Below are 72,089 nucleotides of genomic sequence, written 5' to 3'. Positions count from 1 at the left end.
AATCCTGCTTGCCACCCTTTAAACAACCAAAGATGCCATCTGGTTGAGAGAATGGATCCCTCCCAATTGAACGAGTGCAAGAGTTTCCGTAGTGATTTTCTTCAGGAATGACTTCTGTCTGCCATGTTTCTGTAGTTGGCACTCCACAGCTCAGAGAAATGGGCCAGACTCCCTCATTTGTGATGGCCTTTTCATCTTGTCTCTTGCTTCTGCGCTGAACCTAGCTGTGATGTTGGAGCCCACCCTTTCCCCTGCAGCCCATCAGGAACACTGAGATAGGAGGGCCCAAAACATGCAGTGCCCTTGACAACAAAGGTTCCCATGGATATGGACAGACCTTTACAATTCTTTTATTTTTCCCCCCTCACAAAGGACACAATTGCTATTGTTTGCAATATGTCTTTTTCTGACAGTCGAGAAGATGTGACGGATGAAATGGTTTGGAAGAGACTGGCTACTTCAAGCGGCTGAATAATAACACCATTTTTTTTCTCTTGTGAGGTCTATCAAGTGTTCTGGCCAGGGGGAGGAAGAGGGGAGGGCAGGGACCTGGGTGCATGTTCGGCTGGATGAAGACATTCAGTGTCAGAACAGCAGTGTTGTCTTCTCACCTGAGGTATTGCCACAGGATGATGATGAGAGAGCTAGACAAACAGAGCCAGAGACAGAGGAGAGAGGGAACAGAAGAAAGGCAAGCTCTTGAAAGGCCATTTCAAGCGCCTGCTAAATCTACTCCCTCAAAGATATTAATGACTTTTTAGCACTGTTCCCTTACTCTGCATAGCGGACAAGATCATGTGCCATCTTTGAAGAATCCTGAACTCAAAAGATGGAAAGAAACTTTAGGATACTTGCACAGCAAACACACTTTAAAACAAAAGTTATTTATTTTATCAACAAAGCTAATAGGAGAAAAAACAATCCCCCCCAACCCCTTCCATGATGCACTTGATTTTTTTTACCCTTGTGTGTGTGTTGTATATGTTATTTGATAGTGTCTCGTATCATATTGTTTATCCAAAGCTCTTTTGGCTGTACTGTTTGTGTCCTGGCTTCCGTGGTCCTTACCCGAATTGCCCAGGAGCTGCCAGAGATGGACAGCCTTTAGTGAGGGCTGGGCGTGTCTCAGAATCCTTGAATTTTGTCTTCAAGGTTAACAGCTTGCCCACCAGGGAATTCACCCTTCACTTTCTCTCTCCATCCCAGATTGTGTTCTGAGCCAGGGATAAGTCAGTGATGACATCTGGTTTTCATTATCTTTGTGCTGACAGGGAGATAATGAGTCAAATTGGCCCTGCTTATGAAATGAAGACCTAGAAGAGAATTATCATCAGACTCCTCAGTGGGGAGAGCTAGGAAAGGGGATTTAAATTGAAGTGATAAGTGCCAATTTGGTTGGCATTCAGGCAATCTGTCAGGTCTTGCTTCGTTTGCATGTCATCACTAAATGAGACAAAGCAGGTGACCAGTAAGCAGGGAGGAAGGTAAAATAAGGCTCGTGTACTATCATGATTCATCTCCCATAGTTTTCTGAGGCTCCAGGCCACACATCGAATGTGAATTGTTTTCCTTAGACCAGACAATAATCTTGCCTCGTAGCTGTGGCTTCGCATCTCTAGTTTGCAGGTAGCCAATTGAGTCCCCATGTAAGAGGATATGTCCCGCTCACATCTCTGGCTGCCACATCATTTCCCTCTTCACTTTTATGGCAGTTCCTCCTCTCTTCCTTCTACTTTGCTTAGCTGCTAGGGGAGATGAAGAAGGGCTAGATTTAATTTCTACATGGTTGGGGGGGATGTGGAGTAGATTAAATTTCTTGGTGATCTTCCTCTCCTTTCTGCTGTGAACTTTAGTCCCTGTCACTTACCATTTGTGTGACCTCAGGGAAAAAGCATTTGATCTCTCTGAGCCTCATGCTAGCCATGGAGGTGATGATAATATCCATGTTACGTGGTTATTGTGAAGATTCAATATGCTGTATACATAAAATTGAGTCTGGCCCATAAGTAGTATGGGATGTTACTATTTTTATAAATCATTGCTGCCATTTGAAGAAAAACAAATACTGCAAGCAGTGATCTGGCTAGAAAAGAGGCTAGAAAAGAAGACATTTGTGACAAGAGCTAATCATTTGTTAGTGAAGTTGCCGGGCACAACAGTTGACTGGAAACGAACGATGTATGTGTCACTTCATAATCGAGAATGCTCTGAGATCAGATGCTTTTGACAGAAATGGCAAGTTCAGATATTTCAAATGATGATGTCATTTATTGCTATCTGGAACAGGAAACTCAGACAAGATTCCTTCTTCTGTGTAGGCTGATGCAGGGGATCAGAGGACCCAGAGTTTGCAATTTTGTTTCAGTGTCTCTCTTTTGTTTTGCCCCATGTTGGCTTTACCCATGGGCTAGCCACCAAGTGTATGTGGCAGTCCTGAACATTAGGGGATACAGACCAGATGACATCCCGAAATAAGAGACTGTTGAGAGGGTGAAACTTTTCCCAGAAATCCCTTGTTCGTGTTCATTGGTCAAAATAATGCCCCATGGTGAGCCTTGAGCCCATGAGCTGAATGGAATTCCTTCTACCTGAAGCAGGTCACTCTTGGAGCTGAGGGTGGGGTCAGTCCACTTAGGAAAGGTGTCCCAAGAGCTACATGATGCCATGAAGAAAGGAAGAAAAAGTGGATGTGGGGCAGGAAAACATCAACGTCTGCTTCCTGGAGGTTGTGCTATTATTATTAGTAGTAGTAGTGTTTTCTAACAGAGAAGAAAACTGAGGACTGAAAGGTGATGTAATTTCATAGCACTATCCAATCAAAAAGTGGAACACAGACCCACCCATGTCTGGGAATAAGATATATGTCATTTTGGGATCATGCCAGAGGTTCATGGTGTATGGAAAGAAGATCCCACCATTTCCTTGAGCATATGCTGTGGGCTAGACACTTTGCAGACCTATCATAAGAATCGTATTTGTGTATGTGTGTGTAGGTGTGTGGGGGTTGTGGGGTTTGTACTCAGCCTGGGTGCTGTCCTTGAACCCTTCAGCTCAAGGCTACTGCCCTACCCTTGAGCCAAGCCCCACTTCCCATTTTCTAGAGGTTAATTGGAGATAAGAGTCTCGGGTCCTTTTGTGCCTGGGATGGCTTTGAACCTTGATCCTCAGATCTCAGCCTCCTGAGTAGCTAGGATGACAGGCGTGAGCCACTGCAACCGGCTTCGTTTTTTTTTTAAATCAACCCAATGAACTAGGCATTTTAACTCCATTTAAAAGTGTTGCGAAGGTAAGTTGAGGTTCAGAAAAGGGTTATGGTTGGCTGGAGACCACTAAACTAACCAAGCAACAACACTAAAATAAACTTTGAACTCAAATGGGTCCAGCTCCAAAGCCCCAACTTTTTCCTATAATCTCCCCCCAAAATAGAATGTCCTTCTCACATCCCTCTATTTTGGGGATTGATATGAGGAAACATCCAACTTTTAATGAGGATCCTGTTGCATTTCAATTCAATGACCTAGGTTTTTTTTTGGTAAGCATTTTTCTTTTAGAGACACTTTCAAAGCACATGCCCCAGTGAACTTTTTCCTTTTTTTTGTATTCAGAGTTCTGACCTTTCCTTCCCACCCACCTTTATGGAGAGATGTGAGGATTAAATATGGTAATTGGAATGTACCTTAGTCCTCATGGATAGCCAAGAGTATGGAAATGGCTCCACACTGGCTTGGATGGGCGAGAAGAACTCTTTTTTCTCCCTCCCTAAGCCACAAGTAAGGGGAGAAGTCAGGAGAGGATGACTACGTGACAGCTGGGACCCTGCCTGGGTCTTGAAGGGCATGACCTTGACAATCTCTCCCTGAGTCTTCTAAGATCTCTTCTAGTTCTAAGACAGGATTGGTGATTCTGATCGGTGGAGAGACACCTGACAAATTCCCAGATGACATATTCGTGTTTCATTTGCACTGATCAAAAGCAAAGATGATGATGGTTGGCAGGGAACAGCTTTCTGAGTGTGGGTTTCAAGTTGACCTGTGTCTGACTGTCAGCCTCAGATAACTTCTGTCGCGTTTCCTGGATTATAAATCGCTACGTGGTGCCTGCCAGAGGATTCCTGTTTCTTTGCATTCCTTCCCCTCCTCATAGTCTATACCAAATTATGATGGCTTAAGATCTTTGGGCTGTGAGTTATGCAGATTAGCAGAGACAAAAGGAGAAGATTTGTTATACATTACTTAGGTTCCAGAAGCACACGGGAACAGCCACATTTAAATTCCACGAGGACTTTTTTTTCTTCTAGCTATTAAATGAGATCTTCTCTGTGTGTCTGTTTTGTTCTTACCACTTTTAACTACTCCCTCCGTCCCCCATTGCTCTGATATGAGAAAAACATCAACTTGCCAGGACCTCCTCATTACATTAACAGGACCAGCCAGTCACATGGCAAGACTACTCTCTCCTTTTCCTCTCTTTCTCCTTATGTCTTCCTCCCCTTTCCCCTGACACCCCCAGTCTCTGTTTTTAGACAGGAGATCCATTAGCCTGACAAATGTTGCATTTCACTGTTGGTTAGAATGCAGACCAGTGTAGCCACTATCTAGGAAGTTAAAAAAACCCATAAAACTAAAGATACAACTATCCCTTGGCCCTGGACTAACACTCCTGGGCAGCTACCAGAATGAATGAAAGGTAGCGTACAGCTGCACACACCTGTTTACTGTGGACCTTTCAAAGCCATCATGTTATTTGTGGGAAAATGGAAGGAACTGAAAGGCCACCACTTTAAAATTGGACTCACCAAGGTTGCTATCCTATCTTGGGAAGGAAGAAGGAAGGCCAATTGGAGGTGATGAGTCTACATAACAGACTTAATAGTTGAGACAACTACACAGAGTGTGTACTCAGTTTACCTTCTATGTAGGTTCAAAACAACGTAAGTCTTTTGTGCAAATAATGTATAGAAATCACTAATAAGGGGGTGAGTTGCTTAAACACCCCCTTCTGAGATTTCCTAACCCACACAACAGAGCTAAGAACCAATGACAGTTTGCTTACTCCAGATTGTAACTCTGTAAAAATCACCCAGCACTCTTCAGACTTCGATCGTCCTTAAAAAAAAAATGCATCGACATTCCTTATCCAATCCTACCCACTTCCCTTTAAATCAACACACAGAAAGGAGTTGATCAGGGACCGGGAGTTTGGCCTAGTGGTTAAAGTGCTTGCCTGGCATTTGCGAAGACCAGGGTTCGATTCCTCGGTACCACATACATAGAAAAAAACTGGAAGTGGTGCTGAGGCTCAAGTGGTAGAGCTCTAGCCTTGAGAAAGTCCAAGGACAGTGCTCAGGCCCTGAGCTCAAGCCCAGGGCTGGCAAAAAAAAAAGGAGTTGATCAGGAGAAATAAAACCTGTGAAATCATGATTTTCACTTGCTAATTATATTTTCCCTAAAATGCATTAAGAGGATGATTTTTTTTTTTACTCTCACACTACCCAGACACATCTTACATGTCTCCTGTGGCCTCTGTTATCACACTTTGGTGATACTTTTTTCAATACTTGTGAGGGAGCTTTATAAGTTCAGTGTTATACAAATTCAATGGGCTCTCATCATTTTTTACCTGGGCAGAGCAGTTGCTGTAACTACCTAGAAAACAAGGGAACAATGACAGCAGAGTGGCTTTCCCAGGGGAGATTTCTCTGCTCTTGAAGTTTGTCTGTATATCAGGAACAGCCTCTTGAACCTGTTACCCCGTTGTCTCAGGACTTTATAGTTTCCAGGATGCTCTGATAGTACCTCCAGTGCGAGATGGTGGATTAGAAGAATGTAGGGAATTGGAGCGAGAGTGCGCTTGACTCTTAACAAGACCTGTCTGAGTTTTTATTATTGTTCTCCTAATGATCAGAAAACAGGAATTAGTCCAGAAGCGTCCTGTCCATGGTTCTGACAATCGCTTCTCCTGCAAAGTGGGGGTGGGAGAGATAATGTCATTTCAGAGCCTCATCTGTGCGTGCCTTCCCTGCCAGCCTGTGGGCCTAAGGCTGTGTCTTCTTGATAAGAGGTCCAGACAGCTGCTTCATACTTTAAATTGGTGGTTCTTTGTCCTGTGTGCTATGACAAAAGGATTGGGAGTAGGCATAAAAGGAGATGCCATCATGTGTGTGCATGTGTGTCTGTGTGTGTATGTGCACATGTGTGTATGTGCACATGCATTGCTGGTCCTGGGGCTTGAACTCAGGGCCTGGGTACTGTCTCAGAACTTTTTTTTTAATAGGACCTGAGGCTTGAACTCTGGGCCTGGGTATTGTCCCTGAGCTCTTCAGCTCAAGGCTACTGCACTACCCCTTGAGCCACAGACCAGCTTTGAACTGCAATCCTCACGCTCAACCTCATAAGTAGCTAGGATTACGCCACACCTGTCTATCTCTGAACTTTTTGCTCAATACTAGTGCCCTATTACTTGAGTCACTTCTGGCTTTTTGGTGTGAAATTGGAGATGAGAGTCTCCGGGAGACAGGTGCCCGTGGCTCACGCCTGTAATTCCTAGCTACTCAGGAGGCTGAGATCTGAGGATCAAGGTTCAAAGCCAGCCCAGGCACAAAAGGATCTGAGGCTCTTCCCTCCAATTAATCTCTTGAAAATGGGAAATGGGGCTGAGCTCAAGGGTAGGGTGGTAGCCTTGAGCTGAAGAGCTCAGGGATAGCACCCAGGCCAAGTTCAAGCCCCATGACCCACAAAAAAAAAGAGTCCTATGGGCTTGGAACTGATAATCATACCTCATTTTCCTGAGTAGCTAAGATTATATAAGTGAGTCACCAGTGCCTGGTCTTATTATTTAGAATGAAATCCTGTCTTAATTGAGATGTGTAACTCTAGGACAGTTCTCCATAATCCCTGTTTCCCCGTCTGTGTGATCACAGCTCTGAGCACAATGGCTCTTTGCTCTCAGTGTGAGAATTCAATGGAGCAATGGTGAGATCTTAGAACAGCGCAAGACGCACGGACAATGCTGGTCCATCTGCTAATTATAAAACGTATCAATGCTCTACTGTCTCTTCAGGCCTTCTGTCCTCTGAATGGAAAGTCTATTCTCTTCATCCTCAATAGCAACCCTGCTGTTCACCTGTTTAGGTCCAGAATGAACCTTGCCTTTCTCTTTACCTCTCATACGAAGTCAGTGGTGTCACATTCCTCTGCCTCTAGGATATCATCAGGCCCTGGACCGTGGGTATTATTAACATGGAGAACAAGAGCTGTACCCTACATGCTGAGAATTGATTTTAAGTGATGGGGGATCAGCACGAGAGATGATACTTCCAAGCAAGGAATTGCTTTATCTCCATCAGTCTACTCTCCCTGCAGCTTTTATTATAAGATCGGCCTAGACTAGGTTAATATGGCTTTCAAGATAATAAAGAGGAAGAATCAGAATCTGTCTAGTCTCATTACACTGAAACCCTCGCTCGCCTGATATTCAGATACATAGAAATCACCCTGAAGGTGGACAAGTCAAGCAAGGTGAAAGGAGCAGGAATGAGGCTTCCCCTGACTGGTTCCGGAAGCAAATGGGGTGGATGTCAGGAATAATGCAGTTTTGCTAAGGTGTCTACAGATGACCAAATCCCAGGGAAGGGGGCTGGCTGGCTGGGGAGGGGGGAGAAGGAAAGAGTGATGGAGGACAAATAATATCATGATGCCTATGTGTGCAGAGAGCATAAGGAAACTTACCGGAAGAGCTGTTTACTCGAGGGGTGGAGGAGAGGGGAATGGGAAGGAGCGAGAGCAAGAGATGAGGTTAATCTGGCTACATTGCCATGTGTGCCCTTAAGAGTCAACCTGGGGAGAGCCCTTTGCCCGATTAAAACATGCTGAAGAAAAACAATCACCATAAAGCAAAGCAGGCCAGGTTTGGGAGCAGATAAGCACTAGCCGTGGAGGGGTAAAAATGGGTGAGTCACTGATTCCATAAGAGGGAGTTATTGCTCGAGCTTCGTATTTATTTGTAAAATCTTTTATGCACCTATCTGATAGATAGAAGCTTCCACTAAGGAAGATTTGTTTGGGTTTTGGGGACAAGTGATATTTTAGTGACTCCTCTTAATGGTTATAGGAGAAAGTCTGCTAAAGGTAAAATGTTAACATACAGAATGCTGAAGAGCTAAATGGCAAAGGATTGTATACACCAAACTCGGTGCCAGGCCTGTGCTATTATGAAACACTCACACGAATACCAAACCACCACCAAATGCTACTACCACAACCCTGAGGGCTCTCCCAGAGATCGGCAAGATACTTGGTAGTTTTTCAACTTCCGTAGGTGATTTCACTGTGAGGTCATTGTAGAGAGCCCCTGAAGGGGGCAGACTTCATCCCCTCAGGAAGGTGAAGAGAAGCCAGGAGCCAGTGACTCATGCCTGTAATCCCAGCTACTCAGGAGGCTGAGATCTGAGGGCCACAGTTCAAAGCCACCCTCGCTAGAAAAGTCTGTGACACTCTCTCCAAGGAATGAGCCCAAAGCCAGAAGTGAAAGAGTGGGTCAGGTGGTAGAGTGTCAGCCTTGAGCAATGAAACTAAAGGAGAACTCAAAGCCCTAAGTTCTACCTAAGTGTGACCCAGGGTGTTCGATAGACCCACAGAGAGAGAGATGGGTGTGGTGCAGGGGGTTTAGAGAGTGTAGAACTCCATCATCCTTCCGAAGATGAAGGACTGGTTTGTAGGGATGTCAAAATCATTTGGAAAAAGTCGGGATCTGCGCAGGTTTTCTTTTTAAACACCAACATGGCCACTGAAGTAGATAATTTGAGGGAGAAGGAAATTAGCATGCTGTGTGCTTTCTCAGAGAAAGGTCTAGAAGATGCTAGAAATTTCGTATGTAGTGACGACTGGATACGAGCACCCTGTGTACAGGAAGGTCAACCTCCCCTGACCTAACCTGCTGTGGTTAACCTAACTGTGCCTGACTGATGAGAATGAGTCCTTATTCTACTCTCTGTTGGCTAGCTATTTGGAGAAGTCTTGGGTTCTTTTCTGCCACTTATGTCCCACTGTTGGGACCCTTCAAAGACTTGACTTGCATTTGTGATGTGTTCTTTGTAAGAAAGATAACATTTTGAGAAACTGCAAAGGGAAACTGAGCCCCCACCCCCACCCGTTTGTTTGGTGCAAAGCGTATTTGCTTTGATAGAAATATATCACCCCGAAAGAATGTGTTTGGAACCTTAATCTCTTAGGCAACAGAGGCAGAAGGAAGGGTCTGGGGTGTGTGTGTGGGGGGGGCTCAGTTCCCAAGAGACAATGGGGGATCTCAGTATCTTCCTGCCACCCACGGTGAGCTCCCTAGGAAAGGATGACATGTCTGGAGTTCATCCATCTTTCCTTACCCATTCCCCCCTCTCCTTCTGCCATCCCACCTTCTGCCATGAGATCCTGCAGGGTGAAGACCCCTGATCCTTACTCTTCCCTGGGGGAGTTTGCAAGCTCCAGAACCGCAAGAAGTAAATTCATGCTCACCATACATCACCCAGTCTGTGGTATTCCCTTAAGGCTGTGCGAAACAGACCCACGGTGGTGTTCTGGGGTGCCGCTCATAGAATGAGGGATGAAAGATGCCACTGTGGAAATGCAAAGGGTGCAGAGTGGGGGCCGTGAAGCAGCTAAGTCCCTGTTTCTGCCATGATAGGTGAGGTGAGCTGGGCAGGAAGATATTAGCAGCTCAGCTGGCCTGGCAGGTGATGGAAGTGGATGAGTCTCAGTCAACTGCTCTGGGCTGAAATGCAGGGAGGGGAAACCAGCTAGACTGATGGAGAGGGAAGAGAGCCAAAAGCAGAATAGGGGATTTTCTTTTCCTACCTCATTTGGGGTCCAGAGGCACACTGTAGGTAGGTCAAGTTACTGTAACACAGAGGGCATCTTGAGCCAGCTTTGTGGCTGGTGAGGGATGGAAAGAGCTGGGGTGTTGTGGAGTCCTGGAGATTTGGGTGTTGTCTAAAACTGAGGAGGATTACTGTTGCAGAGGCAACAGCTGCCTATGGTGGATGGACTGCAGGCAGCGGGAGGGGTTCTAGAATCATCATTGGTCTAGTTACGAAAAGCAGCCATGTTAATAATGCCATTTCTGTAGAGAGAGAAGCAGGACCTGGCTATCTTACTCAGCCTCTCCCAGTTAGGGCAGGAGAAAATGAAAGCAGGCATCAAATCCAGGCTGTCCACTTCCAGAGATCTGGCCTAGATAGCTAGCCTGTGTTGGAACACATGTTTTGCACCTCTTTGTTTTTGTTTGTTTGTTTGGAAGGGATGATGCTGGGATTTGAACCCAGGGACTTATGCATGCAAAATAACACACTCTACCACTGGGCTATACCTGCAGCTTCCTCTGCCCCCTTTTTATTCTTTCATGGCTGACTGGAGAGGCTAGCTTTGAGCTTTGATGCCAAGGTCGTTGTCATCATCCAGACGATGCTGTCTCATACATGGGTTTCTTGTTCAAGGTCACATCCTCAAGTTCAAGGCAGGTTCTGCAAATATTTGCATGCACTTTGCATGGTATGCTTACCCTGCCACCCTGGTCCGATCTCAAATTCCTGCTCGCTGCAGCTGATTCGGTGCCAGGGAGGGTCAAATGCACGAAATTCTGGAGATCCTAGGAGAAATCCCACGTTTCCTCTCGGCTTTTACATCAATTACGTCCTCCATAATGAATTGCTCATCAGCTTCTGCCGAAGCTGGAAGTGATTGCCTCAGCAGGTAGCAATCATTTTATGCCAATTGCCACAATTATCAATCCCGTCAGGATGATTGGGACACAGCAATAGGGACCAGATGAGTGCAAGAGTTAGTGAGTTTGTTTTGGTTTTGTTTTTTAAGACATGGACTAATCTTAAAAACTTGGCCAATGAGAAATTATGGCTTTCCCAAGATGAAGATTTCTTAGCATCGGGGGAGTGATTAGAAAGTGCATCCATTTCTGAGTCTCTCATATAAGGAATTGAATGTATTCTATACATAGAAAAGGTTGGATGGCTCTGAAACATCCTATGGGTTCAATCTTTCTTCTTCCCATCCACAAACATACTGACACATGCACTTCTCTGACTGGTGTGTTGAATTTGAAATAACTATTCATTAGATGGCATTAGAAATATATATTTCCCCACCCCCAAGAAAATAATTTGACACCAGATGCATAAAAACATTGAAGATTCATGTACTGTTTTTCTGTGTCATTTCTGTTTTGGAAGTTTATCCTAAGGGGGAATAAAAAAGATGTCAAGAAAGATTTGAGTATGCAGTGTTATCTCGCATAGCAAAATATTAGAAAACACTTCAAAGTTCAATAAGAGCAGAATAGTTAAATTATGGCTCATTAAATGATGGCATATTATGCAGCCATTAAAAGTCATGTTTTTGAAGAGTAGTTAATGACACATGAAAAATGTTCATTATAGAATGTCAAGTGGATGAAAAACAAACAGAGTAAGTAATTAAGCATCCATTATGTAACCCTGAAAGGTGAATATTTTTATCTCCATATTATAGAAAAGAAAACAGAGGCTCAGAGAGTCTAGGTGAGTGTGTGTGTGTTTATGTATGTGTACGTGAACGTGTGTGTGTGTGTGTGTGTGTGTGTGTGTGTGTGTGTGTGTACATACATGGAAGGGGCAGATTTATATTGGATTGAAAAGCACAGAATTACTAAGCATGAATGTAATACTGAGTATGATGGGGCATACCTGTAATCCCAGCACTAGAGAAGCTAGAACAAGAGGATCACAAGTTCAAGGACAGCCAGGGATATAGAACACGTACAAACAAACAGAAAAGACTATTTTTCTATTTATTTGTAATGGTAATTTCCACCATCAGTATGCATTATATTTGCAATTATTAAAAAAGAATAAATATCATTAAAAGAAATACTACAACAGAATCTTTCCTATATGAAATGAGATAAATCCCTTCAGTCCTAGCCTAATGATATCCTGTCTTGAACACAACCTGCTTGGTTACTCCTGCTTCTGTTCAGGGCTGATTTGGGCACGGTCTCAGACCTGCCCTGAACTGGGGCCCAAACTCCCTCCAACTGTCTCTTCCCACTATGACTCCTTGTCGCACAAGGAATCACCTGGAAGACAGCCACACCTACCGGGCACTGGTGGCTCACACCTGTGATCCTAGCTACTCAGGAGGCAGAGATCTGTGGATCGTGGTTCAAAGGCAGCCCAGGTAGAAAAGCCCCTATGAGACTCATATCTCCAACTAACCACTCAAAAACTAGAAGTGGTGCTGTGGCTGGAGGGGTAGAATGCTAGTTTTGAGCACAAAGAGGCTTAGGGACAGCTCCCAGACCCTGAATCAGGATGAGACTGGGGACTCTGTACCTGCAACTTCAACTACAAGAAAGAAAACAAGCAGAACAATGCTTAACCCAGCAAGAGGTTATACAGCACAGATATCTGGAGACAGAAAAATCTCTCTAATCATCTCAGGTCGACAACCTTCTAATGGGATCCTGACTGTGTTCCTTCCCATTTTGGTGACCTTGACCTTGGGGAAATTACTTTCTCTGCTTGCTTCATTGTTCTCGAGTCTCCAATGGAACAACAATAACAGTGGTTTCGATGATAAATACTGTTATTATGGTTGAATCTACTTGATAGACCAACAGTGTGTGTGTGGGGGGGGAGAGCTTGGCTGAAATGTGAATATGAAATGATTGCTCAAGCTTCATGTTTGAAATGGCTATAGGTCCTACATAATCTATTCTATCCCCAGCAGCTCCCTGGCCTTAGTTTATAGGCCCTCCTCTCTTCTTACCTGGCCACCCTCCTCTTCGCTTTTTCCAATACAGGTAGCACAAGGGCCTTGAATTGGTCCCTCTCTAGACCTGGTTATTCATACGTCTATTTCTGTCATGTCCTTTCCTATGAGAGCATCCAATTGAAAATTTCTACCATTCCTCCCTTCTCATCACACTGGTTAATAAACAACTGTTGGGTAAGTGCATAGATAGATGGGTGGGTGGATGATGGACAGATGCGTGTGTGGATAGATGGGTTGCTGCATGGATGGATCCATGCATGCATGTATTGATGATACATGGATGGATGGTTGAATGGCTAAATGAATGATGGATACATCAATGGATGCGTGAGTGCATGGATGAGTGGTTCTACAGAGCATGAGTTAAATGCCTTTTCCTAAGACACATGGGTCGAGGCTCTCTGGACAGTACAGAGACTAGAGGGTGGTAGATGGGTAACAACAGACTGAACAGACGGTATTTACTACTTTCACCAGAAGTGCCCCTTCATCTCCTGGTCTAGTAAAGTTCCTGAAGAAGTAAAGCCACAGGCTTGCCTCTCTGTCTTTTCTAGGTTTCCTAGTGTTCCTCAGGAAACAGCAGTACTGGTTAGGAAGTATGGTGTTGAGTGCTTTGTAACACTCCTCTATAACCCCAGGTTGCTGTGGATGGGATCAGTAAGAAAGGAGAAATCACAGAGAAAGGTATGGTTCTCAAAAGAGAGAGGACCAGGCAGCAGACAAAGAAGTGGAGACAACCTGCTTGAGTATCACCTTATGAAAAGCAAAAATCTTACTATATGAATGTGCAAACTTTACAAACCTCAGTCGCTTTCCACCACCAAGGCAGAGTTACAGTCACGGCAGAGTAAACTATCATTGCATGGCGAAATGGCCATTTCTAGTTCCCAGAGAATTGGTGGCCCATAGGTTTTTTTTTTCATAACCCAGTTCAAATCCCTGTTTCTTACTTCTCCTGTTTTACTGGTTATTTTTCCCCCTCATGGGCAAAGATCTCCCTCGGTGGCGATAATTTCCATAATCTTGTCACCTTAATTGCTGCTGTCACTGTAAAGAATTGAAATTAATTTTGATTTCTTTTTGTTTCTGCTTAGCACTTCGAATGTGACTAATAGGATTATTTTTGGCATTGGCTTGGAGCAGGGTTTCCAGGAGTTTGAAGAGCAACGTTGGCCTGCACTTTTCCTCAGGGACCACTTTCTGTTCAGAGTCCCTCCAGTCTCTGGAAAAATCTCAGGGAAGAGGGTCATTTGGTTTGTGATCATGTTGGCCATGGCATATACATGGAGCAAGCTTGCACCATGATGTCTGTAGTGGATATTGTTTAAATGGCTACTTTTTAATTTCCTACACATCGACTCCATTCCTGTTCTGGTATGAAACTACCAGATTCTCACAGACTGTCCTTGACCTGACCTTGTGTGCTTGTATGATAGGGTTCTAGCCAGTTTCCTTCTTCGTTATTTATCTATATTCTGATTATGTAATTATATTGCTTGTCACCATTTATCATTGCATATGTCTCTGTTGACCCATTTATTCTCTGCCTCTTCCCATTGATTTTAAAGACCATAGCAGTAAAGACTACCTTTGCTGCATCGTTTTAACCAATGGATCTTTTGTATCTGCCACTGTGCCAGGCACATGGTAGGCTGACACCATACATATATTTGATAAATAAACAACTAGTAGGCTACACAGACAAGACACTGCCTTGAAGTCATTCTAGTAGCTTGTCTCTGCCTTCCTGGGACAGAGCACTTCCTGCACAGGCCTATTTGAGCACCCTGTGCAGGTCAGAATGTGACAGCCACATACCATGTGGCTCAGCCAGGACCTGGAAAGTCCAAGAATTATGGGGCTTAGTCAGCTGGAGTCTTCTGCTGTGTGCTCAAATGCTAGCTTGCTTCGCAGTGGTTTGGAGAGAAGAATCTGACAGACCACCTGTAAGAATATAACCTACAACTCTTCCCTTGTGCACGAAGTATTGCTAAGTGTACCCTTAGTTCATTTATTCCTCTCCCATCTTTCTACATTCTCTGTCAACATCAACCTATCATTTACCAATCAATCTACATCCAGGACTCTAACTATATCTAATCTGTCCATTCTGTCAGCAAGTACTTTGAAGATCCTGTATTATGTGCCAGACATCTTTCCAGGTATTTGAATGCAATGATAAAGAAAACAGATGAGTCCTATCCCTAAGGAAGCTGCTGATAAGTAGCAGGCAAGGAATTGGTAAGGAGTCTAAAGCCATATAATTACAAAGGCAGTGCCATGGATACGAACACACTCACACTTGCCCCACCCATCAGTTCTCTTCCATGACCTTCATCATCCTCAAACACCTGAACCTCCCTCACCATCTCATTTCCCCTCCTCCTTATCATCTCATGGTTTGTTCCGTCCTTCCATCCATTTTTTTTTTACCTGATGGACTTCTGTTGTTTCTGTCTCTCTGTCGAGCTCAGGGGGTTTTGTTGTTGTTGTTGTTTTTCCTCCTTCAAATCCAAAATGATTTCTCACCTCCTGCGCTGAATCACGGGTTCTGGGGCTAGCCTGAGCATTGCAGGATATGGAGGAGTGTCCTGGCCTATGCCCAGTAGATGACAGTAGCACCTCTCTTCACTGCTACTTTTTAGAAAGTAAAAGTCATTTGAAAGAATTTCCGAATATTTCCTGGGTGGGAAAAATGCGCGCTTGGTTGAGAACCACAGCTTGGAAGGAAGGGGGTGGGGCTTGACTTGTCATTGGAAGGTGAAGTTGCCCCACTTAGACAGCCTCCACTGTCAGTCAACCTTCACCCCTTCCTCCAGCCAATGGTTGGCTGCCATTAAAATTCCCCCTCCGAGGAACACTGGACTGATTGCAGGAGTTCCACCCTGTTGCAGGTTTCCCATGAGACCAACCTAGCTTTCCACAAGCTTCCTAAAGCTGCATTTCCTGAGCCTAATTCTTTCACTTCTTTGGTTCTTGTAAGAGCTGTCCTACATTCTTCCAGTGAGCTCCCCAATTTTTGTGATTTATCACCAAAGGATCCTAACTTGCACATCCTCCTACTCACTTTCCAATTTTTAGGGTTCCAGTAGTAACATTGCCACCTCATCTTCATTTGTCTCTCCTTCCTTCCTCTCTCCCTGTCTCTGTCTGTCTCTGTCTCTCTCTCTGTTTCTCTGTCTCTCTGTCTCTCTCTTTCTCTGTGTGCTGCACCGTGAATATCTTCTCCACCTCGCCCACCCACCTGGTTCTCTATCCTTCAAGACCCAGGGCTAATAATACTGTATGAATATTCCAGACACCCTTCTTTTTCTTCCACATGGCTGCATGCCTTGACTGTCCTATGTATTCTAATTCACACGGGGCTGTGTTTGTTTGCATGTTTGTCTTGCTGCTGTGGCGTGATCTGCTTTGGGGGTGCTCAGAGCACCCGGCTCCTTCTCTAGTCATTTCTCTTTGCATGGATGAGTAGGTGGATGGACGCACTGACCCCGAGCAAGGACAGAAGGTTTGAGAATTGTCCGTCTTCAGGACTGAGAGCAATTGTGCTGACTTGTCCCAGAATAAACCTTTCGTAGGTCTTGTGCTCATATGTTCAAAGTGCCTAGGGCCAAAATCAAAGAGTTATTTCTCCAGATGCACAGAGGACAAATAGCATAAAGTCACTGTGACCTCTGAGATCCTGCTTTCTTCAAAAATAACATGGCTTTTTCCCCCCTGCTTGATTATAAAAGCAGTACAAATAAATTGTGGAAAAGTTATATAATAAGAGCAGGCCAAGAAGGAGAAAATAAGGATGGTGTATAACCCCAGCTTGTAGAGTTACTTTCATACACTTTTTGTTACAAATTATCTCCCATTTGATCCTAAATAATGCTCCTTTTCAGCCAGGCAGGGTATGATCTTTGCTACTTAGGAGTGAGAAATAGGAGGATTGTGGTTTGAGGCCAGCCCTGGGGAGGAGGAGGGGAGAGTCTGAGCCTTTATCTCAAGTGGCTGAATTCAATGGTACATGCCAATTATCCTGGCCACAGGGGAAGCACAGATAGAAAGATCACAGTCCAGGCTGCTACAAGGCAGAAAGCAGGCCTTTATCTTCAAAGATAACCCATGCAAAAAGGGCTGGTGGCCTGACTCAAGTGCAATGCGTTCACATAGCAAGTGTGAACCCTGTGTGTGTGTTGCCCATTCACTTGTGGATGTTTTTGTTTCAATGTTGTTACTGCTCCTGTGAAAGAATTTTTTTTAGGTGTCCTAATCGTTCCCTTTCAAATGCATAGACACATGTCGCCCCAGTGGTTTTGTAACTTCTCACTTTTGGAATATACTTAGGATTTCCAATCTTCCTTTGCTCTCTAAGGAGGCAGTTACATCTCAGAGAAGCAAGGATCATTTTCTTCTTAGTCCCTTATTTAGCAGAACCCTTCAAGTTGAGCAAAATAGCCATACTGTGCATGATAACAGGGGCTAAGACCATCTATTCCTATGCTGATAGCCACTGTTTGGAGATATTATAAAGTTATACTGAGGCAAGTGGGTTTTGTGCTGATTTAATCAGTAATGAGCAGTGGTTTTATTTAATAAATTTTACTGCTGGTTATCGAGGTGGCTGGGTCGAGGTGGTTGTCATGAGCCACTTAGAAATGCAGTGGGTGAGAAGAAAAATAAACCCTCCCTCCTCAAACTTAATGCTGTAGGAGAAAAGTGTGAGCCCAGTGTGGCATTTTAGTCTTTCTAGGTAAGCCATCTTGTTGTGTGCTGTCTTGTTGTAGCTTGCTACACCCAGCTATGTGGAACAAACTTTTGAATTTGCCCTTGAAATTCTAGAACAGTTATGGGATTATTTCTAACGAGTGGCATTCATGGTCTCTATTCAAATGATGAATTTGGGTCATCCAGAAATGTGGAAGGTATTTTTCCATTTTATCTCTCTGATTTTGTCCTATTTTTTTTAAAGGGTTGCTTTTTAGAAACACCAGTTGGCGGCATGCTGAATCTCTAAATTTGGTTCCCCACATCTTCTGTTTTATTGATGATGATTTTGTGTCATTGTTCTTTGACTGTCTTCTGAGCAAGGTTTTTGCATTGGTCCTGCACAGCATTGGTTTTAGACCCCATGGTTTCCCATTGTGTTTAACGGATAATTCCATTTTGCTCTTAAATTTTTGTATTTCCAGTGTTTTTTCTTCTCTGCCTTTTATACATTTTTAGTCAGTCTCTTTTTAAACAAATAATAGTTATATGTTTTTATTGCCTGGCATGTATTTATTTTCCTCCATCAAATATTCCTCAATCCCTCTGGGATTCCCACAGTGATATATATTTACCCTAGAAAATTAGAAAAGAAAATATGGGTAAGAAAGAATATGTAAATGACCATTATTCCATTAACTCTCAAAAAAAATCCCCATCACAGTTAATATAATGAAATGTTTCCTTTCAGCTAAAATTTGCATTTCTTTTTCTTTAATCTTTTAAAGCAAAACTGAGGTGTCTTTAGCATGTACTGCTACCCTTAACTTTTAACTTTGAAACAATTATAGGCTTGTAAGAAGTTTGAAAAAAAGAAAAAAAAAGACGTCTCTCGTGCCCTTGGCTCAGTTTTTTCACTGTGCCATTGAATATAACCTTGACACAACCTCAACACCAAGAAATTTACATTGGTTGTGTAAAATAAGGTTTCCCTGGTCACAGATTTGATTGATTGAGCATTGACCATCATTTAGCATGAGCTCCTTGGTGCATGGAAGTGTGTGTGTGTGTGTGTGTGTGTGTGTGTGTGTGTGTGTGTGTGTGTGAGAGAGAGAGAGAGAGAGAGAGAGAGAGAGAGAGAGAGAGAGAGAGAGAGAGAGAGAGAGAGAGAGAGAGATTATCTGTAGTTTTATCTGACACATACAGGCATGGGCCAGACAAAACCCAAATACAGAAATCAACACCCTGGTGTTGCCCCAGTCCTCACAACCTCTACTCCATCTGCAGGCTCTGGAACACTCCAATTTGCTTCTCTTTAGTCTTGCCATTGGCCAATCATAAGGCATAAAGCCTTGGTTAGACAGAAGGAGTAAGCATGAATTATTTATTATTCATTTTGGAGATCTGTTACAGAACCTGGTGAAATAGCTAATACTTGAGCATAGGTACATTTCCAGATCACTGAGAGTACATTTGCAAATGCTCTCACAAAAACTCCCTGAACACTTTTGAGACAACTCCTCTATTAATTAGCTTGACTTAGTCATCCAACGCTCATACCATTTTGTACCCCATAAGTGCATATGTAACTATAATTTTCAAAAAGGTATATAAACAGAATCATACAGCATGTACAAAGCTGATAGTCTAGTGTAGGGTCTGCTACCCACTATCTAGCTACTCAATAGGCATCGGTTGGGAAGATTATATATAGTTCAATGCTGGCCCTGCAGGAAGTTTAAGACATCGTCTTGACAAAGATAGTAATGGTGGTACACATTTGTCAACCTGGGAAGTATAGATAGAAAGATGGCAAAAAAAAGTGAGCCCTTATCTTAAAAACAACAACAAAAAAAAGGGCATGGTTCAAGTAGTATGCCATTTGCATAGCATATTGAAAGGCCCTGAGTTCAAACCCTAGAGAAAATGGGAGGGGCTGAAGGGAGGAGGAGAGAGGGGAGAAGGGAGGTGAAGAGGGATGGTGGAGAAAGGGGAGAAGAGGAAAGGGAAGGAAAGAGAGAAGAAAGGAAGGAATTAAGCTATTGTGAACATTCATGCATAGATTGAGATTCTGTATTATATATTGTTTTTAAAAAGCCCTCATTTTCAAAATTGGTACTTGAAGTGTTTCTCCAGGTCATTGTTGAGTTTTTGGAAACAGTTTTAATGACTGCATAGTATTCTACCATATGAAGGTAGTTCCATTTATTTAACCACTTCTCAACAAGTTCATGTTTCTTTGAGTTTTATTGACAGCCTACCAACTGCTTTTTAGAGTTTTTCCTCCTCATCATAAATCTTTTGAAAATATGTGCACTTTCCATGTAATTTTAGTGCAACGGCACATTTCAAGTACGGTAAGAAATTATTTTCCTATATCCCAGATTGTTGGATTTTAATTCCTCTTTAATTCTCTTGGAAATGGAAACAGGGTCAGGCAAGGCTTGATGTTTGCCAATTGACACTATGGGTGGGTTTTCCTGGCTTTCCCCATTGAGCCTGGGAGTCTTGGTGAATCTTCATCACCACCTAAGGGAGGGCTGATGAACCCGCCTGGCTGCTGTCCAGAGTGCTGAAACCTGCCGGCTATAGCTAAGCGTGGGCAGAGTCCAGCTCTTTGTCTCCCTGACATGAAAGTGAAAATGTATCCATGAATTTGTTACAACCATGGATTCCTTAGCATGGCATTTCCAAACAGCACATTCAACATGAGCCAAAGGACAAAATTTCTACTGCTCCAAACTGCTGCTCTGTGTGTGTGTGTGTGCGTGCGTGTGTGTGTGGCACACCCTGTATCCTGAACTACCCTTCCCCCCACTTTCCAGCTCACATCTTCTTTGCAACAAGGTCCCACTGTTCATTCCTTCTTCAGTCACAACTCTGGCTATCCCAGCCACCAAGTGGCTCTAATAAAGCAGCTGCATTGTGGAGAAGAGGTCAGTGGGGAAGTCAGTACTTCATTAGAACCTACTTCCTCCACACCAGAGCCACACAGATCTCAGCTCTCAGGGCTTTCCCTCTCCACCCCCCTGCCCTGCCCTTCTTCACCTTCCTGTTCTGTCTCTGGTGGACAAGAAAGAATTCCTTGCTGGTGATTTCTTCAGAAGTCTGTGTGGGTGGGGCTCTTGCCAGCTTTGCATCTTGATGTGGCTCGGAGTGATTTTCACAGGGATGGGGTGTTCTACGAATCAGATGCTTCTCGCTTTCCCTCCTTGCTACCTAGAAGTCTGCAATAGTTTTGTGATCTCAAAATTTTCTGCAATACTTCACTGCTTGAAAAACACTTCTGTGCATTATCTCAGCTCATTCATCCCATGTTTGAGTACTGGTTATATAGGCCAGGCTCTGAGAATAACATAGCCCCTTCCCTTTGCTTTGCCTTAGAATTTGCCAATGACTTCACACAATATTTAGCATAAAACTTCCATCACATTCCTAGTTCACTCCCCCCTCCACCACAGTTCCCATGTCCTATCCATACCCCCCACCCCCACACTTCTCTTATAGAGCCCACTACCCACTTCCATCCAGAGAGAGTAGTTATTACCCTGGAACCTGCTTATGACTTTGGTCTGAGATGTTCTTTCTACATGGTCCTATAGCTTACTGCTTCTTGTCTTTCTAACCTCAGCTTCCACGTCCTCTCCTACCAAGATCAAATATTGGCAACAAAAGCACTCCCCCCAACAACCCTCGAGCCCCAAACCAAATCATTGCTCATAGCTGCAGTCTGTAACTAGACTAGGAATGAGCAAGGCCTCCACCAGGACTCAGGTTAGACATTGTGAACACAGTGGCACCAAGCTTTCACATCCCTTGGTTTCTTGCTGTGTTCTTTCTCCTATCTGCCAATCTTCAAGTTGACAAGACCTTGCCAAGAGATGGGCAATAAGATGATGTCAGCCTAAAAGGGGATGTGGTAATGCTTACAGATCCCTTGCCAGGAACTGCTGTTGGCTTCTCTTCTCTGATTTTGAATCTGCTCATGTATAAGCCCACATTCTAGAGGAAAGAAAATAAAATAAAACAGGATTAATTTTCAAAGTGACCCCGCCATCTCTGGAAGAGCACCATTAACCTTATCTACTTAGGAACCTGGTCAGCTTCCCAGCCCCTGTTCCAAGAATGATTCACCCTATTGACGTGAGAAAACAGAGGCCCAAACACACTGGTCCTGGTGTTTACCCACAGAATGTTCCACAGGAGGCTCAGTTTGACTTTTGCTTCCCCCCCCCTCCTCCTGAGGAGATGGAGGAGGGCTGGTTGCTATGGCGACACAGGATGCTGATATCTTTGCTTGGTGCTTCCAGGGAAGGTTTCCTTTTGTTCTTTCTGGGTGGAGGAGGGATGGGATGGGTTGAGCTGAGAGTGGTGCGCTGAGATTGGAGCCTCCACTCCCAACCAGGTAGATGGCATCTGATCTAGAGGCCACTGGTTGTGACTTGAACTCCCATCCCTGTGGAGATCAAGTCTCCACCTTGTTAGTCTCGGCTTCTTCCTCAGGATAAAAAAAAAGAACTTTGCTTCACAGAGGCTCTGCTGAGCAAATGAAGTTGTTCTTTTAAGTGATGAGGTGGACACCTACATAGGATAGAGCAAGGTGATAGGTGTTGGCCAGTACAAAGTTATCACAGCCATGGTCATCTGGATGTTTATCACCAAGACATTTCCAGGAGCTTCTATGGAGGTGACAGAGCCAGGGCTCTGGGGCAAAGAGAACAGAGGTGAAACCTTTACCCAGCCATTTATGAGCTGGTGAACTCACTTATGTGCTCAAGTTCAGGTCCACCATGTTGTGAACAAATAAACTCATGCACGTGCCTCAGTTCCCTTATCTAGGAAAACAGACGATAGAATTTCCCCCTTCCTCCCCCTCCCCTGCCACTTCTCTTCCCCCCCCCCCTTTTCAGGGTTGTTTTGAAGATTCAGCAAACTTAGTTCAACCCAAGCATCTGGCACATGAGAGTTAGCCCAGACTGGATTTGAATAGATATCAAACAGCAGGGTAACATTTGATTGTAGGATAATATCTATCACTTAGGAACTTTCAAAGGCACTTCATTGTCAAGGAAGAGTAAAAAGGAAAAGAAAAGAAAATAGTATCTTACAACCTGTTTGAAATAAAATCGATTCCTTAGACAGCTCTAAAATGACCAGTGCCAGGTAGGCCTGGGTGGGCAGTCCTTTGGCCAACCAGTAGACACTTGTTAAGTACCTTCTATGTGGTCAGTTGTTTTTTCCTTTTTTTTGCCAGTCCTGGCGCTTGAACTCAGAGCCTGGGCACTGTCCTTGAGCTTTCTCAAAGCTAGCTCTCTACCACTTGAGCCACAACACCACTTCTGGCTTTTTCTGTGTACTAAGGAATTGAACCCAGGGCATTGTGTATGCTAGACAATGCCATTGGGCCACCCTGTCCTGTGGTGGTCAGTATGTTTTCTGGCATTCCACGTAAGGGAAGAACATCAAGAAGGATCCACAAGGCAATGTGTGAATGAGAATGTGTATTATCACACCAGGAAGATCATTGGAAAAGGAATCCAAATGGCTCCAAAGACCTTCCAGGTGAAAGGCTCCAACGCTGTCTGCTGCTAGGGTCCTGGGTCTTTTCTAGGTCCTGGGCACCCCATTTCTTGCTCTGCTGTGATGAATGCCCAGAGTCTCAGCAGAGTAATGGGAGTTACTTCTGTGCATTGTGCCGTTGTGGTCTTCCTGTGGCTTCCACCCAGTTCACGCTGGCATAGGTCTCTTTGTTTCCCTCTTTGACCTGCCCTCTGTGTGTCCACCACATGGCATGGGCACTTGGTAGGTTTGAGGTTGAGTCTCATCAAGTCCATTGGGTTTGCTGCATCTCCTGGCAGTCCATGCAGGACACTGGATGTACAGCCTGCCTTAAAAAAATGGTTCTTGGGCCAGGAGTGCTCTAGTGGTAGAGTGCTTGCCTAGCATGCACAAGGACCTGGGTTCAATTCCTCTGTACCACATAGATAGAAAAAAGCCAGAAATGGTGCTGTAGCTCAAGTGGTAGAGCTCTAGCCTTGAGAAAGCCCAAGGACAGTGCTCAGGCCCTGAGTTCAAGGCCCAGGACTGGCAAAAAAATGGTTCTTGAAGATCGTGCTTCCCATCTTATGCCTGGGGATGTCAATGCTCAAGGCAAAGAGCACAGGTCTCTGGGGTCTACCTTGGTCCAGCTACTGAGTGGCTGTGGACTTGTGTGGTGACCCAGGCGAAACAACTGAACTTTCTGTGCCTCAGTTTCCCTACTTGTAAAGTATCATCTGTCCTCTCATACCATTCTAAGACGGATTACATGAGAATGTATATGCATGGGAGGATGGGGTTACAGGCACGAAACTCAGTCAATAATGGCAATCAGTAGTAACCATTATACAAATGTACTCATCCCTTGGTCTTCTTTTAAATTATGAGATTCTTGGTAGAGTTAATGAATGTTAGCATTATTAGCCTCCATGTCAAGCAGGACACCAGTAATAGGTGATCAACCACTGATTACCTAGAGTTCCAATCTTGCCACATGAGCTGTGTGATGTTGAGCAAGACATCCAACTTTTCTGAACCTGGTTTTAAAAAAAATGTATGCTCTGTTAAGATTATGTGTGTGTGCGTGTGTGTGTACACATGCATAAACACACGCGCGCACACACAAAAGTATGCTCACACACATGCCAGAACTGAGTGTTGAACTCAGAACCTGGGTGCTGACCCTTAGATTGACTGACTGAATGATTGGTTGATTGATGCTTAGAACTCTCTGGTTAAGCCACAGTGTTAATTAGACATGAGAGTTTCATAAATTTTCCTGCCTGGGCTGACTTTGAACCTCAGATCCTCAGATCTCAGCCTCCTGAGTTGCCAGTGTTACAGGCATGAGCCACTGGTACCCAGTTTACACTAACAAAATTTCTAACTACCTTCGTTCCCTTTAATTCACCCTACAAATATTTTTAGTGCCCATCTGTGGGGGGGGGGGGGAGAGGGGGTGGCTGGGAACATGGATCCTACCAGAAAGTTTTGAAGGCCAAGATGCCCCATTAGATGGTAGTGTGCCCTTTCTATATGGAAGGGCTCTCTTCTAGAAAGACTCAGCACTGAACCTGGGAGTAAACTTAACTTTGGTTTGAAAACTACCCAGATGATGGAAACAGACAAAACATCTGTATTGATCTTGAAAGCCGAGGTCAGACAGGAGGTCCATGTAGTACCATAATTAGATTTGAAACCATTGTCCTCAAATCCTTGCTTCATATTATGCAACATGAAACTAGAAATGATTCCTTTCCTGGGAAGGTGTGACAGCTTTAGGGCCAGGGACACTTAATGGAGAGGGAAGAAGTTTGCGGGGGAGGGTGTTGGAGGTGAGAAAAGTGAAGGATGGCTGTTGGGGTCAAGTTCACTGGCTCATAGGCTGTCTCTCAGGGCCTATTATATTCCAGACAGAAAGGTTTGAGTGGAGACTGTATATGTTCCTTGGATATAGGCCAAGTTCACATACTGACCTTGCTGGCTCTCCTTGTTCTCATTGAGTGAGGTCAGTTGCTTGAAAGGAGATCTTCCGCTCTGGTTCTAAACTATCCCTCACTCTCCCCCACTCCAATTCCAAACTGAACCAGCCCACATGCAGTGACAGGTAGAAGCCATTCCTTCAGGAGAGGTACTAGGAGCCAGCTGTTAGAATGTAGACAGAGTAGCTTCCAGTCCTTAGCTGGGGCACTGGTCTGAGTGAGGTATACTCTGTAGGTAGGTGGGTGGGGGTGAGTGGATGGTTCTAGAAAACCATTCTTCCTGTTTTCTTAGTGGGCAAGAATTCACATGGAAATGATCTGAAATAAAAGAGTAATTTGAAATTATTTTGAACTTAACCAAAACGTTAAAGTTGGCAGACCTTGACTCTTGGTTGTGACAGAAACATGGTGAGTTTCAGGAAATCAGAATACTGGGGTGATTCGTGGAAGGCACGTGAGCAGGTCATGTGTCTGAGTGGAAACTGGGACTTTTCCACATTTCCACGCCCACCTCTTCTATCAATTCGTCTTATCTTTGAATCGCCTTTTCCTACCCAATCTCTTCACTTAGACTGGCATTCTCCACTCCTCTGTGGGAGAATATCATATGATATCTATGTGTCCATGTGAAAGTAGACACAGATATCAGCAGGTCTCAAGCTGATCTGGCAAACCAATACAATCAATACAAGTTCCCAGTATCCCGATCTCAGAGGAGGACTCTGATTGGGTCAGGTGTTTACCTGTGGACCATCGATGGTAGGTTAATGTTTTTTTTTTCTATGATGGCAGTTTCTAGAACAACACCCTGGGGGTGGACTGGAGGGGGGTGACAAAGCTATCCAGGCAAACACAAAGTATGAGGGTGGAAGAGGTTATTTATGATAGCCAGGTATAGTACCACAAATCTGTCATTCCAGCTACTTGAGAGAATCACAAGACCAAGGCCAACTCAGATAAAGGTAGTAGAGGGACTCTGTCTCCAAAAACACAAAAATAAAACAATCAGTATCTAGGGATGGGGTGTGACACAAGTAGTCCCATGTTTGGCTAGCATATGTGAAGTTCTGGGTTCAAGTCTTACACCAGAAGAGAGGGAGAGGGAAAAGGAGAGGAGGAGGAGGGAGGGAGGGGGGAGGGAAGAAAGGAGGGAAGGAGAGAGAGAGAAAAAGGGAGGAAGAAGGGAGAGCATAGGATATGAAAACAACAGACTTAGTGTTTTCTTACTGTAGCATAGCTTGGCTGAGACCCTGTCAGAAGCAGCTTCCTCCATTACTTTCTATTTGAGCAACATTTATTGACTGGTAATTGCTAACCTTTGAGGCCTGGCTGTCGTATGATGTAGTTAGATTTGGCTGTGGACTAGAGTCATACGAGGAAAGGAAGGAGGCCAGCCATTCTGCGTGCTCCTTCTGTCTGCTGTACTAGTGTTTTATATCCACACACTGCGTGGACTTAGTATCCCTTTGTTCTGACGTGGAGACAGAGCCCCCACGAGGGGAAGTAAACTCAAAGTCCAAAGCGAAATAAGCGGAGATAACAAATTCTGAAAGTGGTGAAAGAGCCCAAGTGTTCACCCCTAAGCCTCAAGCTCGCTGGTAACTACATTTCTCTCCGCCTTGGTGTCCTTTCAAACTTAGCAAGAAGTTTCAAGAATAAAGTTAGATAGCCAGGAAGGAAGGAAGGAAGGAAGGAAGGAAGGAAGGAAGGAAGGAAGGGAAAGAAAAAAAGAAAGAAAGAAAGAAAGAAAGAAAGAAAAGAAAAGCAACCAAGCCAGCTCTAAATGATTCATGATACCCAACATGCATATTTATAGACTCCATCGAGAGTGGAGCACTCGAGGCTCTCTTATGCACACCCCCATACATCTGGAAGCTTCTATCAAGCACTTGGAAGAAAGAAAGACTATGCCACTTATTCACCCACACGTGTCTGTGAGGGGATTTGAACTCTCCGTGAACTGCCACCACCACACGAGCCAAACTCTTAAGTGCCCAGCTGGGAGAATAGAGCTCCAAAATTTGAATTCTGCTCCTGGCTGCACCAGTCATTCTTTCAGTTAGTTGGATTATTTTTTTTAAGTTACCCCTCAACCTTGGAGCACCAGCCTCACCCCTCCTCTCTCCCTCTCCCCCCCCTCTTCCTCTTCTCCCCTCTCTCCCATTTGAAGTGTTATTTGCTGTGATCATTTGCAAATCTTTATACTAACAAATGATCTCTTTATTCCCTATTAAAGAAACTCCCGTCCTCCTCTTTCCTCCTTTTTCCTTTCTTCCTCTCTTTAACCTTTCCACCCATCATCTATCCTATCCATTCCCTATCCTTCTATCCATCATCCATCTATCTTCCTTCCTTTCATATCCATCCATCCATCCATCCATCCATCCATCCATCCATCCTCCATTGGTTTATTCAACAATAGTTTGCTTCATCCTTTCCCTGTGTAAAGCAGTAGAGCACTCAGATGGCAGGTGATGGCTCTTCACTGGGCCTCACAGTATTTCCAGGCTGGCAGAAGGCAGAGACAATGCAAACTGTCCAGTAGGGAGCAATGTGTGAGGTGTGAGGTTGGGCAGGGGAAGGGCTGGGTTAGTATGATGGGTTAGAACTCTGGCTTCCTGCTGTCACCTGCTGCACATCTGGAAATTTATGCTCAGGAGAAAGCAAAGAAGAAAATCTTCGAAGGAAGGGCAGTTGATCTTTCATTGGGAAGCTTTGAGGATTCACAAAGGCAGTTGTGCAGCCTCAACTTTGGTGTCTTTCCAATGCTTTGGTGTCTTTCCAGCTTTGCTGTGGGATGTATGTTTAAGTGAATAAGATTAGGGTCATTCCTAATTGCTTATAGAAAAAAAAAAGACTCTTGTTTATGGGCTGAGAATGTTGTTTTTTCAACTAATTAGCTTGGTGGGGCTGAACAAAGAGTTGTTTCTGACCCTCCCCAGGCAATTAAACTAAATGTTCCTATCCTGTCTTACAACTCCCGCCTCCTTCTGAGTTTCTGCTGCCAGTGAATGGCACGCCAGGCATGGACACACGCTTTTGCTCTTGTTTTTGCTTTTTAGTTTGCAATGCTAGGATTTGAACTCAGGATTCTGAGCTTGCAAAGACAGGTGCTCTATCTCTTGAATCACGCTGCCGACCACTTGCTGGTTTGATTATGTTCCAGATAGGATTTTGCTTTATGCCTGGGCCAGCCTGGACTGCAATCCTTTTCGTTATGCTTCCCCAGGGTGTACCACTGTTGAGATGGAATCTCAGAAACAATTTATTTATTTATTTTTTGAACTAGACTAGCCTTGAATCTTGATCTTCCAATCTCTGGCTCCCAGGTAGCTAGAATTATAGACTTGAGCCACTGCCACTGCCCCACCTTTTTTTTTTTTTTTTAGAGAAAAGGTACTAGAAAACAGTGCTGTTTTCTTGAGTTCTATTATTGTTTGTATACTGTCATAAGTTGCCATGTTTATGATGACTTTGCACAGTAAGGATAGGAACCTACAGAGTTATTACAGGACCTAGGTGTTTATTGAGTATAGGTTTTACCCATAATCCCTAGAGACGCCTTCCTGCATCCATAATCATAGTGTTGAGATCCAGAGAGACTGAAAGTCCTCCAGCCCACCAGCCCACTGTCCCAAAAGGTCAAAATAGAATTAATTCTGGGAATATCAGCAAAATTAAACTTTTTTTTTAAGTCAGTCATGGGGTGTGAACTCAAAACCTAGATGGTGGGTGTCCCTGAGCTCTCTTTTCTACCATTTTGAGGTACAGCTCCACTACTGGTTTTTGAGTGGTTAATTGGAGAGAAGAGTCTCATGCGGACTTTTCTGCCTGGGCTGGCTTTGAACCATGATCCTCAAGACCTAAGCCTCCTGAGTAGCTACTATTACAGGTGTGAGCTTAAAAACAAAAACATTTTTTGAAAGACGGCTATACTTTAAAACTGATATTTATTCAGGAAATACAGAAGCACCACATAACCACTTTGACACAATAAAATAAGTGAGAATAATGTGTATTCTGTAAGCCTGAGCATGTAGGTCTTAATGACAGCTGTACAGTGAAATACTTATGAGCAGAAAAACCTATCTGTGAAGCAGTCGACAAGCTAAATGTCTCCATGAGTATCACTATATTTGGTAATTGTCTGCAAATGCCAGGGTGAACAGCCTGTCTTTCACAAAATTGATCAAAGCTGGTGATAGGTCACCTAAACTCTTGAAGTCTAGGGTGTGGCTATGTCTGTCAGTATGGAGTCCATCACAGCAGAGGAAATTCTGTTCCAGGTCCCATGAGAAAGGTCAGTTGCTGGTCAATGCTTGACGCTAATTCCATAGTACTCACCACACAAAAGGAAAATTCCTTGACCTGATCCACTCAGATTCCTACACCCATTTCCTCTGTAAACACCAGACACACCCAACACCATTCAAATAATAATGGCAACAGTCTAGTGGCAGAGTGCTTGCCTAGCATGCATGAAGACCAGGGTTCAATTCCTTGGTACCACATACATAGAAAAATGCTGGAAGTGGTGCTGAGGCTCAAGTGGTAGAGTGCTGAGCCTTGAGAAAGTCCAAGGACAGTGCCCAGGCCCTGAGGTCAAGCCCATGACTGGCAAAAAAAGAACTACACAACTACTATATGCACAATGATAATATATGCAGATCAAGTTCCAGGGGTCAGGAAGAATATATAATATCTAGGCAGGCAGCCACAGATGGTGACTGAAAAGAAGAAGGTTTTTGAGGTGATATCAATAGACAAAGAGGGCTCTTGGGAAAGCAGTCCCTCATCTGAAAACAAAGTGAGTACTTAGCAAAAAAGATTAAGCTAGGAGCTAGTGACCCACACCTGTAATCCTAGCCACTCAGAAGACTGAGGTCTGAGTATTGTAGTTCAAAGCCAGCCTGGGCATGAAAGTCTGTAAGACTCTTATCTCCAATTAACCACCAGAAAAGCAGAAGTGGTATAAGTTTTAATGTTAATTTGAAAAGGTATAGCTTTTAAAATAAAGGGTATAACCTTTATTTGGTGAAGAGCTCAGGGACAGCGCCCAGGCCCAGAGTTCAAGACCCAAGACTAACCAAAAAAGAAAAGAAAAGAAAAAATTATTAAGTTCATGAAAAAGTGGTTGTTCAAGCTTATCACAAATATTTCATGACCTGCTAGGTATAGTGGAACTGTAGATTTATTATTATTATTATTATTACTATTATTATTTTGCTGTATTGTAGCTAGGTTTTTCATACATTAAAAATATTCACTGTGTTCTTAACTAGAAACTTTTCTCTGGTTTGGTATCCTTTCCAACATAAAAATATGAATCTTTACATCTTCAAAAACCTATTAGACCTTTCTCTACCACTTTTCTTCTGAAATACTTTTCCAATTAACTTTCAATCCATTTTGTGTCTGATAAGAGATGAAACAGTGCTTCCTAGTTAAGATAGAAACAGCTGATATGTGCATAAGTTAATGCTGTACCGTTCCATTTCTTCTGCTATCGAATATAAGGAGTTTTGAGAAAGTGGGGTAAAACCAAATAATATTTTTTTTAATTTGTCTAGATTTTCTATGCAAACTTTCTCAAACATTTTAAATAAATTAATATTAGGCTTGAAACTTTTGCACAAAAGTTTTCAGTGATATTGCTTTGCCTATTAGCTCTCTCAAACAGTGTGACTATGTGGAGAATATTCAACCTTCATCATATCTGGAAAAGTCAGGGAAGCAAATATAGTTTGAATTATGATTACATGGTTTGATATTGATTCATTATATTTTAATTAACTTTTTGTGTATGTATGCCAGTATCTGGGCCTTGAACTGATGTCAGGCTGCTATCCACTAGATTTTTCACTTGATGTTAATACTCAGCCACTTGTATAACAGCTCTGCCTTTGATTTCTTGGTGGCAAATTGGAGATAAGAATTTCCTGGGCTTTCCTGCCCGTGCTAGCTTTGAGCTCCTGTCCTCATATGTGAGCGTCTTGGGTAGCTAGGATTATTGGAATGAGCATGTGCCTGGCCATATTTTAGTTAACTGTTGATTATATATAGTACTGTTTTGTGATGGATAATATAGTACATTTTACAAATCAAGTAGTAATATAATTTTGAAAGTCATTTTATTTGTGTCTGTCAAAAACAACCAAAGCAGATTAGAATTTATAGATATGGGTAAATGTTTAGATAGAAAAAAACAATATCCCTAATGGTCCATGCCTTAAAACTAGTACCACACATTGATGTAATAGTACAGAAATATGAACCAAAAATTTGATCAAAATGATTGAGTTTGACTTATTGCCTTATTCGGGGCAACAAGTTAACTTCCAGAGTCTCTCATCAAACTTTTGGGAGGCAGTTGTCTTTATTTCAAAGGGTATTGGTGTTAGAAGCTTGTTAGGATGGTGTAGTAGAGGGTTCCAAAGAATAAACAGAACAAGGAGGAGAAATGCAAGATAATGAGAAAACTGTCAAAACTGTGAGACATTATTGACCTTTTGGGAAATCATATCCCAACCTACTGTCGTTCCAGGACATGAGCTGTAAACTTTCTTCTTTATGTAAAGTAAATTTGGGTTGTGTTTCTCTTGTTTAAATTACTGCATCTTAAATAACATAATGTCCAAATAAGGGAAAAAGTGTTTTTAGGCTGGGCCTAAAAAGAGAAATTCAACATTTCTGAGGCTTTTCAGATTAAATTTAGTAAGTATACAATCAATAGTTTTATTCTTAGTGGACAGATTTGAGGGCTTGCCATTGTATTACTTTTAACTTTTTAAAATTTATAACAATATTGTATTTTTTCTTTCTAGGGCCAGTATTCCCATCAGAGCAAAGAATGAATTCCATATTCTGTAATAAAGTTTCATTTGTATCTCCAAATCATGGAGAGTACAGTTTTTAAAACTTATTACTGGGACAAATTACCTTAAGCCTTTTGCTGTCCTAGAGTAGATATTTTCTTTTTAGCATTATCATTTCGGTTGTTGTACTTCAAAGTTGTTATGTCCTTGAAGCAATGTGCCAGAATGTCAATTTTAAAAATCTTTCTAAAGCCAACAGAGATTTAACTCTTCAAATCATTTCTCAGAGCCTACATAATCCCCCTTAAGTCTCCTAGTCTTCCATTTCAAATAGTTCCATCAGCATTTTTAACTTTATATTGATCTGGTAAACTAACTGGAAAAGAAATGGTGTAGTAATGTGAAGGCTGAGTGAGGCAGAGCGGGTACTCGGTATTAATAGACACTCAGAGCAACATAGGAACTGCTTGAAAACATCAAGATTTAAATGAGTCAAGTCAATGCTTGTGCATGTTCTTGATCTCTAAGACTGGACACACACATTAGTTTCCCTTTCTTAATTCCAGTCATAGTTTTAACACTTTAAACCCCCATTTGTGCAGCTATTTTAGAAATACAGGAGAGAGGGTAAGGTGAGATGAGAGTTGATTTGGCTTTAAAGTATATAGAAATGAGGTGATGCCCAGGAGCCTTCAAAGCCACCATGCCAAGAAATACCAGTGCTTATTATATAGTGAGATTTTGGAAGAGAAGAATAATAATATCCTCCTCTGGTCTTACAGTGTGAGTGTTCACAGTCCTGTATACTTTATCATATCCTAGTGAATTTTTGTCTTTTACTTTCCAATGTTTTTACTTGGAGAATTATAGGCACATTCTAGATCAAAAAACTCAATAGCTATGTGCATATGATCATACAGAAATACGATTTATAGAAATGAACTACAAGAGATGGAGATAAGACTTTGGCTTTTGCTGTTTGCCTTTTGATTTTTGCCTTTTGTCTTTTTGATGTTTGTCTGTTTTCTCCTTTGCCACCACTTGTGATTTCTGTACCTTTTGTCTGGTATGTATGTTATCTATTTGGGGGAGGGAGAGGGGCACTGAAATGGTGGGACACAGGGTGAACAAATGTATTGGTGATACTCACTAGATGCTATGTTGAAAATTAACTATAAAAATTGTGGGAGTGGACTGGGAGTTTGGCGTAGCGGTAGAGTGCTTGACTAGCATACATGAAGACCCGGGTTCGATTCCTTGGTACCATATACTTAAAAGCCAGGAGTGGTGCTGAGGCTCAAGTGGTAGAGTTCTAGCCTTGAGAAAGTCCAGGGACAGTCCTCAGGCCCTGAGCTTAAGCCCAGGACTGGCAAAAAAATTGTGGGAGAGTTGGTTACCTCATATTGTAATGGTATTTTACCTTTTATCTGATATATTGTATATGTTTATTTGGTTATTTGAAATAGGATAGGGAAGGGGGGAAAACAAGATGAGTGGCGAGGATGGAGGGAGGGAAATGGGGAACAAGACATGAGAAAGGGTATCAATGTATGTGAAGTAATTCACCTTCTATCTGGTGAATATAATGTAACCCTTCTATTAATTACAAAAACATATTTAAAATGTAAAAAATGTGGGAGAGGAAAGCATTTAAGAAATAGTTACTGAACTGTCGAGTTTAATTAGATCTCTAATTTATTTAAGTCTCTTTTTAACAGGGTCTGCAACAAAAACTCAACAAAAGTTAATTATAATTACAATTGTAATGGTGAAAGGTTAAGATATAATCTGAGGTATATACCCTGCTATTAAGGAACTGGCATTTCTTTTGGGAAAGAAGCTCAGTTCTTCCTTGAACACCTTGAGGTTTTTGAAGAGTAATAGTTCTAGTACAAGAATGGATCACATAGAGAATATTAGGCATTATGGAGGAACATGGATATGATAAAGCTGTCTAGGTATATTCTGGTACCTATACCTATACATCCTAGGCCTCCAGCACTTGTTGAAATTGTGATTTCACTCCCATAGCCTATGGACTAAGGGAGTTAAAATTACTTGGGTACTGAATCAACATTTTAAAGTGAAGACTGTCCAGGAATGTTCATATGTAGATCTGCCTGTAGAAATTGGAGCTAACAAAAGCAGAAATATAATGCTCCACAAATACTGTCTGAAAATGTGAATTTTCTTTTTTAAGGTATTTTTATTGTAATTAATAGAAGGGTTATATTATATTTGCCAGATAGAAGATATATTACTTCACAAACATTACTACCCTTTCTCATGTTTGCAATTGTGATTTTTCTTCTGATATACTTTCTACTCAGGACTTATGTGATCACTGGGAATACGGATTTAAAAATAAATATAGCATTCTCAATTATATTTACATTTCAAATAATTAACTGTGTATGTATGTAGGTCTCACAAATTTCCTGAGAACTTTTTCAGATTTTCTCAGTGGTATGAGCTTCATTTATTCTGGTAGTTTCTCGTTCCTGAGAGCTACCTTGAACTATTATGTAGATTTCTGTATGTACTGCAAACTCCAAGTATGGGGTTCTTCTTTCATGGTAGAGATTATTGCCCTACCCTTATACTCTTCCTTCAAGTCTTAACATGTACATAGTTATCCTCATACTAAGTAGGTATTTTTACTGTTGGTTTCACAGTGAGCTCTACAAAAACAAATTTCACCTGTATAATAAGATTTCTATTTCTCTTTCTAGACTAAATCCTATAGGACAAGAATTACTTTTTGCTTTACCTTTATGTAGTCTGTTGTACTCAACATGAGAAACCTGCTGAATGAACATATGTAGAATATACAAGGAATAATAAGTCTTATCAGTGTGATTATCATTAACAAGCTACCTTTTTATTTTCTTGCCATATTTTCACAATGTATTTCAAAGATATTAATAGCCATTCTCTTTTATATATTAATGTGATGTTTGTGAGCAATAATTTTTCTATTGTGTGGTGGCCAATTCTGGTTCCTAAAATAATAACAAAAATTCATTGAGCAGGAAGTGGTGCTGTGGCTCAAGATGTAGGGTGGTAGCTATGGGCTGAAGAGCTCAGGGCCAATGCCGAGACCCAGAGTTCAGGTCCCACGACCAAAAACAATAAAACATTATTGAGCACCCTACAATGTCCCAGTTGCTGTTGGAGCTGCTTATAGATATCTAATGTGCACCATAGCCAACCATGAAAAGATCAATGCTAACTTGGAAAACAGTAATTAAGAATCCGGAATGTCAGTTAATTTAGTATTTCACAGGCTATTGATATTAGGACCAGATTAATTATTAATTCTCTATATGGACTGAATCACTAAAAAAATCAAGATCAAAACAAAATCTATTGCTGCTATGTAAAGGAAGTTAGAGGCAGCGTTAAGAAATAATTCAACAATTTGGTGCTGCAGTTTCCAATACACAAGATGCACTTCTGCTTAGATGATAAATATTATAATAATTAAACAAAAGCCATATAATGAATGATTGTTGTCCTTAATCTACTATGTTATCTTTCATCTCCTTTGCTGTCCCTTGGGTAACTCATATTGTTACAGTATCTCACTTTGTTATCTGATATATCGAATTTATTTGTATTTGGTTATTTGAAATTTGATAGGCAAGGGGTAAAACCAAGACAGGGGGTGGGTGGTGGGTGGGGGAGAGGTTAATGGGTACTAAGACATGTGAAAGGGTATTAATGTATGTGAATGAATGCACCTTCTATCTGGCAAATATCATGTAACCCTTTTATTAATTACAATAAAAAAAGAAAAAAATAAATAATATAAAACAGTTTGATTGATATTAAATTTTTGCTTAAAATCTTACCTTTTGTTTTACTTAGCCATAAAAATCATCTCACCAGAAATAATACAGTTTTATAACCCGTGGCATTCTTTCAATCCAGAGATATTTTAAAATGGTGATCTATGTTCATAATCATGTTTGAAACTTAGTTATAGATTATTTCTTTTTTGGAAATAGCTCCTATAAATTAGTATTCTACCTCTTATGTGTTTTTTATTAAGATTTTACATATGAATTTTTCTACATTTGTTTTAAATGTTTGATAATACAACCTTTTTAAGGTTTACAACTCCCAGCTCACAGACTACAAAGTGTTTTAAATTAGTAAGAAACTGGAGAAAATATCAAAGATGTTCAGCTACAACTGCCATGTTTAGAATAGATTATTTGTTATGGTTTGTAGGCTTTTCTAACTCTCAAAAGTCTCTCAAAAAAAGGTGAATTTCTTTGAGCTTTTTTCTTCTCTCTATCATACTTTGTGTTTGTCCTGCTGTCTTTTTAGACATAGCACGAAGCACCTCCCAGATGCAGTCTCTCAATCTCAGACTTCCCAGTCTCCAGAACTGTGAGACAAAAAAAAACTTCTACTGATTATGATTGACCCAGTCTGTGGTATAGCGACTGCATCACAAAACAGACTAAAAAAGAAAATTGATATTGAAAAGTGAGACTATCACTATAGCAAATAGTTAAACATGTGGAAGCAGCTTTGAAGCTGGATAAAAACCAGAAGAATTTGGAAGAGCAGGCCAGAAAACCGGTATTGTCACTAGCAACATATTGAGGTTTGTGCTGGTGAGGATTGGGAGAAAGAAGGGTGCTGTAGAGAAAGTCTGAATCCTCTAAGAAGAGTGCTTAGGTAATTTGACAGAATGCTGATGGAAGTATAGTTAGCCAATCTATGGTGGAAATGGAGAACAATTTCCTGGAAGATGGAGTAAAACCCATCCTCTCTGCAGTCTCTCTCTGCTTTAGAGCTTTGTGGAAGAAAAATATATGATAGATGAACTTACAAAGCCAAAGAAGCAGGGTTGCCAAAGGCTTTGTGGTGTCAACCACCACTGTGTGTCCAATAGAGAACACATGCAGAGAACTGGTATAGAGTTTGGGGTCTAATGTTGCTTTCCTTGTGTGAATTTACGTGGGTCCTGTTGTCCATTTCTTTTTTGATGTATGTCCTTCCACTGTGTTTGAGAAGCACTTAACCTTAACACTTTGATTTAAAACATCCTAGCTAGACAGAATTTGCCTCAGGATGAATCATGTTTTAGGTCTAGTTATGTCTGATTTAGCTGAGAGTTTGGACCTGTGAGTTGCTGTTGAGTTGCTGTTGGAATACGTGAGGATGTGGGGAGCTATGGAGTATAGAATGGATGTATATTGTGTTTGCAGAAGACATGAATTAGACATGAACTGTGGAGGATCCAGGGCAGGATGTTCGCAGGTGGAATGACTCCTCTACACCCTTTTGGAATTTCATTGCTGTGTTGAGGTGAGACCTTTAGAAAGTCATTACATCATGACAGTGCTGCCTCATAAATGGAGTAATGTTACCGATACTAGATACAGCCTAATTTTTATCGTATTTACATACATATGTATTTACATACATATGTTGTATTTACACAAAAATACATATCAAATACTAATAAAAATGTGACTTATTGGACTGTTATCTTAAGGGCACTTCTAAAATTCACTTCTCAAAAAGGAGAGTGTTGCTAGTATGGTATATGTATTCTCAAGTTTCTCCATCTCTGCATGCCACTTGCCAACGATCAAATGTTGCTTTCTTTCAACATTTTTATGCAAAGTAGAGCCTTAACATCAGTAAAATCATGCAGAAAATACCCGTGTCCTCTTTTATGACTGTCAAAGTTTGTTTTATAAACTTGGTGACAAAGCTTAAAAGTGGATCTACCTACTCCATCTCTTAGCAACTACCCCATGATTTTATTTTCAGCTCGGATGTTAGAACTTGTACATTCCATGTGGTGATTTGGTATTTAGGTCTCTTGCTTTTATCCTTTCTCTCTCTCCTTGATCTTGGTTCTCAAATTCTTAACACCTTGGAATCTCCCCAGTGCTTTCCAGACGTAAGTCATTTTATATTTTAGTCAAGTTTGCTTGTTGTTTGCAGTGGAAATATTGATCCTCAATGAGCAAGTACTTCACCAATATAAACAGAAATCAAGCCAAGCAAGTTTCATGTTTTTGAACTGTTCTTTCTGTTTTGCTGGCTAATTTTATGATACAGAAATTTAGTTTTCTTGGGTTGACTCATAATTCTACGGAAGATCCTTCTCCAGCACCTACCTACTCACTCTCCTATCTCTTCAACAGGGCAAACCCTACTTCCTTGAATAAAAGATTTCTTCCTGGTGTCTATCTTGCATGAAGAGTGTACAAGGATCATTTTATGTTCTATCCAGATGCTTATGATTGTTTCTACTTTGTTTAGAACCAAGGAACAAACTAGGAGATTGGTCTTAACTCTAAGGAGAAGGATGAGTAAACCTCTTCTGTTCTTTTTCAAGCACCCTATTTTCTGTTCTATTTCAAAACCCTATGGTTAAAATCTGCAGGTTTGCTGCATCTTTCACTACTTTGAGTAGTAAGTGACACGTCTCGGTCTCGTGATGTTGTTTCCTGTATTTTCTGCTTTTGCTAGGATGCTGGTTCTTATTTTCAAGACTAGTGGTTCTTTGCGAAGTATTGAGAAGTTGTGGATTTTTTCCTTCTCTACCCAGGACTTGGCAGAAGGAAGCCATACATTTGTTACTTTTTAATCTATTTTCTGCTTTAGAAATGTAACTCCAATTACATTGTTCTGATTTAGTTTCTTTCCAAATATAACTGGAGTATGTCCATGGCATGTGTACCAGTTCCTCCTAGGATGTCTATTTCAGCTTAATTCTTTTATCCCCCTCATTCCCTTATCAGTGAAACATAGAATTCTTACCATTGCTCCTGTGGATTTGGAGCATCTGGACTCGTGGGAACAGCTAATTCCCTTCATGACCTCTTGCTTAAAACAGTTCCTTATTTAAACATTTCCTTCTATTATGCTCTTCTGTTCTGGGGTATCCAGAGTCCTTTTATTGTACTCATCATTCCTCCCATCTAAATAACTTCCTCAAAAACCTGGCTGGTATCTCTCAGCTATTAGAATTGGTCAGCATTTCCCATTTTTTAAGAAAATAAAATTATTTATGTGGTAATCTTATGTATGGATCATTATAAAATCTCATTATCTGTACCTTAAATAAGTAAAATGTATGCAGTTGTGGCAAGTGTTTCTTTCTTTGTCAATCTCCTTTCTCTTGAATTATCTTTAATTCATTTTGCGAAATTGCCTTTCTTTTACCTGGGCACTTTCCTCCCCTATTCTGAACAATGATAAATACATCCCAAATGCATGATCTTGAAAGTCAAGTTAAGCTGTGAAGACTTTTGAGTGCTGCTTTTAAAGATGAAGAGGAGGTTAAATGAGAACTTGTTAACTCTAGTTCCAGTACCCTGTTAGAATATGCAGTAGTTTGGATACCACAAAATACTTGAGTTTCTGTTTGTATTGCTATCCTATTTCTTTCCTGATTATGAGACATCTATCACTAGCTAAGAAAGCTAATTTACCACTGATACTTTCCATTTTGCTTTTGTGGTTCTGTTACTCCCAGGTAGGGAAGATTGATAGAGGAGGACAAAGGGAAACTGATATAAACAATACCAACAAGGAAAAAGACAGCTTTTCCTTTGATTTTTCTCACCTTTTGTACTCATATCATCTCTTTTTTTCTATATTCATTTAATTGTATTCTCTTTCTCCAAACTAGTTTTTAATACATTTGGTTCCAAAAATTCTCCCTTAACCCTTGCTAACCAATACTATTCAATCAAATGGGTCGTAAAGACTGTCTTGATTTCCATCATAATCTCGGCTACGTTAAAATCATAACTATCCCTAAAAATTCCCCTTTACATGTTTTCTGTGCCATACAAACATCCTTGTCTTTCTTATACAAATTTATCTGAAAATAACTACTTGTAAGTAAAGTCTCATACAAGTTTGTATCTCTTTTATGATATGAATTATGTCTTGGTTGCATTAAAATTCAACAAGAGTACTATTTTGAAACATGTAAGCAGAGGAACGTCTGTTTTGTGATTCTCAAATAAATGTTCAAATTTGTCATTGGAAAATTAAGGTTAGTATAATTATATTGTAACTGGGATTGAAAGTCTATAGCAAAGAACTAGTGTTAGTGGCCTCCAATCCTAAAACTTCACTCATCTCATTATCTATTGATTCATACACAGTAGGCTTCTCATTGACACTGCTGACTTACAGGGACAGCAGTAAAAACATGACAGTAATTCAGAAGGAACCCGAGTTTTGTCAACTTAGCTACACATTTGTGTATCTTCTCCATGCTTTCTGATACGTTAAATTCTGAAGTATGGGGAACATGGTTTCAGTTACCTGACATAATAAAAATCTTAACATTACATGAGATTTAGTAGAACAGTCTAAATTCATTGGTATACTTTTATGTAAAATTGAATGGAAGCATGATTTTCTAGCAGCACGAGTATCAGCATGGAAATTAGTTAATTCATTTCTCATGCAATAGTATAACGATGACATATATACACAATTCTAATAGCTTGCTACAGTCAGAGGGTGAAAGGTCAAATTGTGACTGCTCCACTAATTCTCTCTGGTTGAAGTTCTCTTTATTTGCAACGCAACCATCATCTTCCTTCAGAAAGAGGAAACATGTGACCTTCCAATGTCATTTAACCTCTCTCTGTTTGCTTACCTTGAAAATGATGTCAAAATACCCCAACTCCAGTGTGAGTCAGTGGACATTTTCCTCCTCACAGCTGCAGATGTTTTGTGTAAAGCAGTATGAGTTCTTTCAAGAATACTATAGTATAGTATAGAAATGTTTATTAGAAGTCATAGTGTGAGGTTAGTTATCTGACTCTAATCACAAGTAATAAGACCTGCATCGATGCATTGTTCCCATGTGACTTGATACTTCCGCACAGTTCTAAGTATCTCTGACCTCAGAAGGCCTTTTCAGGAAGGATTGTCATTGGGCAGAAGTTTTAAATGTTTCAGAGGGAATACAATTGGAAAAGGTTTTGCTTGTTTTCTATTTGGCAGCTCTAGGATTTGCTTGCTAGGCAAACATTATTGCTGAACTTCTAGCCCTGGGAAGATTGTGAATCCTGCTCGGCCTGGTCTCTTTAGCCCTTTTGCTTTGTTATATTTAGGAGGCATTCTTATAGAAAATAACATTTTCTTTCTTACATTTAAATAACACAAATGTAAAAATGCCAGAAAACACTAATAGTTCTATTTTTTTCTGGGAGTTTGAAGTCCTTTATAATAGTTTTAGGAAGAAGATAGCTCTATTCCCAGATAACAGTTGTGAAGAAAACAGACGTGCTCTCACGTATGGAATGACTTGCGTGTGAGTTGTGGAGAGCGTATCAGAAGGAGCCTCTTCCTCACCTGGACGAGATGTAGCCCAGTGGCCGTGGCCAGCAGTGCAGTGCAGTGCACACATCCCACTGGCCTTATGATCACCGGGTCTGAGTTCATTTGGGGTTTTCTCACTTGGCATATTACCATTGTTTTTGTGTATATTTAGTTGTAAGTTAGGGGAATAGTGAGCCTTCTTTAGTTTCTTTCAGGAATTTTTTCCCTTAAACTCAATGTATGTTTTAGGTGATGCTGAACCTACCTTTGGAATTCAGAGTTGGGCTCAGGGCCTTGTAACAGTCAGAGTGCATCAGCATGCAATTGTCTCTATGCGTTTATATGCAATTACTGGAAAAACATACTAGGCTGGGAAATCTGGAGTACTGGTTAAAGGCTTTTTAAAGAATTGGCTTCCAAATAAAGTTATCATCATGAAAATATTTAAATATCCTTGGCAAACAGAAGCTCTGCATGTTTACTTGAAATATCACCTCTGCCTAGTAATATGAGGGAGAGAATGAGCAGGTGGGGTGTGGACACCTGAAAAACCAAAACACTCCCCTACAATTTCAGTTGTATAAATGATAAATATACACAAATACTAAAGTAAAACACATAATAACAATGTGAAAATACTCTCTATAATACTTTAGTTTGTAAAAAAATACTGAACGACACAGCGTAAGGTAAGAGTACACATTGACTTATGGAAATTTTGTGAGTATAAACATTTGCTGTGGTGTATGGCACTGAAGTGTTGAGGAAAATTGACTTGTATGAAATTTGTCTGAGTCAGTCTAAATCAGTAGCTGGACTTCGCTGTTACTATCTAGTGTTTGAGGGTAGCAATTGTGACAGTAGGTAACAACCTTCTACTAAATATTTTCTTTCAAAATGTTGCCACTCATTCAGTGAAAATTTACCGAGATGAATGTGTGGAGTGTACTCCTATCTGTTTATCTGACTAAGTATGTTTCTGTATATTCTTCTTTGTGATATCACAGAGGTTCCTACCTAATGCTAGACTTCCCCTTTATAATATCAGTATCAAGAATCTGTGTAGGAACACCTTGTAATTTGTAAGTAACATATATAAATAATAAATAAAACATGTGAATAACACCAAAGCTAAATATTTTGGATCACATATGATTAAATGTTTCTGCCAATATCTTTGAGAATAGGAACTGCAAAATACATACTAATTTCTTTGAGTTCAGCCTTTGGTAATTTTTCTTCACCCTTGTCATTGCCAGAAAATTCTGGATGTGAAATACCCTTAGTTTAATTTTAAGTAGCTCTGTACCAAAAGGAACTTGATCATACTTACTGTATTATTTTAGTTAATATTCTGCTCAAAATGGCTACCCCTGGGTAAACAGAACAGCTTGAAAACTGCTACCCTAAACTGCTGGGTTATCTCACCCTTCACACCTTTGCAGACACCTGAGTGGAGAGGTCATACAGCTTCTCAGCTATGTCAGTCCTGATGACCCCTGGCATGCAGAATCCAGCTCCACAAATGGCCTTAAAATTACATTTTTGAGCATCTTATAATAGAACTGTTAACATATTAACAATCTGTTAGCAGTCTGGATTGTCATGAGCAAGAACCCACGTACAGTATGAGCCATCATTTATTTTTGGTCCCACCAGGAAAGTACAACATTTATTTTCATAAACTAAGGCAATATAAAAAGCAAGTTGAGATGCACCAAATGGAGTACTGAGAAACAATAAAATGTTGTTGACTCTTTAGTGGACAGAGGACAGCCAGGAGACAGGAAACTTGTTCTTTTACACAACAAGGCAAGCTATTCACTTGTCACTCTGGGAGAGTCTGAATTACTCCATTTGATTTTTCTTTAACCAGGGGTTGCTTGTTTCTGTAATTTATAATTCACAAGTATTGTTTTCCAGAGAGATGCTCTGTTGGAAACATGTCATAGTAGTCTCTTAGCTAACTGAGAAACATTGAGCTACTTTGATTCTCTTTTGGGGATAGAGAACTATGAATCTACACTTACAATGTGCAATTCTTTTCAGTTGGAGAAGAATGAATGTCTATATAACAAAGGAAAATGGAACAGTCCTTGTAGAAAATAACTTTACTTACCTTAACTTTGGCAACTGATAATTTGCAAGGACGGGAGCTAAGAATCTTATTATACATAGTATGCATTAATCTTATCGAAGTGACTTTTATATTTAATCTTTGGATTTCATAATTTTTCTTTCAGTCTTGGTGTTTTCATGTGGAAACACTGGCTTGAAGTCATTGAATAGACTTTATTTTTGCATAAACACTGCATATTTTCACTTTTTCCCAAGCCCCCAAATCATGGAATTCTGCAAACTAGTCTTCACAGTGGGAAGGGCTTCCTGCCACCTGGCTCCCTGGGGAGACAAGACTCCTTCATGTAAGGGGGGGGATTACAACTGTAGAGGATTCCTGCGCTGTTAATCCAGTTTTCTGTCTTATTCACACTTTTTAGCAAAAAAAATTTATCAAATCAGCTACTCTTCACTTTCTTCTGGAAAGTGTCCCTTTTTGCAGACATCATTAACATTGACATGTCCACATAAGCATACTCGTCCTTTTTGTTATTCTCCCTCCTTGCCATCCCAAACCCTTCCCTGCCATCCCAAACCAATCACAGAAAGCCACATTTTTCATGTACATACATGTGCATAGAGTATTCTGACACTTTTAATTTTATCTTAATGATCTTAATGAGGTATTTTAACCTCATTCAGGTTGACCCATTTATTTGTTTCTTAAGTTATAAAATAGTAATTGAATGTCTGCCAGGTGCCAAACAACTATTTCAGAGATTCAGAAGTGAACAGACACAGATAAAAGGAGATTCCTGCCCTCATGAAAACAAAAATTAAAAGATGAATGTGGTATACATATTTATAGATAGACATAGGTATGTTCATAATCAAATAAGTTACCTAGGTTATAGAGCAACAGGTGAAAAAGAGAGCATAGGGAATTTTTAAAAGGATGAATCAGGGGAGGTTTCAGCAAACAATGTCACATTTGATGAAAGGCCAAGCTGTTGTCAGGAATGGAATTGTTACAAGGATATCAAATACTTTGAGTGTGAATGTTCCCAGCAGAGGAAATGGTAGACTCAAAATGCTTTAGGTCTATTTCAAGACAGTGAAGTTGTCAATACTGCTAGAGTACAGTGACTCAGAGAAGAAACAAAAAGAGATAAGGTGTCAGTCAGTTGGTCACTGCTGTGATAAGTACCTGAGACAAACAATTTGAATGGAAGAAGGCTGGACTTTTCACTTACAGTTTGGGAGGTAACAAAAAAGATTTTACAGTTCTTTTCCTAACATGATCTTTTTCTTTACTGCATCATTGTAGAGGATAATGTATTTGAGTTGAGTGTTTTTTCAGATGTAGAATTGGCCTATTTTTTGATTTTCATTTTCACTCCTTTCTTCAGTCTTTTTGGCCTCCAGTCATTGCCTATGATCTCCCCTTTCCTGAGAACTTGGCCTAAGTTCTCCTCAGTGATTTCCTCCATTTTGAAATCCTCCCAGTGAGTTCTGGTTCACTCTTTCAAAGTCTACACTTTGTTCTCTTCTGAGGTTCTCACAAGCAGGTTTGATTCTTTCTCCCTCACGTCTGGCATAACCTTTCTATTGATCTTCTGTTACCTAAAATTTAATGTCTTCATGTACTCCTATTGAAGTTACATTCATGTTCATGTCTTTCGCATTATAAATAGAAATTCCCAGGGGAAGGGGCAGTTCCTGATAATTTGCCTTCCATCTTTCGTGTACATTAAAACCATCTTTTACAGATAGTAAACATTAAAAATTCAGCTATAGAAAGGAAATTATTTTTAAACAGTTGGAAAACATAATGACTGCTCTCCTGAGGTTCCCTGCAGTTATAAAGAAGAGTCATACTGTTATCAGCAATTCCCTTGGTAACTTTCTCAAGTTGAGGGAACTGAGGGAAAATCTCGGAACCTGATGCTATAATGAGGGACATAGTATTTTGGAATTTTCTGTCTTTTACCTTCCCAGGACCACATCCATCTACTTTGATGTTGCACTAAGCAGTCAGAGATTTTGGCAGCTTCATGTGTATCATGCAAATATCTTTTTATCCAATCATATGAGAATCTGATGATTACAGGGTATGAAACCTGGAACATTTATCAAGTGTTGCCATAACCCTAATTAGAAATGTTCATAGGGGTATAGAGAGAGGCATTCTGGAAACTAAGATATTCATCCACTTCCTCTGCCAAATGCTAGTCATATTCTTGGTATGTATTCAAAAAACAAGTACTTCAGCATTTGATAGAGTACTTATATGCTAGCAGGAAAACAAAGCATTGATAATGGTTTTAACAATATTTGTTTTTATTAAGTAATTGTAGGAAGAAGTTTCAATCCCCAAAGTTAGGTTATGAATTCAGTGTGTTAGTCAGTGTTTTCCTGATAAATGTTTTAAGAAAGGGGGTTGTGTTGAGATGAGAGAGAGACAGAGAGAGACATCAGAAGCAAGGTTTACTTGGGTTTGTCTTATGTATGTATGTGTGTATGTAAATGAGAACTTGTAAAACTAATATGTTCTAAAATGGTTAAAAATAACCCTAAAATTCCAGAATAATGTTACTAATAGAAGGTAGATTGACAGTATTCATAATTACTGGGGTCCAGTATAACAGTAATACATGAGGCTTGCACAATTGATTTTTATTAATAAAATAATGTAAATTTACAGTTACTATAAAAATTATCATTGTATGTCATTCTATTTTCATTTGAAAAAATTTAAGACACATTAGAGACATGCTATGATGATGGACAGAGGTGGCACTAAGGCTCATGGAATCAGCAGAAGTAGGCGAGAATGACAGAGCTCAGCGATTCCTGAGCTCTGGGGCCCTAGAGGCCTGAGTGGGTAGTGGCAATTTCCCCACAAAAGTACTCTGAGCACAAAATCAGAAGTGCTTTGCAACTCAGTCCTATCAGATTACAAGACGAATACATATTTTTGACCAAATGGCATTTACTTTAAAATGGGAACTGGTGGCATTTGAAAAAAAGAGCAGCCATTGCTCTTTATGCCAGACATAATAGTTATTTAATGCTGACCTCATGGAGACAGACAAGTGTAGGGAGAGCAGTTTTTATTTTGAGTGATCCAGAGTGCATGTGTGCGTGTCAGATGGGACTTGAACTGTGGAGGCTCTGTGGGGCCGCCAATCTGAAAACACAGTGACCTGAACTGGCCACATCAGTAATGGTTTCCCCGTGATTCACACATTGCTGCTGGAATTCTTCTTTTTTTTTCTGTCAACACCAAGACGACTTGGTGTAGCGATTATTATTTGCATCCCTCACACACATATTCTTTCTGCACTATATTATGGTTTGGGTGGGAAAAAAAAGAAGAAAATAAAGATTGCACATCAAATAGTTGACTTCTCTGATTGAAGTTTTAAAAACTGATGGGATGATTCATGAACTCTGTCCCTGAAAACAGAAGCAAACAACACTCTCCAGCTGGAGTTGATAGACTATCTATGCTGTTCTGCTCTTAGATTTCTACGCCATGGCTCATCCACCCCTTCATCACAGTCTCTTAGGTGTGTTACCTTTTCCTGCAGAATCTTGTTGTACTTTAGTCATCAGGGATTTCATAAGTTTGTGAAGGGTGCCTTGATATTGAAATGAAATTCTGACTGATTAAAAATAAGTATAAGCACTTTACTAAAATGTTTCTTAATGTTTTTCAAGCTGTTTGATAGGTAAATCCTCATATTTTATTGTCTGCATCGCCATTAGTTGATTTTTCCTAGCATAAGTCCAACAAATGAACTCTGAAACAAATGTCTTTCACATGTCTTGGTACCCGTTTCCCTACCCCCCCACACCCCCCACCCGTTTGGTTTTCCCCCCTTCCCTATCAAATTTCAAATATCCAAATACAAATAAATTCAATATATCAGATAACAAAGTGAGATACTATACCAATATGAGATAACCAAGGGACAGCAAAGGAGATGAGAGACAACATAGTACATTAAGGACAACAATCATTCATTATATGGCTTTTGTTTCACCATCCTGGAGGTCCTTTCAATAAGCTTCACATTATATGTCCTTATGTATCAAGATTTTGCTCTATTGCAAATCTTTTAGACTGCGCGTATATTTTCATTATGGTCTTTTTTGTTATTTCATCAGAATTAGCAGTGCAAACTTCAATTGTTCTTAAGGGCTGAATGGACAATATTGTTAAAAATGTTTTCTATATTTTTAATTTATTTTGGACGTTGATCAAGTCTGACCCAGATACAAGAACTGGAGTGCTTTAGCACTCCAGGACTTGGGCATGATGGGTAGGTAACATTAATCACTTTTTGGGTCCCATCCAGTAGATAACTGTTTAGTGTTACCAGTTTCTCCAGGCTCTTAAAATATCATTTAATTATCAAATTTGCTATAATATAGGCACTTTTAGTTAGATTGTATGGAAAGTTGATCAAAAATAGGGTTAATTCACTAAGCCAGAGCGCAACCCATCACTTCCATTTCCAACTGGAACCAACTATAGATAGAAGAAAATTACAAATTAGTGAGTTATGTTATTACTAATCACGTGGGTAATATTGAAAGTAGAAGACAAAAGAAAGCTATCATGGTTAGATGCATTTTGGCTTATATTTTTCCTTGGTTACTCCAAAAGGGTGCTAAGCTTTCCTTGGTGCTTTCCAGTGTTAATCCTGTACTTGTGACTGAAACCTTATTGGAAACAGTCATAGCAGATGCAGTTAGCATGAGATGATTACCAATGACTGTGAGCCATCAATCTAAGGACTGGATATCTTTTTAGAGAAGGGAGAAGGACAGTTGGACATAGGAATCCTGAGGGAAGAGAACCATATAAAGATGGACACAGAAATGAGTGAGGAAGCTCCAAGGAGAATTGCCAGATAGAGATACCAAGAAAAATGTGTTTCCAGGCCTCTTAGACACACACACACACACACACACACACACACACACACACACACACAGACTTATATTTAGGTAGTGGAGTATTGATACACACTGTGAAAGAAAGAATGGACGCAAAGGATTAATATTCACCATGTGCTAGTAGGCAGGAAGTTTTGACTTTTCTTGGGTGCAAAATTTAAGCTGCAGTGTGAATGATGAAAAGTAGTGACACCAAAGAATGGCAGAATTGTGATTCTGCTTTCTGGGCTGAGAGATAATATTCATAGCATTAAGTATAAAGTTTGAACTTTTTCACACTCTGAACTTTGGAGTTGAACTGTGCTCAACATGTGCATAATAGGGCATGGCAGGAGAAGGAACGTGAGTGAAGGAGGTGAGTTTATACTTAGTTGCTCAGAAAATGCCAAATACTGTCTGGACTTACATGCTACATTCTGCTTCATGACAGTAGAGAAAAGTGAATCTTATAAAGCCAGGCTTCTATTCCAGGACTATAGTTCTACAGAATCAACAAGTAGGGGAGGTAGGAAAGGAAACCCAAGGTATACAATACCAGATATTGTGCTCTGTTCATTATACTGTATTATTTCTTATCAATAAATCACTGTTAAATAAAGGAATATGTAAGTTGGTGAAACTTGGTGAATATGAACATTTAAAACATCTTACTTTAAAATAAATTGGATATTTTATCTTGAAAACTCTTGTTTGGACAGTTATATAGATTCTCAATGGATATAGTTTTATCTTGAATTTGAAATGCCCCTTCTGTTTCCCTAAGACCTGTTCATCACAAACCAGTATTTTCAGGCCTCGGATGATCAGAAGCTCAGAGTTTAAATCTGGGTAGTTATGAGATTTTTAATCTTACCCAGTATAGGATTTCAAATGAAGAAACTAAAATGTGTTTTAATTTGAGACAAGTTTGGTGGCATTTTATACTTCAGTGGGTTCTAAATTGCAAGACCCTTTTCACCTTCTACCACTGGTTCCTTCTGTTCACCTGCCTGGAGAAATAAGTGTCATATAAAGTGATGGCAGAACCATCTGTTTCTGTCATTTTGACTGCACATCAGTTTCATTGCATATATGTAAATGCTTGAAGTTCTTTACAAAAGAACTCTGTGATATTATTGATTTTATGAGTTGTGATGTTTTTTGAGGTCTTGCTTTAAGTAGCAAGTAAGCTTTGAGTGCAGTTCATGAAGAACACCTATTTACTCATTTTAGGGTTAAACCAAAGCCAGTTTCTAGAAAGATGGTGAATATCTTTTTGATGTCTGAGCTCTCGAACAGGGTCAGAAAATCGTTTCAAAATTAGGTCAAACATAAGGTTACTGGTGTGAGAAAACCATCCTAAGTAGAAAGAAGAGAAACTTAGAAGAAATGGGATCCATAACGAATTGTTAATGATATCACAGTGGGAATCATAACCAAGGAGTAGAAGAGTATATGATGATGGGAATAATTCATTAGGTGAATAGAAAAGATTATAAAGAATCTTTTACCATTTGAATATTACTATATAAATGTCCACACATATGCATAGATGGTGATTTTGAAATTTAGAAGTTTAATTAGCTAGCTCAGAGACTTAAGTTTCTGTTTCCTGGTTCAGGAGAAATTTTGGCCTATTATTGGATGAAATAGAGAGCTACTGAAGATTACTGAGTAGAAGAGTTGAATGACAATGGAAAATTTTATTTGTGTAAAGAAATAAAAGAATCATTAAGATCTGAAAGTTGAGTCAGAGTGTGCCTCTGAGATAATATCAATGAAGTATTGCAAACAGTGGTAAAGAAAATATCTAGATAGCACTATTTACTATAGCAAAGATATGGAAGCAACCCAGATGCCCCTCAGTTGATGAGTGGATCCACAAGATGTGGAATTTATACACAATGGAATTCTAGGCTGCTGTCAGAAAGACTGACATTGCCCCATCTGTAAGGATATGGAAAGACTTAGAAAAATCATATTAAGTGAAGTAAGCCAGACTCAAAGGAACATAGGCTCAATGGTTTCCCTCATTTGTCATAATCAGTAGATACCTTGGGCTCTCCTAGCAGAGATTTCCAATAGAGCAAAACCTAGATACACAAGGTCACATAGTATGACACTACATGAAAGGACCTCCAGGATATAGAAACACAAGCCATATAATGAGTGATTGTTGTCTTTAATGTACTATGTTATCTCTCATCTCTTTTGCTGTCCCTCTGCTATCTTATATTGTTACAGTATTTCACCTTGTTATCGGATATAGTGTATATATGCTTATTTAGTTATTTGAAATCGGATAGATAAGTAAGCAGGGAAAACAAGATGAGGGGCAGGGGTGGGGAGAGGGAAATGGGGACCAAGACATGAGAAAGGGTATCAATGTTTGTGAAGTATTGCATCTTCTATCTGGTGAATATAATGTAACCCTTCTATTAATCACAATAAAAATATATGAAAAAATAGCTAGTAAATGAATGTGCTAGCCTTCTAGCTCCATGGCAAAATACCTAAGAAAATCAGCTTAACGGTGGCAACATTTGTTTTGGGATATAGTTTCAGTCTGCTTTGGGGAGAAGCAGAACATCATGGTAGCAGGAATATGTGGAGGAGGAAGCCATTTATTCACGTTAAGTAGGCAGGAGAGAGAGAGAGAAGAGAAAAAGGAGAGAAGTGGAAGAAGGAGAAAGAGAATTGAAGACTGGAGAGCAGAGATAGAAGAGAAATAGGAGAGAGAAGAGAGCAGAACAAACATCATTTACAAGGACACATTTCAGGGATGCATTTAACAACCTTAAGTCCCAGCTCAAATTGGAAAGTTTTTATCCCTTCCCAATAGCTCATCAAATTATGGACACATGAGTAGGTTGATCCTTTGGTGAGAACAAAGTTTTCATGATCCCACCACTTTGTAAAAAGCATATCAGCAGGCAATCGAATCTTTAGCATATAGCTTTGGGGCAACATTTTAGATACCAGCCATAACAAAGAGGAATATATCTTAGGGGACATTAATTTCATTTTTAATCATGACCTTGATACGCAACCAGAAATGAACAAGAGGAGCAGAGATTAAAAAAAGAATAAATATGGTCAAAATATATGCGTGTTTAGAACTGTTATAATAAAACCTCTTTGTTGTTAAGTCTGGGAGCTTAAGCTAGCATGTAAGATATGTGAAAGAAATCACCAAGTGTCCAAGTGGTAAGAGAGGAAGCAAAGGTTATTAACTTTCCAAGAGGTAAGGGACCAGATGGCATAAGAATATTGTTCATGAATAGAGTGAGTGAAGGCTGGAGTTGATGAGCATTTCAAATGCTGAAGGAATGTATTACTTACGTTTCATAGTTTTTTGCAGCTAGTTGTTCAGGAAGCTGAAGTTTCTCAGGGTTTTTGCTAGGTGGTGCAGTACAATCCTTTCCAGAAGTGATTAATACAGGTAGGGTTCTGTTTGAATACAGAACAGTTTCTGCAAAACAAAGGAAAAGAGCCTTCCTGACAGGTGGCTCCTCAAAAGACTTAACCTAGAGCTCCCCTATGACCCAGCAATTCCACTAGTTGGCATTTACCCTGTTGTCCAGAAACAAGGACATACCACATCCACTATCACAATGACGTTCATTGCAGCACTATTTACCATAGCAAAGATATGGAACCAACCCAGATGCCCCGCAGTTAATGAGTGGATCAACAAGATGTGGTATTTATACACAATGGAATTCTATGCTGCTGTCAGAAAGAACGACATCGCCCCATTTGTAAGGAGATGGAAAGACTTAGAATAAAATCATTTTAAGTGAAGTAAGCCAGACTCAAAGGAACATAGGCTCAATGGTTTCCCTCATTTGTCATAATCAGTAGAAACCTTAGGCTCTCCTAGCAGAGATTTCCAATAGAACAAAACCTAGATACATAAGGCCATATAGTATGATGCTAAATGAAAGGTCCTCCAGGATATAGAAACAACAGCCATATAATGAGTGATTGTTGTCCTTAATGTACTATGTTATCTCTCATCTCTTTTGCTGTCCCTTGGTTACCTCGAATTGTTACAGTATTTTACCTTGTTATCTGATATATTGTATATATGTTTATTTGGTTATTTGAAATTGGATAGGGAAGGGGGGAAAACAAGATGAGGGTCGGGGGAGGGAAATGGGGACCAAGACATGAGAAAGGGTATCAATGTTTATGAAGTAAAGCATCTTCTATCTGGTGAATATAATGTAACCCTTCTATTAAGTACAATAAAAATATATTAAAAATGATTCTGAGCTGGAGAATGGGCTGCTGAAGAATTTCGAGGAAGTCCTCCCAGGAGAAGATAGTCAGTGCGCCATGCCTTGGGAGTAAGACTGAGTTATAAGAACAGAGCATATGCATGACACTCTGGAGACCATGAAAATCACAGGTGGTGTTGTTGAGTTTGAATAAATAGCATGAATTAAAGGTAGAATGATTTCCTGATATGAATGGTTTTCTCATGTGGAGTGGAATGTTACTGTTGTTGAATGAAGGAACAGGAATCAAGACACTTATTTTGTAGTAGTCACATTCTGATTTCCTGGAACTTCAGTTTCTCCTGCTTGGACCTGTGGCAAGTACTCCCTGCATTATACACTGAACACACCACTCACCATGGTTTTTAGGCTTCATGAAGTGAAGGATCTGAACAGTTCTTGAAAAAAATGCGGTATTATTTCAGATGTAGTGTAAAATTTCATGGAAACATTAAAATGTGGTCAAATTGTGAAAAAATGAGTCAGCAGTTAAAATTATGTATCAGAGTAGCTTTTGTGAACTGGCTTTTGTGTACTGTGCACAGAGGCAGTTTCAGACTTTTAATTCCAAACTTGAAAATGGAAAATAACTGTTAAAGAAAATTTTTTTTCTTTCTGCTTCAAACTGAGAGAGAGCAAGTTGTATAACTGTTGCTTTACAGAAGCAGCTGGTAGCATCTGTCAGGACAATTTGCAGCTATTACCCCCTCTTACAGATCTGACAAAATTGAATTGCTGACTAACTAATGTAGTTGCGGGTGAAAGTCACCTTTCAGTCACCCAATGACTGTGAAACAACCCTATTTTAAAAATTCATATTGCTGAGTTGCATTTGGAAAAGTGTTGTCCTCTTATAAATTATATTTTAAGATACATTAAATTTGCTTATGCAATATGTATATTTGTATACATATGTCTACGAAGTATGTATTTATAGAGTAGAAGAAAAATCCATCCTCCTCCCTCCATGATGTGCTCCTTTTAACAATTGAAAGCGGTCATGAGGAAATGGGGGGATGGAGGGGAATTTGGATGAAGGTAAATGGAAAAAACAGAGATATTTTGAAGGTTTTTTTTCCCAGTCATTTTGTGTCTTTTGAGTTGGTAATGTGAGGCAAATATTTGTGTTGCTGATACTGTGCTATAGTCTACTCTTGTGATACAGAAGGATAAGACCTAATTTAATGTGGAAAAGAGCATGTACAGAGATAATGAAACAGATCTACATTAAAATGTAATATGTTATGTGTACTATGAACCAAGGAAGGTTTGCAGATCAATTTGCATTAGAGCAGATACTGGTTTTCATTTGAAGTGTATTTGGACATATGAGTATCATGAGTGGTTGCAGGAGTAAGGTGTACTTTTCACCTACATTTGCTGATAGTCACCCTTCAAAATGTATATGATGCCTGATATACTACAGGGGCAGTAAATATATGTATAGAGAGCAGACCAATGGAGGCAGTAAATATTGTATGTTCAGAGAGCAGACTAATGGAGGAAACAAATATATGCAAAGTCTTCAGGATCATCTTGATTTGAATTGCCAAACCCTTCTCCCACTGTGCAGTGTTTTGTTGAAGCCCCATGTGGCCTTTTACTAGAATGAGTAATCAAATCAGAACGCATCCTGGAATATTTAATTGTGGATCACTGTCAGTCCTGTATAGGGAAAAGCAGTGGATCCTGTGTGGAGATGGGAACATAATTTCCAGATAAGGAGAGGAATTTGCAATGACAAGGGTGTTTGAAGGACTGACTCCAAGGACAGAAAGAGGGACAGTGTACAAAGAACCAAACCAGAGATTATGATATAGCATCCAAGAGAAACTTTGAATTTTATTTAAAATCCTTTCCCTAAGAGTGAAAAGAGAATGACTTCATGGGCTCCGTTCCAATGGGACTTCCCATGCTCAAGGCACTGGTATATTTTGAATAGAGGAGGAGGAGGAGGAAAAGTGGTCATTGGGAGGGAACAGATGATGCAGGGACTTTTGACTACAGTAAGAGTTGGTTCTAGGAGCAGAGGTAAACCATAGTAAATGTTTCCTCAGAATTGTGATGTGGCAAGTTGCTGTTCTTCAAAAGAAAAGGAAATGCCTGTGTCTGACAGTGTGGGGAATGAATGCTAGGGAACAAACGTGCCTGTGGAAGACCTTTGGGAGTGACAGGGAAGAGTTGTTTTGACTAGAATGTTGTTGGGGAAAACAGAAGTAAGTAGGTGGTGCTGCCATTGATTCTGACTGGCTGGGATGGCTGACGTGGGGCACATGTTCAAGGGTCCTGTATTAGCAGTGGTGCATTAGATGGCCCACATGTCCATATCAAAAGAGCACAGGCAGTACTCAAGATGAACACTGGGGATCACATCAGTACATAGGCACTACTTGAAATGGATTCAATTCCTAAGGCCACAGGTCAGAGAAGGGGAAAGTAAAGAACTCCAAACGCTGATCACCGTACCCTAGCGAGAAGAAGATCCTTCTAGAGTAGTAAGTTGGAGACAGTTGAAATGGCTGGTCAGAACTCTTACCTAAGTGGTTGTGGTAGCCTTTCTTGTCTCTACTGTACACTTTAACTTCCTTCTTTCCCTCCTTACTGCAAACTTACCACCTTGTTTTTTTTTATTTTATTTTTTATTGTAATTGGTAAAAGGGTTACATGATATTTGCCAGATAGAAGTTGCATTAATTCACATACATTATACCCTTTCACATGTCTTGGTACCCATTTCCCTCCCCCCCACACCCCCCACCCGTCTTGGTTTTCCCCCCTTGCCTATCAAATTTCAAATATCCAAATACAAATAAATTCAATATATCAGATAACAAAGTGAGATACTATACCAATGTGAGATAACCAAGGGACAGGTAACGAAGGGAGCTAGGTCTGTGTTTTTTTTTTATTTTATTTTTTATTGTAATTAGTAAAAGGGTTACACGATATTTGCCAGATAGAAGGTGCATTAATTCACATACATTGATACCCTTTCACATGTCTTGGTACCCATTTCCCTCCCCCCCCACACCCCCCACCCGTTTGGTTTTCCCCCCTTCCCTATTAAATTTCAAATATCCAAATACAAATAAATTCAATATATCAGATAACAAAGTGAGATACTATACCAATGTGAGATAACCAAGGGACAGCAAAGGAGATGAGAGACAACATAGTACATTAAGGACAACAATCATTCATTATATGGCTTTTGTTTCACTATCCTGGAGGTCCTTTCAATTGGCTTCACATTATATGTCCTTATGTATGAAGATTAACGATGGCTTTTTGAACTTGAAAGTCAGTTTATATTCAATCTCACTTGAAGACAAAGCTAAATTATCATTTGCTTATGAATGGCAATGTCACAGCTGTGTGTGTGTGTGTATATATATATATATATATGTATAACTACATCTATATATTCACTTTCCAATAGCATTCCATTATATTAACTCAGGTTGTCAAAGGATTTCTCCTAGACATCTTTTTTTGCATATAATTTTTAATGTAATTAATAGAAGGGTTACATTACATTTGCCAGATGGGAGGTGCATTACTTCACATACATTGATACCCTTTCTCATGTCTTGGTCCCCATTTCCCTCCTCCACCCCCACTCTCATCTTGTTTTCCCCCCTTTCCTATCCAATTTCAAATAAACAAATATGCAGTTTTTTCTCCTCAAAAATGTTCTGAGAGGATGCTTTAGACAAAAAAATTTAGAAAGGAACACCTTCCTCGGTTAGATATGATGACAATGCAATTAAAATTTTTGCATTTGCAGTATTCTGTCTGGATAAAAGATTCCCCCCCCCAGGAAAATGTGGATGATGTTTTAATTTCCCCATGGCCTTTCAGAATTCTGTTAGCAGTGAAAAAAAGTTTCAAAGTATTATTTCTTACCATAAGTTTGAAAATACCTTTTTATTTCCTCCTGCATATAATGTTTAAGTTCACTTTTCTCCTATTAGCTTCTTTCTCCAGAAAGAATAGTTTCATTTAGTTATCATGAGCTTACCCTTTTGGCATTTTCTTATTGATACACATTAATGTACAAAGCAATGGGTTCTGCTGTGACATTCTGAATGTTCATATCATGTCAACTCCCTTTTAAAAGTAATTGTAATTTTAAAAATTATAGTGAAGGGGATGTACAGACGGGCTACAGTTCGGTAAAAAGTACACTTCTTTTTTGGGTAATGTCACCTCTTCCCTTGCTCTCTCTCAGGCTTTCCCTCCCATTCCCCCACTCACAAGTTGTACACAACTTGTATTCAACAATTTTCAGCATAGTGTCCAGTGGGCCCCACTGCTGCATTTGTTTATCCTTTGTCTCTCCATTTCTGTGCCTCCCTTTAAACTCCCACAGACAGATAAACAGACAGAACAAAATGGAAAGACAAGAGAAACTAAAAAGAAAAAAAAACACTCACTTTCATTTCCTGGAATTCATGTGGATATATAGTATTTTGGATGATCAGATGCACATAGGCAGTGTGCCTTTCTGTTCTTCTCCTGTCTCCTCCTTTGGTTTCACTATATGTGAATGCCTAGAGACCTGTATAATTTCTTATGCCCAAGTATTTTAGATCTAGTTAATTTTTGTGTTTTTTTTAAAAACTATCTTTAAGTAGGTGTACAAAAAAGGAGTTGCCACTTTATGTATCAACCTCTTTCTTAACTCCCCTTTCCCTTTCTATGTCTTCTCTAATCTCAGATCTTATATGAGAACACAAAATACTACCCTTACAAAATCAAGCCCGTTGTTTATATGCCACACACAAATCTCCATTTCCTCACTACCACTCAGAAGAGAGAAGACCATGGTTACAATAACAATACTTCAAAGACAAACTATACATTTAAGTATGGTAAATAAAAATCAGAAACAATAATAAGAATAGAAAAGTAAGAGATTGGGCATGTGTAGGATACACTAGGAATTAAAATCATCAATGCTTATATTAAAAATGAGGTGGCAGGAAAAGCAAAAAGGGGCGGAAGAAATAGTGTTCTGGATCTGGAATAGAAATGTGAGGAGAGAGGTAAAGTCCCCCTGTGTGCTGGAAGTGGAGGATTGAAGACAGAAGAAAGAGAAGGTAGCGAATAGGCTCTTAACACTGCTGAATAAAGGTGGGTAAATTTCTTCTTCTTCTTTTTCTTCATTTCCTCTTCCTCCTCCTCCTCCTCCTCCTCCACGCTGAAGCCTCTCCTTTTCCTTTTCTTCTTCCTCCCTCCCTTCCTCCTTCTCCTCTTCTTTCTCCTATTTCTTTCTCCTTCATTGCCTTTGTCAGAGACCCAGAAACTTCAGGGGAAATAGGTCATTTACAGAAGGATCTTGTTAGGTCTTCCCAGGGTTATGCCCTGGCCTGAGACCCACAGTTTGATTTACAACTATGTTTGCCTAGCAAGTACACTGATTCTCATTAGGTTCCGTATGTACGTTGATTTGGGGAAAAAAAGTTAGAGGATGGAGAACATTGGGGGAAATTAGAATTTCCTAAAGGCATCCATTAGTGCTGTGTTGCTGCTAGCACTGAGTGTTTTACAAGCTGACAGTCACCTCAAAAACTTAAAGGAAAGCAGTTTCTATAGCAACAGTGGAACCATTTGAAGTGTGACTAGATAATCTTTTCTTATAACTAAGAAAGCAGAGATATGCAAATTCATTAAAGATATATTTCATATCTTCTACCTAATGCACATTCAGGGCAAGTATACTCTTTGACATGTCAAATATCTTGCTGCCATCTCAGTGCATTAAATACTGATGCACCTTAATGGTTTGATTAGCTTCCCAAGATGAATTTTGGCTGCTAGTAATCATGATTAAGGATATGTATTCTGGACTTGATTGCCTTGGGTTCAAACACTAATACTCCCAATTTTAGTTCATTGCTATATCTGTTCCTGAGTCTTTTATCTTTAGAATGAAAACAAATAAATCTACTCTGAATGTAAGCCTTAAAGAAGTGGAAATATATAAGCAGTGTCTTGTTGGTGAAAATAGCTTACCAAACACTGCCTACTGTAAATAACAAGTCTTTCAGAAATGGACTGGCTTCCTGTTTTCACAGATAAAACTGGAATTCATAGTCCATTTAAATAAATGCAACTACAGTTGGCTCAACTTTCTAACATTTCTATTTGATCCAGGCATCCTCACTGGCATAGTCAGTAATACAAGATGAGCACTGTGTCATTACTTCCTTTTAAGTTACATATTTGCCCAGTAGGCCAGGGGAATGATGTGCTGTCAACCCCTTTTCAGGGTCCACTGGTAGAAGGAACATGGGAAGGCAAAAGGCCCCTTTGGTGGAAGCTTATAATCAGTCTCTCTTGTATTCTCTGCATGACTCCTCATACTCTAGCCTTGGCTTGGTTTCTAGAATAAGAAAGGGTCCTGCTTCAGGATTTCATGAGTACTATTCCTTCACGGGCTCATTTTCTTTTCTTGGTTCTCCCGATAACTGAATGTTTGTAATCACAACAGTTTCAGCCCAGATGTTGTCCCTCTTTCAAAAATTGTTTTGCCAGATCATTTTGTATCAAATCAATCCATTAAAAATTCTTAGTGTATTTACAATTTGTAATGATTGACTTAAATTAACTTGTGGAGCTGCCTGCCTCATGGATTCATGTTTCATGCAGGAAGTGACTGGTTTCTTTCTAGTGAGGGATGTAGGCACTTAGTAAGTGAATGATTGAAAAGAGTGGACAGGCACACAGAAGAGTAAGTCCTCATTTGGACCAAGATTCTACTGAGTTCTTAAAAGAAAAATGGGCAGTGCGAGATAGGTGATGTAGAACTCAAGAGAAGCATAAGGGAACATATAAAGGATTTCTTTTGAACCTGAACACATAACTGCCAGGTCAGGCTTCCTATTTCCTGCACACCCTTGAAAACTGCTTCTCCTTGTCTCACTTCTGTTATTGGGTAACTTTTCCTTTCACAGTCCTCCCATTCCAATCTTGTTATCCTCCTACTTATAGAAATGAGGTGCCACCCTGTAGCTCTAAAGCAGAATATTTTGTTTAAACATTCACATCCACAGCCACAGGGGATTGCTTAGATAGCACAATCATGTTTATGTAGCCAGGAGCAAGAAACGATGACTTTCCACTGGAGGAGATCACTTAGCTAAGAGCTATGGGCTTCCATTAACCGTGATAACCACAGTCTAATTTCACTGCGGAATGAGAGCTGTGAGATAATTAGGAAAAGTGCATGCCAGAATGCCAGTGCATATTTCTCCTAAATTAATACAGCCTCATCAAATAGGTTATATTAAAAACAGACACTGTATGAAACAAGATCATTGATTGTCTTAATTAATATGAATCAGCAGGCAGAGTCAGGGCCTACATTAACCTTGGCAGTGGTTGAGAGTCTGGGGAAACTTCACTGAGCAAAACTGACTTGGAGGAAATAAATCTGTGCTCCGAGTCTGGATATTGTGCACTGGAGCATCTGTTCTGATCTCCATGTCCAGTCCAAAGGGTCTCCTTTGTAGGCCAAGGGAGGAGAGCAGACCATACAAAACAAAAGTCTCCATTATGGGTCAAAGTTCACAGGTGAAAATAAACCAATAAAATGACAATGTCTAACATCTTTTGAATAAATAGGATTCCAAAAATTAAATCTTGAGGAGAATGGGCAAAAGATTAGAAGTATTATTGATCAAAATTTCTAAGCAATATATGGGTCATTTCCAAATGCTTCTGATAATTACAGTGGCTATGTATCCCAAGGGAAATTAGTTTCAAAGTCCTTCCTTTCTTTTCCTTATGGGTTTTTTTTGTTATTGACATCTTAAGATATTTTAATTTCTAGGAGGAAGAAATTTTTGTTCTGTTTTGAATGATATTCCAAGAAATTCTTAGTTATTTCAAGCACAGCCATTTTTAGGTTGCCATATTTAGCAAACATATATGAACTGCCCAGTAAAATTTTAATTTTAGATAAACATGCAATATTCAAGACATCCTTGAACTGAAAATTTGGTTCTGAAATTCCAATTTAGTTGAGAGTCCTTTATTTTATCTGAAAAACTATATGTGGCTTTTATATTTCTGAAACCATATTTTCTTTTTCTTTCCTTTGTGGTTTTTAGAGAGGATTTCAAAATGTATTCCAGGGTGACCCTTGAATTCATGATCCTCCCGTCTCACCTTTCAAAACCTTGTTTTACAGGCAAGAACCACTACTGTGTTCACATTGTTTTTAAGAGGAGTATCTACTTCATTTGCAGCGAAGAAGACTAGAATGTGTTAAACAAAGTAAAAAGTTCTATAAAATTGCAGAGCAGTACCTAATATTTAATTTAGTTAATTGGTGGGGATGTAAAATAAGTAAGGTTCACTTTAGACCTATGTCATACATTGGATGTGATGGGCCTGGATTCTGAGGACCAATGTGTCTCATTTCCAGAGCTTGTTCTCTTTCAACTTGTCTTGTTGCTTGCTCTTCAGGCCCAATGTTTAGTACTTGAGTTCTAGTATGGACATTTGCGAAAGTGTTCTGAGATTTCAGGCAAGTCCTCTAATATTTCTATGCTTCATTCTCATAAAGTACAATGTCTTGCTAAATATAAATTGCTCTGAAACATTTGTTGAATTGAATTGGGTACTCATTTGCATATGGATTATAGGGAGGGTTGTGGTATACAGCAGAGGGATTGAGAGTTCAGGTTTTCTGGTCCACTGACTCAACTCTGGGCTTATTTAATTTCTTTACACTCTGTTTTCTCAATGATAAACACGCCATAATAGAATAACTAAGCCACCACATCATTATAGAGGATAGAATACATTTTAAGAACACCTACCATGGAACTAAGCTTTTAACAACTGCTCTTTAAATTTCAAATATAGGAGATTATAAATGAGCAAGACACATTGAAAAGTTTGGGTGCTGAATAAAAAAATACAACGAAAATAGGACTTGCTTTTAATCCTTGCTCCGATGGGGGTAATCAACCCTTTCCAACATTTTTGGGACTCACCAAACTTACATTTCTGAGTTCAGGTTTGTAATCAGAATAAAGGAAAGGTAAGAGCTCTGGATATAATTTTTTCTAGCTTTCCTTAGCTAGATAGTCCCTTTCCTTTGAGTATCTGTGACTACTTTTTATCAAGACTTAGACATCTGAGAATGTGGTAGAGCCAGAAAGAAAAAACAGGGTGCACATACCAACATCTATAAGTAGATGATAGAAGAAAGATGGCCTTCCATTCTGTGATGTCACGATATCACCTTCTTTAGGAGTTAACCTATATTTGGGAGTTTTACTCTGTGAATTAAGAGAATATTTTATGTGGTTTTTAATATAAACTATATCACTCACCAATGTGATTGGTAAAAACTAATCTTCAAAGTCTAAGTAATGGCTCTGAATAGCACTGAATTTTATTTTCTTTTGTCATGATTGAAGTTTCTCTTCCCCAAACTGCCAAGTATTTATTGGAATATAAAGAATAATTTATGAATAGATCTACTGAGCAAAGATTAACCTTTTTCTTTGTTGCAAAACCCTAAGTCCACTGGAGTGAAGCTCTAGGAGAATTAGAATGGAAGAGCTCATCAGCTTCTGTTGCAACTATAAAGAAAATGACACAGCAGCATGAATGATGAAGAACTTAAAAGGAAATGCAATAGTTTTTTTAAAACCCTATTTTAAAATTTTACCTGTGTGATTTCACCAGTGGAGAATAAAATTCTTGGGATGAAAGCTTGCAAAGTGAAATGTTATATGGTTCACGTTTTGTAAGAAGAGACTGCATTTCTGATCTGCTTTTTAAAGATTCAGATAGCATTTTTGAAAAGTTCCTCTTCATTCTGAGGTTGAAGGTGGAGCCCTTGTGCTGTGTCCAGGGGTGTTCTCTGAGAATTGCATGAACAAGCAATTCTCACAAGGACATAGGACAGTCCAGAAAAGAAATGTTGCTTATATTTTTTAACTTCTAGTTTACCACCTACCACATCTTGTATAAACTGGGTAAAAGGGAACTTTGTGGCCATGGAACAATCAGCCCTTTGAGCCCTGGAAGTTGAAGGTTTTTTTTCCCCAATGGCCTCTAGTTTTAGTCATTTCTGGAGGATAAGAGGAAATGGTCCCTGCGCATGCATGTTTCTATAGCATGATCCTGATGTGGTCTGTTTCACAATCTGTATAATCAGGGGATTTGAGCCTGTTGCTGTTTACAGTTCCTTTTCCCTAGAACATTCTTTGAATTTAAGGTGAGTTTCTTTGTTTTGGTGCTGGCACTAGGATTTAAACTTAGGGACCTAGCTCTGTTCCTTGTAGTTCTACCCCTTGAGCCACAGCTCCACGTCTGAATTTTGGTGGTTAAAGAGTCTCACAGACTTTCCTGTCCCATGCTAGCTTCCAACCTCCATCTTCAGATCTCAATCTCCTGAGTAGCTAGGATTACAGGTGTAAGCCTCTGGTAAGGTGAATTCCTCTTTGTCTTCTTCTCTCCCTCCCTCCATTCCTTCCCTCTATTCCTCCTTCCCTTCTCCCCCCCTTTATTTCTTCCTTCTTTCTGTTTTCCCTCCAGATCAACTTGCCTTGTGAAGATCTAGGTATGAAAGCAAGGACAGAAAGGTAAAAATGGGAAGGAGATAAAAAAAATTCACAGCAATCAAATCCCTACTGTGTTGCCAGAACTTCACAAATAACATCTCATTGTTTTTCTTACTGGACCCTATGAGGGATCTGATTATTGGCACTGTTTATTTTTAATGTATAGAGACACGGTAGGTCAGTAGTATGATATAATTTGTGCAAAGACAGGCACTGAAGTAGTAGAGTTGGGTTTTGGACATTCGTCAATCCAATTCTAAATTTGTGTTTTTGTTCCATTGCAAATAAGGCTTTGTGTATATTTGCAACAGAAGATGTAGCCAATCATCTCCACCCCCTCTTGGGGTAAACGGAGGATCTAAATTAATAAAACATAGCATGGATTTAAATTATGTGAAGATGTTATTTATCCAACAGTATCCTATTTTGCCAAGAGCATGATAAAGATAATTAACAGACTGTTTTGACAAGTGGCACTGTCATGCTAGGCATTGATTTTCTCAGTATTTCACATACTTGAGAAACATTCAGGAATTACTTTTAATATTACTGGCAAATATCTTTGCTTACTTAGTTTATACAGCATTCCTTTTGATATCATGTCATAATTAGACATATCTTCTCTAATTCGAATCAAAGAAGTATCTGAAATACCTTCTAACATTTTTATGTTTCTGAAAACCTTTATACTTTGTGATATTGTTAACTGTTATTATTTAGTAATAGTCTGTATGCTAGATATAATGTAAACCATTTGGATTCCTTGAAGATGAAAATAAGCAAATTTTATTTTATTTAATGATTACAATTTTGAAAGAAATCACAATTCTTATCTTCTTTCTCCATTTTGTGTTTGTCCAGCTCTTTCTTTTTTGTTGTTTTTCTTGCTACTGTAGGTCAAATTTTTCATCTGTATTGGGGAATAAACTTTTTCTTAGCAGTTTTTTTGGCCGATATAAATCTCATGGTATTTTTGAAGGTTTGCTGCCATGTTAGTTGTATTTTTTTTCCAGGTCACAATGAGGTACTGGTCAGTAAAATAAAGGGTAATTTGTTAGACTGTGTTCTAATAAAGTAAGACTTCTGAGCAAGACACCAGTGGCTGACATATGAAATGCTACCTGCTCACTATGCTGAGACCTGGAGGATCAGTTTGAAGCGAGTCCAAACAGAAAATTCTTCATTTCCAATTAACCAGCAAAATGTTGGACTGGTGGTGTGGCTCAGGTGATGGAGTTCCATCACCAGTACCAGAACAAAAACCCAAACGATGATGATGATGATGATGATGATGATGATGATGATGATGATGATGATGATAAAGATAAAGATAAATTATATGGCAGACAGCATCATAATGATTTCTACTCATAAGACATTCTGAGATGAGATACTTAGTATTTATGAAGTTTCAAGCATTTATTCAGTTCAGTGTCGTGATTGTATTGTTCTTGCTGTGTGGGCGGGAGTGAGTAACTTCACTTTTGAATCATAGTGAAACAATGAAGGCTTTAAAGATAGGGCATGTGAATAGTAGGTGCTATTTTGGCTCTGAAAAAAATATACCAGTGAACTCTGCTGCCATTGCAAAGGCACCTGGTGAGAAACACCTGGTGCTTTTCTTTTCTATTATTAAAGAACTTGATGTCAGAAAATAAAATGAAATAAAATGCTGCCAGTGACACATTCTGAAAAGATGGGTATCAAATCTTTGGCTTACGGAATTCATAAGGACTTTGAGATAATAGATTATATTACTTATGAGTGTTTCCTTCTTACAGTGGTATGTGTGGCTATTTATAATGATTCTGTCATAAAATATTTTCTATGGACTCTCTACTATACTTCAGCAACAAATAGTAATTAATACTTTGGCTGATGTCTTTCAAAGTATTTCCCATGTGCATACATAAACATATAAATACTTTGCTAACACAACAACCCTGCTAACCAGATTACTTTTAGGACTTGTGAATATGAATGTTTTGGCGAATATTGCTTTTGCACATGTAAATAGGAAGTGTGAATTTTTTTCATATGGTTATTCTTTTGAAAAAACGTCATGCTAGTAGCCACAGAGCTCTGATAAATAGATACACTGTAATTTATTGAGTCTTGGACTACTCAGCTATTACAAATTGCACTGTGATGAACATATCTGGTTCGTCATTCATCTCTGATACCTCTTGATTCTCCCTCCACAGCACTGTGGGTATGTTCTTGGACTGTCCTGTCCACGTCAGAATATTAGCATCCCTCGCTTCTACCAAAAGATGAGAGGAACCCTGACATCTCCCTGTGCCTCCAGACAACCCAAATTTCCCCCTCCTTCCCATGTTGCTAAGGATCCCCTTGGGAATCCAAAGCTTCTCTCTGGCGGGCCATGGACCCAGAATAAATTCAGTCAAGAAAGGATTCTTACACAGTTTGCTACTGTTTTCTAACTAGCCAATTCTAAGGTACATTAGTCCTCAGTTTCTTTAGCTGTTAACTGGGAAGATGATCTACCACATGGAGTTTTGGGGAAAATTAAACACAAGACATTACAATGCCTCACACCTGGAAAGCACTCAGTTAGTATCGTACCTACCCAAATTGAGAGCATCATTTATGGTCTCAACTTATTTCTGTCCTTTTAGGCTCTCTAAAAGAGGCATGCCAGCAACAAGAGTTGTCTTCAAGTTTTTTGTTTTGAGCTGTGTGGAAGGGATATTTAGGGAGGTAGATATTTATAGTTATGCACGAGACATCATCATAGTCAGTATTTGAGTTATGTGGAACAGTATGTCAGGCAATGTGGGGAAAAATACTGCATTTTATATCTCATACAGTTTATATTTCAATTTTTATATTTGGCAGCATGTTAGTAAAGTGATGTGATGTATATAATTTGTAAATGAAAACACACTGTGCTTTCTTGCCCCAAGTTATTTCTTTGCTCATGGGTGTGAGAACAGCATTTATTTTGGAGACCACTTGCTGGGAAGACAGAAATTCTTTTTTTATTTTGGAACAGAGGAAAGGAGTTGTAAATTTCACTGCCGTTCAGAGTGCCTACAATTCATTGTGTGTTATTTCAACATCATATGCATGAAGTTCATCATTCTTGGGGTTTTCAATAACCGCAGAGTTATGCTTTAAGTGTTCCCACCCCAGTCTTTCTTTGAAGATTGATTAAAATAGGAAGGAAAGTGAAATGTTTCCTATGTTGTGGATTGCCTTTCCTTCTGCTTTGAAAATGGGAAATCAAATATAATATGTTGTCCCTTTTGCAATGTCAACAACAAATATCTCGAGAAATACTGCCCTAGTTAATTAAGTCTTTTCCTGGTCCCTCTGTTCAATCCTCGTTGAAATAAGGTGCCTAAGAGATGTGGAGTTGCTAAACTTCAAACCTGCAACCTAATAACAGGTTTTAGGAGCTGCTGGAGGGAGTGAGCTGTGTATTTGGCAGTGTATACCATGTACATTTTCAGTATGTGTGCATTCATATTTGATTAAGAGAAGCACCACTGGGACATGAACTCAGGACCCTGAGCTCTCACTTGGCTATTTCAACTATTTCATGCTCTACCACTTGAGGCACATCTCCACTTCTGAATTTTTTCTTTTTGCTGATTAATTAGAAATTAACATTTCATGAACTTTTCTGCCTTGTCCCCAGCTTATGCTATTTATTATTTTTATTGATGATGATGATGATTTTAGAAAATACTTGGTTTGAACTTATGGCTTCATATTTGCTGAGCTTGCTTGCACATCTGGTGTTCTAGTATTTGAGCCAAACCTCCAGACCAATATCTATTTTTATTCTGATATAACCAAAGAGAGAAGAGAATCTCTCATCTCTCAGACAAACCCAAAATTTGAAGAAATAAATGAACAATAAGGTAGAAAGTTAATGAAACAGGACTGTTTCATCCATATTAATTGTCCCCGCACTTTCATGTCCAGTGTAGCTACCCTACCTACTATGTAGAAAATATTTGTGAATAATGTAATTTCTATGCCTGCAAGCAAAACAGTGCACATGCTTTTTCTTTTATTTATTTATTTATTTTTTATTGTAATTAGTAAAAGGGTTACATGATATTTGCCAGATAGAAGGTGCATTAATTCACATACATTGATACCCTTTCACATGTCTTGGTACCCATTACCCTCCCCCCCACACCCCCCCACCCGTCTTGGTTTTCCCCCCTTCCCTATCAAATTTCAAATAACCAAATACAAAGAAATTCAATATATCAGATAATAAATTGAGATACTATAACAATATGAGATAACCAAGGGACAGCAAAGGAGATGAGAGACAACATAGTACATTAAGGACAACAATCATTCGTTATATGGCTTTTGTTTCAATGTCCTGGAGGTCCTTTCAATTAGCTTCATACTATATGGCCTTATGTATCAAGATTTTGCTCTATTGTAGGTCTCTGCTAGTAGAGCCCAAGGTTTCTACTGATTATGACGAATGAGGGAAACCATTGAGCCTAAGTTCCCTTGAGTCTGGCTTACTTCACTTAATAGGATTTTTTCTAAGTCTTTCCATTTCCTAACAAATGAGGCGATGTCATTCTTTCTGACAGCAGCATAGAATTCCATTGTGTACAAATACCACAACTTGTTGATCCACTCATCGACTGAGGGACATCTAGGTTGGTTCCATATCTTTACTATGGTGAATAGTGCTGTAATGAACATTGCTATGCTAGTGGATTTTGTATGATGTATTAATTTGTCCTCCCACAAAAGGGAAATGTCCTATTCCTTTACATAATTTTCAAAATTCCCATTGAGGCAGAGTATCTTTCAAATGTGTCTTCCTTGGCCTGTTTTCCAGATGTATGACTGGGAGTGGTGTTTTTAGATGTGAACTTGAAAGAGCTCTTCCTGTCCTGCTGGTTGCTTCCCTGTTTTGATGCTGTTCTGTTGCCAAAGAAACCAGAATGATGTAGAATGGTGTCTCTAAGATGTGCCCTTGACTACTGAGTGAGGAAGAGACTGATGGTACCATCCACGTTTCTCAAGACTGAGAAACAACACTGGAAACTTCACTTGAACCACTCATCCACAAAACTCAACAGACTAAATAACAGAACACGGATCAAGCCTGTTGGCTGTTTGGCAGGCAATGTGTGATCAACAATGCCTATTCTTTCGGCTGGATTTTGTTGGATTTATCAGTTACACCTTAACTTACAATGCCATCAGGGACTGAGACTTGATTCCCCAGTACTCAGAACACACAGAGCAAAATTACTTAACACCTTGGCCTGAAGTAACAATATCTATTTCACCGAGGTCGACCAGACATCCAGTTCTGTGGGAAGGTACTGCTGTCCATCACAACTATCCTATATGCTATTTTATTATTTTTTCCTGCAGCTTTCCTCGGTGTGGGGTAGTAAAAAGCTTACAGAGAAAGATGAACCCGAGTGGCACTTTGTAGAGGCATGTAAAGAACAATGCCAATTGTTATGCATATGGATTATTAGATGTACAACACTCAGTAAGCTTTATGCATGTTGTGTTACCTAGAGAGAACATATGTGTTATTAATATGATTTTAAAACACAGTACCTTTTCCCATGAAACTCTGATGCTCTGAGTAGTTTATATTCTCTAAGCATCTTTCCTTTTCCTCTTTCATCAGATTGCACTCTTAAAATTCACTGCATGGTCTCTGTAGGTAAGAGGAAAAGACTTAGCACTGCGATGGCCTTTCTGTTAAGCTCAGACAGTCCACATTTTCTCTGATTCTGGGATACTATTATGTTTTGCAGCCTCCTACATATTTTTCTTCTTTCATAGACAATTTCAAGTTTAATATTATATGTTTAAAAAGTGAGATAATTTTAAGGTCATAAAAATTTTGGAATCCTGCAGGCTTTAAAATACATGAAAAATGATTTAAAAAACCCTCACAGAGCCATTATTTCCATCTTTTCTAAAACTCGCCTACTAGTTAGCTGCCTTGTTGTGGAATTACTGTAAGTTGTGCTTTAAAGGGATTAAGATTAACTTGATTAGAAGAAATGCTAGTTACTAAACAATTAAGACAGGAAAAAGGCCTGTATGTTTGTATGTTAGTAGGATATTAATGAAATCCATTTGGTAGAAAACAAGCCATTTTAAATATTATTTTTAATATGAACTATTCTCTGGGCAAATATTTCATAACTCCACACTATATTAATATTAGAATTTTCCTGATGATTTGTGGCATTGAGAATAATAGGGGTTGTCAAAATGTACTGAAGGTGTCTCAGAAATTTTTCTTGAGGATTCACTGAAATTAAAACAAATTACATGCCTCAGGATAATCTTTGCTGTACCTCTAGTCTGGTCCTGAAATGACTGATTTGCAGTTCTGAAAGAAAGCTCAAAAAGAATCAACTAGATAGAACTGTGATAAGGATAAGCTTTACTGATCAATTAGAAAATAACCTCAGGCACAATCGTTCCCCAAGCTAATGCACTGAAAAGCAGGCTACTAGTATTGTTTTGTGTAAGGTGTGTGTGCATTCATTTTGGAGGTGTTGAATTCACCTCTGGGCCACATGCTTGGTGGCTGGTGCTTTACCACTGAGATATTATTCCAAGCCCTTTCAATGTTGGTTATTTTTGAGGCTGGGACTAGCCTGGGGTGGACAGGTTTGGGCTACATTCCTGTTAGCTGTGCTCCCATGTGTCACTGAGGATGAAGGCAAAAGCCATGTGCGCCCAGCCAGAGATGACGGGTGCTTGCCATCAGGGCCCCTGGCTGATATGGAGTTGGGAGTACTTCTGACTGGAATGGCCTTGAATTGCTCAACCCCCTGATCTCCACTTTCCAAGAAGCTAAAATTATAAAGATGAGCTCTCAAACCTGGCTCAAAAATGAATATTTTTTCATATATTTTATTGTAATTAATAGAAGGGTTACATGATATTTTCCAGATAGATGGTGCATTAATTCCCATTCATTAATACCCTTTCACATGTCTTGGTCCCCATTTCCCTCCCCCCGCCCCCATCCCTCTAAAAGCAAATAGTTTTACTACTGACATTTCATGTTTTTAAAAACATGAGCAACAAGCAGTTGTTATAATCTTGCTTTCATGTTTCAAGTAATTCCTGTTTTACTTTTTATATATATATATATGTATTCTTTACTCATGCATTCTTTTAACAATCATTAATTATCTACTTTGTACTTCGTTTTATATGGAGAGCTGTGGGAAATGCAAAATATATGATATAATCATTGCCTTCTGAGAGTTTCTTTGGAATATTATAATAAAATATGAGAAGAAAATGAAAAAGGTCCAAACGTAGAAATCTCATTCTGAGCACCAAAATGAGCCGAATCGGTTTTGTTCTTTTCTGTTCTGATTTTTGACTTTTTTTTCCTTTTTCCTTTTTGAGACAAGATCTGGCTATGTAGCTTAGGCTGGCTTAGAAATAACTACATATGTACTCCAGGCTGGCCTCAAACTTAAGATCTTTCAGTTTCCATTTCCTAAGGATGGGATTATAGGCAAGTGCTACCATGCCCAACTTGAGTTTAGTCTTTAATTACTGTGCAGACACAGACACAGAGTAATTGAAGAACCACCTTAGGAAGAGCCAAGATTTCAACAGGATTAAGGCAGGAAAACAGGCTAGAGTGGGGACTAGTGGGAGTAACAGGGGCTGTGATCAGCTGAGTAGTTTATCTGGAGGGGAAGCCTCTACTCTGCTACAGCTTATCATCATGAGGCAGGACTGTAAGCCTAGAATGGTCAGTTGTTTCATTGTTTTAAGGAAATTTAAATTTTAAACTTAAGTCTTCTGACACAAACACACACACATGTGCATGTATACAGCATACATAATAGATGTATATATATATACAATAATATATATGTGTGCACATATACACAGACCCACATGTATGTTAATTAATTTAAGGGTTGGTGTTAAGGTTGGTGCTGTACCACTCAAGCCATACCCGTACTTCTGAATTCCTACTGGTTAATTAGGTTTAAGAATCTTACAGACTTTCCTGCTCAAGTTGACCTCAAACCGTGATCCTCAGATCTCAGCTTCCTGAGTAGCTAGGATTGTAAGTGTGAGATACTGGTGCCTGATATAGGTCTTCTGTTTTGTTAAATGATGGCTCAAATGTGTAGAAATACTATGCTGCTTAAACAACATGGAATGGGACTAATTTGATCTACTGGGCCATTAATTCTCAACTTCTGGCCTGTAAGTTGGAGTCTACAAAAATCTGGTAGTGGAGGCACAGCCAACTTTAGGATTCGTCCTTGTATTCTTTTTGCCTTTAGGCCTGTGTGGGCGGGGTGGAGGGGTCTGAGTTAAGTTCTATTGCTTGGCACCGCTCTGCTTTCCCTTTGTGTTTGGGGACGCGCTGTATTACTCACGCCTCTGCATCCCTCTGCGGGTGCTGCACGGTGGTGGGGAGTCTCTCACTCCCCTCGGGTCTCCGCTGTTGCCTGTGTTCCGAGTCTGGGTTCCGCTGCTTGCTGTTCTGGTTCCGCGTCTGGGTTCTGCTGCTTCCGCCTTTCGCTGGCCCGGTTGTATGTTGGTTTCTGCAGCAATCGGGCTCCCAGGCTGGCCCCCTCCGCCCGCAGCCGCTTTTCCCGGCCTGCTGCCGCTTTCCCCCCCCCCCCCCGGCCCGCCGGCGCTTTCTGTGGCTTGGAACTGGCGGATGGAGGTGGGGGAGGGGTCCTCGCGTTCCGAATTCTTTGAGAAAGTTGGATGTGAGCTTTATCTGGATTTCTTTTCCACTTTGAGTCCTTCTCCGTTGCCTTTTGAGTTTGTTGTTGTGGATTTCTTAAGATAATTGGCTCGTGGGACTCCTTAGTTCTCTCTTTTTGTGAGAGAGAGCTACGCAGCGTCCCTATTGTCTCGGGGCCATCTTCCTTCCCTCTCCGCATGCATGCTCTTCACTGGGCCTTGGCCCTCGTGCTCACTGAGCATGCGTGCTCTTCGCTGGGCCACGGCCCTCGGTGCTCAGTGAGCATGCGTGTTTGCCAAGGCCACGCCCCCAGCT

At 39.9% G+C, this 72,089-nt stretch overlaps 1 long non-coding RNA gene across 1 annotated transcript; it reads right to left on the bottom strand.

Annotated features, from left to right (window-relative positions):
- Positions 1-17,805: 17,805 nt before the first annotated feature.
- On the bottom strand, positions 17,806-71,524 carry LOC150049998 (uncharacterized). Its single transcript, XR_016538556.1, has 6 exons — positions 71,458-71,524; positions 68,633-68,735; positions 51,517-51,646; positions 21,441-21,512; positions 20,559-20,737; positions 17,806-18,146 (listed from the first exon to the last, which is right to left on the bottom strand). It is a non-coding gene; the product is annotated as an uncharacterized LOC150049998 (long non-coding RNA).
- Positions 71,525-72,089: the final 565 nt, after the last annotated feature.

This window comes from Megascapheus bottae, chromosome 18 (genome assembly GCF_031878675.1).
Source record: "Megascapheus bottae isolate mThoBot1 chromosome 18, mThoBot2.hap1, whole genome shotgun sequence".
Classification (NCBI taxonomy): domain Eukaryota; kingdom Metazoa; phylum Chordata; class Mammalia; order Rodentia; family Geomyidae; genus Megascapheus; species Megascapheus bottae.
Note: the sequence above shows the minus strand (reverse complement) of the source record. Positions and strands in the feature narration are given on the sequence as shown.